Source organism: Nannobrachium achirus, assembly GCF_963921795.1.
Source record: "Nannobrachium achirus genome assembly, chromosome: 15".
Lineage (NCBI taxonomy): Eukaryota > Metazoa > Chordata > Actinopteri > Myctophiformes > Myctophidae > Nannobrachium > Nannobrachium achirus.
Genome location: NC_137822.1, coordinates 34,418,402 through 34,487,188, shown reverse-complemented (window position 1 = coordinate 34,487,188; position 68,787 = coordinate 34,418,402). Strand labels below are relative to the sequence as shown.

At 41.7% G+C, this 68,787-nt stretch overlaps 5 protein-coding genes across 7 annotated transcripts in view; 2 read left to right on the top strand and 3 right to left on the bottom strand.

The window, feature by feature from the left end:
• Positions 1-2,411: 2,411 nt before the first annotated feature.
• LOC308299795 (guanine nucleotide-binding protein subunit alpha-14-like) lies at positions 2,412-6,717 on the bottom strand (the record flags this gene model as incomplete). Its single annotated transcript, XM_080743581.1, has 7 exons — positions 2,412-2,602; positions 3,032-3,185; positions 3,442-3,571; positions 4,623-4,751; positions 5,160-5,314; positions 6,242-6,426; positions 6,648-6,717. 7 exons carry the CDS (start codon positions 6,715-6,717, stop codon positions 2,412-2,414), a joined length of 1,014 nt encoding a protein of 337 aa, XP_080599707.1.
• Positions 6,718-13,531: 6,814 nt separating this feature from the next.
• LOC308299203 (guanine nucleotide-binding protein subunit alpha-14-like) lies at positions 13,532-22,246 on the bottom strand (the record flags this gene model as incomplete). The annotated part of the gene is made up of 7 exons (XM_080742929.1): positions 13,532-13,745; positions 15,671-15,824; positions 16,880-17,009; positions 17,745-17,873; positions 19,373-19,527; positions 20,195-20,379; positions 22,126-22,246. The coding sequence occupies 7 exons, from the start codon at positions 22,244-22,246 to the stop codon at positions 13,555-13,557; spliced, it is 1,065 nt and encodes a 354-aa protein (XP_080599055.1). The 3' UTR covers positions 13,532-13,554.
• A 6,682-nt stretch (positions 22,247-28,928) lies between these two features.
• hnrpkl (heterogeneous nuclear ribonucleoprotein K, like) lies at positions 28,929-54,978 on the bottom strand. Of its 3 annotated transcripts, none has more exons than XM_080743235.1 (17): positions 54,883-54,978; positions 52,505-52,605; positions 51,058-51,155; positions 48,906-48,962; positions 46,895-46,938; positions 44,780-44,852; positions 43,273-43,386; positions 42,615-42,743; positions 41,425-41,735; positions 40,306-40,359; positions 38,611-38,650; positions 37,006-37,021; positions 35,945-35,977; positions 35,769-35,836; positions 35,098-35,267; positions 33,137-33,174; positions 28,929-32,079 (listed from the first exon to the last, which is right to left on the bottom strand). In XM_080743235.1, the coding sequence occupies exons 2-17, from the start codon at positions 52,563-52,565 to the stop codon at positions 32,075-32,077; spliced, it is 1,311 nt and encodes a 436-aa protein (XP_080599361.1). In that variant the 5' UTR covers positions 52,566-52,605; positions 54,883-54,978; the 3' UTR covers positions 28,929-32,074. The 3 variants fall into 3 exon arrangements, with proteins under 3 accessions (XP_080599361.1, XP_080599362.1, XP_080599363.1); XM_080743236.1 differs by having other exon boundaries at positions 43,273-43,380; XM_080743237.1 differs by lacking the exon at positions 33,137-33,174.
• A 3,751-nt stretch (positions 54,979-58,729) lies between these two features.
• Positions 58,730-62,392, top strand: LOC308299794 (coatomer subunit alpha-like; the record flags this gene model as incomplete). The annotated part of the gene is made up of 1 exon (XM_080743580.1): positions 58,730-62,392. One exon carries the CDS (start codon positions 58,730-58,732, stop codon positions 62,390-62,392), a length of 3,663 nt encoding a protein of 1,220 aa, XP_080599706.1.
• A 4,841-nt stretch (positions 62,393-67,233) lies between these two features.
• LOC308299793 (BDNF/NT-3 growth factors receptor-like) overlaps positions 67,234-68,787 on the top strand; it is a gene marked incomplete at both ends in the record, with an annotated part of 37,461 nt that continues 35,907 nt past the window's right edge. Inside the window, one exon of the mRNA XM_080743579.1 lies at positions 67,234-67,454. Coding sequence (XP_080599705.1) covers positions 67,234-67,454 — 221 coding nt within the window. The remainder of the gene's footprint in view (positions 67,455-68,787) is intronic.

Genomic DNA, 68,787 nt, shown 5'->3' with positions numbered 1-68,787 from the left:
TCCTGCCTGGGAAATGAAACACTTGCATCTCTTTATTTCTTTATTTCCACACGGAATCGGAGCCATCTACTCACCACGGCTGGGGCACAACAAGGAATATGTCCTCCTGTTTCTCAAAGCATGGGTGAATTATCAGCCTCCTTATGCCTAGATATAAAACGTTATTTTGTTGTTTCTTTGCTCCCCGCCGGTCGGCGAGATCTCTAGTGATGCTAAAAACAGCTCACAGCATCCACCATTTTCTGGTCACGTGACCCGTGTTGTGACCAAATAAGGGCGATCCTGTGTCTACACGCAAAAGATATGTAAATATAAGGATAAGTCAGATACGTCACTTTCTAATCCGGAAGTACGCTGTTGTGCTCAGTAGAATCTATGAGTAGAATCCACAACATTATCCTTGTTTTAAGAAAACGACTGTTTGGTTTTTATTCACGATGCCATGGAAGCTGTACTACACTACCCACAATCCTAAGAGTTTTAACAGGAGGAATGGAAATGTTCACCCACCGCCGCACCGCACCTCTATTTATAACCATAAAGGCCCATTCCCACTGGGCCAGATAACAGATAAAAAAATCTCTTTCTCCAGATATTTTTCCATCTGTATCTACCATCCACTTTGAATGGAAAAATATCTGGAGAAAGAGATTTACCATTTTAGTTTTTCCCCTTTTTTCTAGGTAAAAAAAGATATTAACCAACAATTTGCAAAATCATTATTAAATAAATATACACAAAATCCATATAAAACATTTAGAGAAAATAGCAGATCTACAAGTTCATAACGCCACACCATGACAGCGACAGCAACACATTGTGAGCTTGCAAGCTATCTCCACTTTATTTTTGCAGATATGGCTTAGGTTATTATATTATTTCATAATACATTTGATTTGTGTACTTATAGCGTAGGTTCCTCCTCATAATGTTGCCTATATTTTGGGTCTCATGCTGAAAATGCTGGAAACCCTGCATTAGAAGGCAATAAGGCATACAATTAAAGCAACAACTTCACCCTACCAACATGCCGAATACATTATTTAGCCTACACAACAAACATAATTGTTATTTTATGACTTGATGCATTTTTTTAGAGATGAGGAGTGTCCAAAAGGGGTGAAAGTAAGTCCAGAGTAGCTTTTGTTGTTGTCACTTACCTAAGTCTGCCCTGTTGGACAAGAGACTTTCACACACACTGCTTGGTACAAAGGTCTTTATTTTCCACAGCAACTCAATCACCCTGCATGCATGGCCACACCTGATTCTGTAGCCTGCAGTCTTATCAATCTGTCATGAATGTAGCCTTCATAATATGTTGTTTAGTTGAGTGGTTCTCAACCTTGACTCCCCAATATTTAAACTGGGAACCCCCCACCCTGACAAGCACTAGGAATCTTATGAGTTGAGGCGTTAATTATTTAGTTTGACTTGGTTCCACAGATAGGTCTAAATATTGTGAAAATAGCCGATCTACAAGCTTGTAGACTGGATATTTTCAAAAACGTTTCCTCTTTCTTATATTATGACAATTTAGCCAATGTTTGTGTGTTTGTTGTTGAGGTATTTAAAGTGTCTTATTAGTCCTTAAATTGTCACTTTAACTGTCATATCTGGGACAGAACATGAACATAACACTTATATTTAGTGCAGGACTATCACCTTTTTGTGGAATTTTCATCGCATTACTTTTTGTGAGGTCAACTAATAATTGCATTGGAAAATACACAGGAAAATGATTACATAGTCCTAACGACTGCAAACCACAATGTTTCATTGTTGCTCACTCATAGAGACAAGACACGTCAAGTAACATTAATTTATTGTGAAGGGTTGGAAATCAAACATCTGTTCTGTGCTGCTCGGTTCTTGCATAAATATTACAGCATAAACTGGAAGAATGTTTAACTGTAAAATATGTATACTTTTCACTTCCTCTTCAGGAATACAGGAAAACAGGGCAGAGAGACGGGGTGGATCACATTCTGGAGCGTTGTATGTCTCACCAGTCTGACACTGATGTGCTGATAATAAACAGTAAGCTGTCACACAACACAAACTGGTAAAAGGTGCTTACTTCCTACAGTCCCTAACAGGAAGTGATTTATGAAAGAATGTATACAAATTGATGTAATTTCAGTTTGTTTTCCAGCATGTAGAAAGTGTACTTGTCTAGCATATTTCTGCTGTATTACCTTGCGGCAAAGTTTGCGCCATTTTCACTTCTTGCTGAAATTAAATATGCTCAGCTTTGACAGCTTCATACTATTCTAACTGTGAAGCTTTTTTTTCCCCAGAACAAGCCTCAGCCAACAATAAAGTAAGCAGGAAGTATTACGTTGAAAAACAACAACCTGTAAAACACTGTAACAGCCTACAAGCAGACATCGTTAGACGTCGCTACAAATCACTTATACGAGGTTGAAAGTGTTAAAGTTCTCTTTTAAGATGGCGTGTTTGACGTCTTTAAAGACAACTCGAATGTTCTCTGTGTCAGTAGCACAGGTATAGTGTTTGTAAAGTTCTTTGGAGTGTCCAAAGTGCTCGTCCTGGTACATTTTCAAGATGAACCTCTTTGCAGCATCAGCATCTCTCGGGGGCCCTATAAATGAACAGAATCAGACAATAATACATTTAATGTGTTTTCCATTAACAAATATGACATGTGTTCTTTTTGAGCTTGTCTGCAATCTTTTAAAATAAACATTGCATGGGGGTTCCTGGCTCAACATCTTTTCAGATGAGGGTCAGAGTAATAAAAAAAAGTTCATTGTGAAATAGAAATGTTTTATTTGAGAACCGCTAGGTGTGCCGTCATACTGATTTAAGCACGGCAAGGGAGCTTATTTTAACCAATCGGCTTACTTGGACGGAACAGTCGGTTGTATAAGTAAGCTACACACTGGGAAACCACTGAAGTAATGAACCAAATCAAATTAACAACTTACACCCTCTATACTTCTCTTCTGATGTTGGAGTTCAAGCGGTTAAAAATACTGTTTACACATACAAAGCATAGTGTGTGTTTTACCAGTAAATTCTGGAAAGTAGTCTGCCAAGTGGGACGTTGTGATTTTCTCTTCAAGCAAGTCGGTTTTGTTGAGGAAGAGAATGAAGGAGGTTTCCAGGAAGTATTGGCTGTTGACGATGACATTGAACATGGTTTTGCTCTCATCCATTCGATTCTGTTAAGAGAGAGTTGAAGAACTTACTAAACGTCTGTTTACACCCAAAGGAAAACCAATGGAAATAAGCTGTCACTTTATACTTTTGACAATGTGTACAAAGTAGACATTTTATACACTTGGGAAATGGGACATCCTGCACAATGAGTACTTTGTAATTTTTTAAACCAAGACGTTTGTACTTTTACTCGAGTAATTTGGAATTCAGGACTTTTACTTGTAACAGAGTACTTTTTCCACCACTGCTTGTGCTTACTTCGTTCTCACTCTCTCTGAGGACCTGGTCATACTCGCTGAGGGCCACCAGGAATATGATGGTGGTGACCTTCTCAAAGCAGTGGATCCACTTTCTTCTCTCACTGCGCTGACCACCCACATCCACCATCCTGCACCCATCAAAAAAAAAAAAAAAATGGATGAAACAGCATCACCTGTGTTGCGTACATCACATTCATTGTCCCCGGCTCAGCCATGCCCTTTTTGAGCAGGGCCTCAGCGCTAAGGCTTGACCGAGTGTGTATGTATGTATGCAGTATACTCATACACATTGTATGAGTAGCAACCAACATAGTGACCAAGTGGCGCTGTTGAGCAGCCTTGACATTAATGGACAACTAGCCTTACATTAAGACGCATTCTGCCGAGACTTTCGCATTGTGAATTGGGGCGACGGCAGAAAGCGTCTTACCGACTTGTCAGACAGGTCCGGAGTATGGTCTGCAAAACTGCTACTGCGGCTCAACACATGCACACATGCGAGACATATCTTCCGTACAAGTTCTGCAAGGTTTTTGCGACTTGTCCGGAAGCCTTGTTTAATGTATTAGTCCGTATTGTTAAATAAAATGAGTTTTTACCAAGTGTGTGTCTTTTCCAAATCTAGCATCTCTGGTTTGGTTAAAGATGGTTGCACTTATCACGTGACGTTCATCCATTCCCCCATTCGCTCATACAAGGACATGACGTATACGGAAGAATGCACAATAATGCTTCCAGCCACCAACAGGCGCTGTTGCAGCTAACGTTGTAGCAAACGAGGAAAAGCTGTACACTTGGTAAAAACTCATTTTATTTAACAATACGGACTAATACATTAAACAAGGCTTCCGGACAAGTCGCAAAAACCTTGCAGAACTTGTACGGAAGATATGTCTCGCATGTGTGCATGTGTAGAGCCGCAGTAGCAGTTTTGCAGACCATACTCCGGACCTGTCTGACAAGTCGGTAAGACGCTTTCTGCCGTCGCCCCAATTCACAATGCGAAAGTCTCGGCAGAATGCGTCTTAATGTAAGGCTAATGGACAACAGAAGAATTCATATAGTTTAACACTGCTCAGAGGCACCGCTCACTTCACACTCTATGTGGTTTTTTTTATAATTTGGAACAAACACAACTGGTATGTGAATAAAACTGATTGGAATAGAGAAGCCACTTACCGAAAGCGCACAACATCAAGGTCAAAGGGGTACTCTATGACGCCTGAGGTTTTCACCCTAACTCTTAAGACGTCTTCCACGGTGGGAAGGTAAAATGCGGATGTGATTCTGCCCATGTCACTTAAGAAGCTGAAACGGTAAGAACAAAAAGACCCGGTTTAATCCCTACTGATTCAAGGTAGGCACCCTGATTGGTACATGATGGGTATCCCTTAAGATACAGATAAGATAAGATAAGATGCAATTAACAAACTCACAACAGTGGCCTAGGCATTACTTCATTAAAGGGGAATGACATCAATAAATGTAACTTCTAAACTCCTCATCTAAATCTATAAGTGTTTAAATGTCATATCAGTACAGTGCTTAGAAAACAGCTGAATTACTATAATGACTACATAGTTTAATAACGTAATCCCTATTTACGTTAATTGCCAAAATTGCATGTCTATAAGCTCACAACATATCGCATCATGTTTGAAAATGGTGTCAGATGAACACTGGAGTTCATTGCGAATGGTTTTATGAATGGCTTACTATTTGGCTGAATCGGACAATTGGAATTCCCTTCTGCGCTCGTAACACGTTTGAATTCCCTGGTCGTTCCACACCTGACTAATTGCATCCACCTGCCACGGTTCCAAAGCGGTCAACTGTACCCAGTCCACCTGACTTAACTTCTCTGCATGCCTCTGAAATATATAAAATACTATAAGACAACATTCCACCCAGGGGCGTGACAAACAAAAGATAGTTCAGCTAATGTGTACACAATGTGTAAGGACCAGGATCACCCATTTCCCATCTATCTTCATATCACTGGTCCTCATTAATGCTCATTATAGTTGTGGACAGTTCAGAAATCTATCTACCAGTGACATCTTCTGTTGGCAGGTTTGGTCATTTCAAACAAGATTTGATGTGTTTTATTTAATTAATGCAAGAACAAGGGCTTCTATTTCAGCATGGTAACTTTACAGGAAGAGAAATAGTTTCTGAAATGTTTCTGAAATGTCCACAGCCCTCCGATGAGACAGAGAGTGAGAAGAAGAAATTGTGCCATCTTATAATGAGCATTACTATAGGACCAATTATATGAAGATAAGGTTGAAAATAGGTGAAATTCTTCTTTAAAGGAGTAGTTCACCCCCAAAATGATTTTTTTTCTATTGCATGGCCCTGGATGGGGACCCAAATGCATTTGGTTCAGAATCAATGGGGGTAAATTTAGGGTCAAGGGTCAAGTAAATTTACCCCCATTGATTCTCACCCAAATGCATTTGGGTCCCCATCCAGGCCCATGCACTTGGGTCCCCATTCAGAATCAATGGACAACGGGGGTAAATTTACTATAATACATTTTTGTCTCAGGAATGCGACAAATACAAAAGAATATTATTGAACTCAAGTCTCATGGCATGAGTAATCAATAGAAAAAATGTCATTTTGGGGGTGAACTACTCCTTTAAGCATGATATTGGAACACCAAATATCAATATTCCAATGTTAATGCAAAAATAGCAGGAATATCTTCCTGTAAAAATGTGAACTTAAGTAGCATGTTTATAACCAGACAATAACACGTCAACATTATATTTAAATCGGGTTCAGGGTCTTACAGTGTTCTCTTTGTCTGTGTAGTCGATGAGAAGTTCAATCATGGCATTTATTAATGCCTGAATGGCCTCGATGATGTTTTGGTGAACCATCTTAGTGAAGCCTGCCCTGTCAGCGTCAGTGTAGCCAGAGCCATGGAGGATCCTCATCTGTTTGATGAATGTGCTCTTCCCACTCTCACCAGTCCCTGCACGGGAAAATAAGACCAAGGATATCAAAGCCAACTATACAGAAATAAGACATCTGTGACATGCACTGAAAATTATCATAACATCCAAAAAAAATTGACATCCAATTCATTCTAGTAATTTAGCTGGCGTCAACAAAGGAAATCTACACTTCATATGCGAGTTGCGATCTGTCAAAGTGTAGTGGTAATCATTGTTTAATCAATTCAGGCAGACTCACCTAAAAGAAGCAACTTCATCTCTCGTTTCTCGGTATTTTTAGCGCGCTTCAGTTGTCCCTCTATTTCCATGTGTATTCTGTAGCTCTCTCTCTTTTTTCTGCGGCTCTCTTCGTCACCAGACATACAGCATAGATCCATTGCTGGACGAGGTCAAATCAGCACAACAGTGCTGCCAGATGACAGTGAAATGAATGAATGGATAGACAGACAGCCTTGGCTATGATGTTTTCTTCTGCCGGACCATGCAGCAGGACAGTCCTGTCCCAAACAGGAACAGGTGGATTGGCAGCTTTGAGCAGTCATCCTTCCTCATAGAACCCGTCCAGGTGCATTTCACATTCCTTTCTGAGTAGAACGGCATTGTGGCATTTTATCATTATGAGTAACATTAGTGAGGACCAATTATATGAAGACAGGTTGAGAAAGTGTTGATGTTGTCCTTTAACCTCAGTAAAACTATGCCTAAACCTGTACTTATTTCTAACCTTTCTAACCTACAAGAACCACCGACCGAGCGTGTTTCAAGGCGAGCATTCCGGTTACCCTGCCATTACAGCGTCTGGGGAGCAGTTGCGGGTTGAGTGTCTTGCCCGTGGACATCACATTGAGTTGGTGAAGCCAGGGCGCGAACCAGCGGCCTTCTGATAATCAGCCAATCTCTTTACAAACCTATGGGAAACTGAAGAATGTCACCTTCTGGAAAACCGGGACTATAAAGTTATGCACAGAAACATCCTCGAAATAGAGACGCCGCGGGCCATAGAGATCTAATTGGGAGATACTGAGAGGAGAGATATCAAAGGGTCCAAACACAGATGCAAGGAATAATAGGGGCAGTGTTTTCTGAATATTTCCCCCTCTTTTATTTTTGGGGTATTCTTTGCCTTTAAGAGACAGGAAACGTGCAGAGCAGGGCAGGAATTTCTGGGAGGCCATGAAGGCCATGGCCGTCGTTGCCCCTCTGTGTGGCCTTGTGCCCTCCAAAAAATGGCATGCCCTGAGGCCACAGTGGCCTTAATGCCCCAGCCCAGCTGACTGTACTACTTTCTCCTTTGTTGCTATCTTGTCAATATGTAAACACCAGTGTCTTTCTTGTCATGTAGACACCAGTGTCTTGTTGAGTCCTCATTTTTAAACCAATCCAGTATCTTTGATTTGTGCAGGGCTGAGCATCAGATTGTAAATACCCATTTATTTACACTGCTCAAAGAAATGAAGGGAACAAAATGTTCCCTTAATTCTTTGAGCTTTCTTTGAGCAGTGATGATAAAAACCGAATCAATAAATTGATTAAAAAGGCTGGCTCAGTGATTGGCCTCCCTCAGGATACTTTGGATATCACTAAAGCCAAGCGAATGAGGACCAAATTGAATACTATCCTTTCCTTCGAAGGCCATCCTCTCTATAAGGTATTTAATGACCTGCGTAGCAAGTTTAGCAACAGGTTTTTGATGCCTACAATATCTACTGAGCGAATGAAGAAATCCTTTGTTCCTGCTGCTGTTAGATTCCTTAACGTTAACGTACATCGCTAGCTTGGTTTTGGGAGGGTGTCATGTAATTTGTAAAGTCGGTTATTGTTATTTGTTGTGTATTTGTATGTTTGTTATATGTTGTCTTTGATTTTGTGTATTTGTATTCGCTCTGGTGGCAAAACGTGTTTCCCTTTGGGGACTAAGCAATAAACACATACCATACCATACCATACCATACAGTATATTATACTCAAATAAATTCAAATACATTTCTTTGAGCAGTATATTTCACAGCAGATATTCGACACATTAAATGTAATGCTTAAATTCAATTAATTATTTCAATGGACTAACATCTTGTTTTATGTGATGGCCTTCCTGCCCTGGAATTTGGCCTTTGTGCCCTAAAAAGAATTGACAACCCCAAAGGCCAAGTGGCCTTGCCCCTAAAATGATGAAATTCCATGTCTGGCGCAGAGAGTAGGGGGATGTCATTCCAGAAAATGGTCCGGTTGGCTGAAAATCAAATGTCAGCATTACATTAGGCCTATGGGAGCACTTGTAGGTTGGTGAATCAATAGGACCTGCCAGAACACCGCCTTCCATCATTTGATGCATATATATGGAGATAAAGAACCTATTCTTATCCCTGTCTATTTGCCGTGTATCAATTGTGGGAATCTCTTTTACAAAACATAATCAGCCATTCCACCAAATATACACCAACACAGATTTAGTGAAAGGTAGTGGCACTAGTGGCAACTGCACACACATCTCAGTTGATTGATTTTGAAGTCTTTGTTATACGTTTCCAAAGGAAAGGGTATAGTTTCATGAGCCACCCCACGCTTAAGAAGTGATTAGCGGTAAGGTACCCTAACCCTGAGATGGAAGGTTAAGCAGAAGCCTGATTAGTTTGTTTTAGGCTGTTACTTTGGAGCCTTGTTTTTAGGGCCATTGAGGCGCTGCGATACCGTATGTGGACTCCATAGTCAAAGTGGGGTTGAATGAGTGCTCTTGCTAGTTGAGTCTACAATGTATTTCTACTGACCAGCAGGGCGATCCTCTGTAAAAAAAAAAATAGTTTTTGGCTGAATTAGATTGTAACATTAACAAGTAAACATGCCATTTTCTAAGTCCTGTATTCAGCACCACAGCATTGGCCTCACATAGCCAGACACTATGGCTGCGTCTCTGGTCCTTAACTCATTCACTGCCAGATTTTTTTTAACCACCAAAGGCCCACAATGCCAGATTTGACCTTGAACTTAGACCTTTTTAGAAGTAAAAAAAATCGTTTTCTCTTTTTTTTGATCGATGATCTCCAACATGCCCATGGATGCCATGAAATCAGGGGGAAGAAAATGTCCGGTTTCGACATTCCCATGCAAAGCTAGATTGTTTTGAATGAATGCCGCTTTAGAGGAGGTTTACAATTAGAGTTAATGAGAGCTCACACACAAACACAGCCTTGAGTCAAAGCCAATGCTTTGGCTTGGTCAACAGTGCCCCCCGAGTGATATTCTGTCAAGGTATGTCAAAGGCCTGGTGGGCTTACATAAAAAACTTGTCAAGATACGTCCATGGATTTAATTAGGGAAAGTTAGCCGAGTCTTTGTCCAATCTGGGAACTAAATGCTTACCAATAGCTTTCTTCACAAATGTGTTCATAAAGATGTCTACTATCACCCCTGAACTTTTTCAAACCTAACTCCCTTGGGAAACTTTGTGGGAGCCAATCAAAGTTGGGGTCTCATTGAGTTTACTATACAGCGAAACAATACAAAAAAAAAATCTACTTTAACTGTTCTGCTGCCCTTGACAGTCCTCACCGTCATTCAAATCGGTGACTACATTTGACGCCATTGACAGCGCTCACCGTCAATCTTACTGTATTTACAGTGAATGTATTAATACTTACAGTATGTAGCTCCGGTCGCGGCCGCATCGGTAATGTCCACGATTTGTTTAAAATGCACGTTGGGCGTGCACGCGAAGTGAAGCTCCTCCATGTTAAGTCAATGGAGAGGCCCATAAAGAGACTTCATTTACTCCAAAAAAGACTTTTAATCCCAAAGCACATCCCTAAACAGCACTAACAAGGCTCGGCTGGCGGCCGCCATGACACACTGTCACATGACACATGTCATGTGACTAGATGACGTAATCGTTGATGTCATTCACCATTCCGTATGTGTACACACATTCCAGCCAGGCCTTTCACAATAACAGCGTGTGCCAATGGGAGGATCTGCGTGGCGTCAAAGAAAAGTTAACCCTTCATAGTAAGCAGCAGTTATTGTGTTAAGTAGCATGTGAGGGGTCAAACTAGGGGTTTTTCATGATTCAATGCATGCATTTGTTTTGCACGAAAAACTTTCCTTGGGCGAAAAACGGCCCCCACAAAACTGTGAAAAGTGATGACTCATCACTAAACCATATCCTCCAAAATAATGTCAATCATTTAAATATGCAGATGAGTCGAATCACGGTTACGTCAACAAACAGTATTGCTTTCTCACTGTTCTCAAAGGGAGACGGAATGGAAGATATATATTTAGTAAAAAATAAGGGGACATTATGATGAAATGTGTAAAAAGTAAATACAGAATATGGAAATATAATTTAAAACCAATAACAATATAACCATAATCTAAACAGAAATGAAAATGAACAGATTAATGTAAATATCATAATAATAATCACAGCCAGTAAAGACTGTAAATAAGGACAGTAAAGCGTTTTAAATTTGATTTAAAGTGTTGTGAATGAAACACTTGTCTAAAGTGCTGTTCCATTCCTACCATTTTGGAGCTGCACCCTCTAATCTGAGTCCCCATGTAGAAGTTATTTTTCTCGCCACTAGGGGGATGCACCCTCAAGCACTTACGCCAAAAATAAAAGCCTGGGTTTCCGAGGCTACTTACCAGCTGATGTCACATATTAAGTCAGTGAGGGTGCAGGGCTTGAGGACTTAGGGAATTGGACCTATAGTTGTCTATGGCAGGGGTTTTCAAAGTGAGTGACGGGCACCCTGGGGTGCCGTGACGGCAGTCCAGGGGTGCCGTGAGATAATTTGATAATATTTGGAATTTATTTGGACACTTGAAAAAATATTTATCATTTTAAACTTGAAGTACAAAGTTATTTTCAGTCAGTTCTAACCAAAATGGCTATTATCTCAACGTTTTCCTCGCAACATAATCACTAAAATATCGTCACTGTTGGGCAGAAACATCATATCTCCAAGTTTCAAATGTGTACGTCTTTTGGTAAAGCAAAGCCCTGCATCATCATACAAGACTGTCACACAAAACTAGTGAAAACAGCAGATCTACAAGCACACAACGCCTCGCATCTTTTGGTAAAGCAAAGCCCTGCTTCATCATACAAGACTGTCACACAAAACTAGTGAAAACAGCCGATCTACAAGCACACAACGCCTCGCAATGCGAGTTGTGTGCTTGTAGATCTGCCGTTTTCATTAGTACATTTTATATATGATAAATACAAAACAAACGGTTTTGGACATATAAGGTTTCCACCCGACAACGACGATATATGCTTGGCGGACGAATAGGTACCGGCCCCGGCTCTCCCGGACGCTCCTAGGCCGAGTTAGGGCATTTTATGTGAGCTGCAGTGGAGGGGGTCCTCCACTGGGGGCGCCACCACTTTTGCATCCGTTCTGGAGTAGCAGGAGTGGGTGGTCCCCGGGAATTCCCTGTGAGCAGCCCCGTGGGGGTGGTCATTTGGTCATTTTTGCACATTTGGTATTTTTTTTACACCTGGGGGTCCCCCAGGGACCTGGGGGTCCCTGGAACTCCGGGGGTCCTTGGAGGTTGTAGTTTGGCAGGTAAGGAGTGTGTGTGCAAAATCTGGCATGGATCGGGGCAACGGTTGCGGAGATATGAGCAGGGCAAAAGTGTGACGTCTGACGTGTGACGGACGGACTGACTGACTGACGCACGGACACCTGGTGGAGCTTTCTGTAGTAAGTGCGACCTACGGTCGCAATAAATATAAGGTGCTGGGAGTGAAAATTATAATGTAGGGGTGCCTCGGATTAAACAAATATTTATGGGGTGCCCCGAGATAAAAAAAGTTTGGGAACCCCTGGTCTATGGTTCAGCTTGCAAACACTTCCTGGTAGGAAGCATCAAGCTTTTCTATACGTCCTACCTCCTCATTGATGCCTCCTGATCCTCCTATTTCCTATGTCCTTCAAGCAGGCATAAGAGACTTGACACGAGGAAAGAAATGGCCAGACAAATTCTACTTCTTGTAGGAGCTAGGATTTAGGAGATAAGGTCTAGCTGCGATAGGCTATCATACAGACACGTCAAGTAACGATAATTTATTGTGGAGGGGGGGAGGGAATCAAACAGTTCATTGCTGTTCTGTGCTGCTCGGTTCTTGCATAAATATTACAGCATAAACTGGAAGAATGTTTAACAGCAAAATATGTATCATTTTCACTTCCTCTTCAGAAATACAGGAAAACAGGGCAGAGAGACGGGGTGGATCACATTCTGGAGCGTTGTGTGTCTCACCAGTTTGACACTGATGTGTTGATAAGCTGTCACACGACACAAACTGGTAAAAGGCACTTACTTCCTACTGTCCCTAACAGGAAGTGATTCATGTACTTGTCTAGCATATTTCTGCTGTAAATACTGCACAGCAACGTTTGCACCATTTTCACTTCTTGCTGAAATTAAATATGCTCAACTTTGACAATATTCTAACTGTGAAGAGATTTTTTTTAAACGTCTTCATCAGTGGTTCTCAAGCTTTTCAGGCCGTGGCCCGCGACACCCCCAAAATAATAACATTTTAACCGGATTGTAGGAGTTGTTGAGGCATTACATTTAGTTTGACTCGGCTCCACAGATAAATATTGTGAAAATAGCCGAATCTACACGTTGTGAGCTTGTACAACAAGCTCACAAGGTATTTAAAAAATGTTTTCCTCTTCCTACTATTTCACAATTTGAACACTGTTTGACCACTTTTTATAGTTTTATTTTGTTTTTTTTTAATTAAAAAGCTCTTAAAAGTCGTTAAATTGTCACTTCACTGTCATCTGGGGGACCCCAGAACCACTGGTCTACATGGCCACGCCCGTCCCGTGGTTGATGCATTTGTTTAAATAAATCAAAGCCCCAAGGTCCAACAGATCAACTATATAATGTACATATGTATATAATGTAATGTTAACTGAGTCAAAGAGGAGTATGTGCTGTATAATCACTGGAATCTCAAACCCGACACTGCTACCTATCATAGCCAGCCTTGGTTTTCCCCAGAACAAGCCTCAGGCAACAATAAAGGAAGCAGGAAATAATTAAGTTAAAAAACAACAATCTGTAAAACACTGTAACAGCCTACAACTTACAAGCAGACATCGTTAGACGTCGCTACAAATCACTTATACGAGGTTGAAAGTGTTAAAGTTCTCTTTTAAGATGGCGTGTTTGACGTCTTTGAAGACAACACGAATGTTCTCCGTGTCAGTAGCACAGGTATAGTGTCTGTAAAGGTCTTTGGGGTGTCCAGCGTGTTGGTCCTCGTACATTTTCAAGATGAACTTCTTTGCAGCTTCAGCATCTCTCGGGGGCCCTATAGATGAACAGAATCAGACAATAATACATTTAATCACAGTGTTTTTCCATTAACAAATATGGCAGTGTGCTTCGCTGTCATTACTGGTATGACAGTGATGCGAACAGGAACGAGAGCTTGCGCCAAGTTCCGAAAGCATTCACTGAAGTGCCAAGAATGGCACACCCTTGAGTGTAATATTGCTATTATACAAGAGTGTTTATCTCCATTTCCCTGGAAATACAATGGAGTCTGACTGACAAGTTGATTCGTCCAGACAACTTCAGCTGATGAGCAAAATAGAGATTGTGATTTCCCAACCTCCCTTTTAGCTCAATCTTGTACTAAGGCATCTGCTTAAATACTTTAAAGATTCAGCTAAAACATCTGCAAACTTCACAGCTGATGGAGTTTGTCAGAGTGGGAAAAACTTCTAGTAGAGTGGTTCTAAAAGTGGGGTCCAGGGACCCCCAAATGTCCTTGAGGGGGTTCCAGGGGGTCCCCAGCAAAATGTGTTAATATAGCATCAAAGTTTAATCCACTTTAAGCCAATATACAATACATTGGCTATTTGAAAAATAGACAATCTATGCAAAACTTTGTGAGCTTGTAGATCTGCAATCTTTTACAACAAATATTGCATGGGGGTTCCAGGCTCAACATCTTTTCAGATGAGGGTCGGAGTAGTATTCATTCTGATTAGAAATGTTTTATTTGAGAACAGCTAGGTGTGCCGTCATGCTGATTTGATCACTGCTAGGGAGCCTATTTCAACCAATTGTCTTACTTGGTCAGAACTACCAGTTGTATTAATAAGCTACACACTGGGAAACCACTGAAGTAATGAAAACTGGACCTCAGTTGGCTCTGTACTTTGACCCCTTTTTCCCGTCTACACAAAATCTCCTCTGCCAAGATCTGCTGTTTTTTGCTAATTATCAGTGATGAGCTTAGCTACATAGGTTAATTACATTTCTAAGTAGCGTAACGGAAACTTGCTACATTTCTCTGGGGATAGCTTGTAGTGTAGTTGAGCTATATTTAATGAAGAGTAACTAGTATTGTAGCTTACTACATTTTCCAAGTAGCTGGGCCATCACAGTCGGGATGAATAAATAAATGAATAGACCAGTCATTACAATAGTGTACCCAATAGTGAGGGGTATACATTTAAGATAGAGGGTTTCTAGTTTCTGTCTGTTCTATAATAAACAATCAAACTGAGCATGTTTTGCCAGCCCATTTGTTTGGTGGAAAGTTGTTCTTGATAAAAAAAATAAAAATAAAAAATAGTAGTGTTGATGTAGCTAGCTACTTTTGCCCTGTAGCTTTTAGTGTAACTTGCTACATTTCTCTGGGGATAGCTTGTAGTGTAGTTGAGCTATATTTAATCAAGAGTAACTAGTAGTGTAGCTTACTATATTTTCCAAGTAGCTGGGCCATCACTGCTAATTATCCTCCCAGAAATGGATGTTGGTATTCAAGTGGTTAAAAATGCTGTGTTTAGGGCTGTCACAATTATTACATAATCGTCTAATCGTGATTATTTGACATTATCGCAATTATTTTGTCATAATCGTCATAATCGTGAATGTTGAAAAATGTCCGAAATAGTGGAAATAGCAGATCTACACGCTCACAACGCGTCGCATCGCGACGCGTTGTGAGCTTGTAGATCGGCTATTTCCACCATCAAAGTTATTTTTTAAGTAGTAAGTTGTCAAATATGTCAGTAATTTCTTTGTATATTTAGGTTATGTGTCATATCTACCATGTACAACTTCAAAGCCTAAAAGCCAAACAGAAATGTAATTATCAACGACAAAAAAAAACACAATTAAATCGTTAATCGCCAATTATTTGACTGACAATTAATCGTCATGTAAAATGTCATATCGTGACAGCCCTAGCTGTGTTTACATAAAGCATAGTGTGTGTCTTACCAGGAAATTCTGGAAAGTAGTCTGCCAAGTGGGACGTTGTGATTTTCTCTACTAGCAAGTCTGTTTTGTTGAGGAAGAGGATGAAGGCGGATTCCTGGAAGTATTTGCTGGTGACGATGGTCCGGAACAAGGCTTTGCTCTCTTTCAGTCGATTCTGTTAAGAGAGAGTTGAAGAAGTTCTGTTTACACCCGAAGGAAACACAAGGGACAAGAGAGTAGAGGACTGACAACAAAGTTGGCAACAGGTTTCCCCGGCCAGGAATCGACTCATTATCAGGCATTAGTGCGTGTGTTATATGCCCTAACCACTTGGCTGTATGCCCTAACCACCTGGTTATCAGGTTGCCCCAAAAGAAAGTAGCTTAACCTCTAATTTTGTGCAATAAATTAAAAGAGGACTATTAATGGCAACTAACTGTAGCTATGCGACACAATAATGTAAATCTTGTCAAGTCAAAAAGATGTTTGACCTTACTTAACTCCTGTGGTGGAAAGTAACCAAGTGCATTTACTTAAAGGAGTAGTTCACCACTTTTCAACCTGTCTTCATATAATAGGTCCTCACTAATGTTCATGATAAAATATCACAAATTCTTTCTACTCAGTCCAAGTCTCCTAGGAGAGCTGTGGGAAGTTCAGAATCCATCGTCTTGTGACATCATCATTTCCAAAAACAAAATGTAATCAATATTTTTGAAAAAAATATATATATATTTTTATTATCGCGAGAACAATGGCTTCCACTTTAAAATTGCAACTTTTCAGGAATAGAAAGCCTGCAGTTTCTATAAGCTGGATTGGCAATCGATGATGTCACAAGACGATGGGTTTCTAACCTGCCCACAGCCCTCCTCTGAAAAAAAAAAAAAAAAAAAAAAGGTATTTTTGAATGAGGACCAATTATATGAACATAGGTTGAAAAGTGGTGGAGTTCCCCTTTAAGTACTGTACAATTTTGAGGTATTTGTACTTTACAATTTCCAATACTTTTACATCTACTCCACTACATCTCGGATCCAAATATTGTACTCTTACAATTTTTTGAAAACTCAAGTTACTAGTTACTTTGCAGATATAAATTATAATATTATAAATCATACATTAACCACTTTAGCCCTCTTTTATACCTAAGGCTATTTGAAAAATAGCCGATCTACAAGCTCACAGTATTGATACGGCAATGTAAAAAAAAAAAAAAACACTGCTTACATCGTTCTCACTCTCTTGGAGGACCTGGTCATACTCGCTGATGGCCACCAGGAATATGATGGTGGTGACCTTCTCAAAGCAGTGGATCCACTTTCTCCTCTCAGAGCGCTGGCCACCCACATCCACCATCCTTCAAAAAAATCAAACAAAAAATGAACAAATGGATGAACCAGCATCATATTCTGTGTTGTCAAACTCGAGGATTTTTATTTATTTATTTTTTGTTTGTTTCAGAGATCTCTTTTTCAAGTGAGATCTGGTGCATACAGTACATTGGCATACGGTACCTAAATCTAAACTAGCCAGGGACGTGCTGGCCATTGAGAAAAGCGGGAAAACTCCCGAACGGCCGGTTCATTCCCGGCCGGTCCATGCTGGCCATTAGGAACAAATATTAATAATAAAATGTCGGCCTTCGTTCCATTTTGGGTAAATCGTCACTGTCGGGCAGAAACCTTGTATCTCAGTTTCAAATTTATAATTTGTTTCGCAAAGCAAAGCCCTGCTTCATCATATAAGGCCGTTGCACAAAAGTAGTGAAAACAGCAGATCTACAAGCACACAACGCCTCGCGGTGCGAGGCGTTGTGTGCTTGTAGATCGTCTGTTTTCACTAGTTTAAATCATTTTTAAAATGATAATACAAAACAAACGGTTTTGAACATACAAGGTTTCCAGGGCCTCTCCAACTCTTTTTCCCAGGCTCAGGAATCAGGGGCCCAGCACGTCCCTGAAACTAGCTGCTTAGTTGGCTGTGTTGCATACGTCACATTGTCCCCAGCTCAGCCATGCCCCTTTTTTTTTGATAATTTGGAACAAAAGTGACGGGTATGTGTAAAAATGATTGCAATAGAGAAGCCACTTACCGAAAGAGGACAACATTAAGGTCAAAGGGGTACTCTATGATGCCTGTGGTGGCCACCCTAACCCTCAAGATGTCCTGCAAGGTGGGAAGGTAAAATGGGGACGTGATTCTGTCCAAGTCACTCAAGTAGCTGAAACGTTAAGAACAAAAGGAAAGGTTTAGACCAGGTCTAAGATTGTATGTTTTAGAACCTCTTAGAACAGATATCGGTTTTAGAATCATTAAATAGCTTAAATTGGTTTTAAACAGAGTTTTTGTGTTTCCTTACACCCTTCAGGAGGGTAGAGACACACATTAATATGTCAAAGCCAACATTTACAGTACATCTGCAGTTACTGTGTGGCTGTTGTTCTCAGGTTTCAGCTACAAACACCACCAATATGTTAGGGCGGGTGAGCAGTGGAGTTAGCAATCTATTGTTCACATCCCATACTGCCAGTAGTGTGACAAACTGTGAGAGCCTTTTACTCACATTCTTGATTAGAGGTTTAACGACATTCAAATAAGCATATCTTCTTCAAATATGTTCAGACTTCGATGAATGCCACATCGTTTGGAAACCAATGTCCCCTTGTGCCCTAAAGCACGGTACTTGATCATATATCACTTTTCCACTTTTTTTTTTATCAATTTGTACTTAGTTGTCCCACTCGAGTTACCACAGTCCTGGAAAAGCCGAATGCTCACCCCATAACATGATTTATGAACCTGTGGCGGCTCATGTGGGACAACCAAGGCATGGATGTGTTTGTAATGACAACTAGAAACACTTTCATGAAAAAACGACTTTTGATCGCAACAAATAGTGTAAAAGCGATAGGCTTATGGGCTCCACTCTATACTATGAGGGCTGCTGGGTTCTGCTGGGGAAACTGGACAGGGGCAATTCTGCTTAACCCATTTAGGCCTGAACACATTATGACGCAATATTTTATGCTTTAAATATAAAAAAATAGCAGATATACAAGCTCGAGCTTGTAGATGTGCTATTTTTGAAAAATCGTGAAAATTAGAATTTTGACCCGGTTCTATAAGTGTCTTTTGAATCCTTCTAAGATTTTTAGAAAAAAAAAACTATGTTTCTATGTCAGCAATCTGGCCAGCCATCGTCAAAGAAAAGGTCCTTTTCACTTAACTGGAGCTCAGTTAGTCTGTTCTTGAGAGACTACTATGTCAGTGGTGCTCAAACCTTTTCATGTGAAGGACCCCCAAAATTATATTTATTTGGCCTTGGCCACGGACCCGCATCTCAAAATATTTAGTTCCAGGGACCACCCAGAAGCAAAATTTGAGTTACAAACGTTCGCTTTGAAAATACATATATTCAAAGATTTGCACACATTTTCATGACTTTTTCAAAAATAGCAGATCTACAAGCTCGCAGCGCGGCACTCGGTGCCGCGCTGTGAGCTTGTATATCTGCTATTTTTCACTGGTTATAAAGCATTCAATAATTCTAGGCCTAAATGTTAATTGACCCCATGGACAGTCATTTGGGATCAATATAGGAAAATGAGCCTAGATGTTATTTAGTGCGGAGTTGTCCTTTAAGTTCAAAACATATCGCATCATGACCCCGTCTTAGAAAAAATTGAAAAATCTTTGCGAATGGTTTTATGAATGTCTTACTATTTGGCTGAATCAGACAATTGGAATTCCCTTCTGCGCTCGTAACACGCTCGAATGCCCAGGTCGTTCCACACACGACTAATTGCATCCACCTGCCCTGGTTCCAAAGCGGTCACCTGTGCTGGTTCCACCCGAGTTAACGTCTCTGCATGCTTCTGAAATATATAAAATACAAAAAAATTAAAAATGTCATGCAGAATTATATTTAACCCATTTAGAACGGGTACACTATATTGTGTATCATTATTTTATGCTTTAACTATTGAAAAATAGCAGATATACAAGCTCACAGCGCGGCACCGAGTGCCGTGCTGCGAGCTTGTAGATCTGCTATTTTTGTAAAATCTTGAAAATTTGAATTTTGACCCGATTCTATGAGTGTCTTTTGAATCCTTCTAAGGTTTTTTGAAAAACCTATGTTTCTATGTCAGCAATCTGGCCAGCCATCGTCAAAGAAAAGGTCCTTTTCACTTAAATGGAGCTCAGTTAGACTGTTCTGGAGAGACTACTATGTCAGTGGTGCTCAAACCTTTTCATGTGAAGGACCCCCAAAATGATATGTATTTGGCCACGGACCCCCATCTCAAAATATTTAGTTCCAGGGACCCCCCAGAAGCAAAATCTGAGTTTGAAACGTTCGCTTTAAAAATACATATATTCAAAGATTTGCACACATTTTCCACAACTTTTCAAAAATAGCAGATCTACAAGCTCGCAGCGCGGCACTCGGTGCCGCGCTGTGAGCTTGTATATCTGCTATTTTTAAATAGTTAAAGCATCCAATAATTTTAGGCCTATTTAAATAAGGTCCAGGGTCCTTACAGCGTTCTGTTGGTCTGTGTAGTCGATGTGAAGCTCATTCATGGCATTCATTAATGCCCGAATGGCCGTGACGATGTTCTGATGCACCACCTTAATGAACCCTCTCCTGTCAGCTTCAGTGTAGCCAGAGCCATGGATGATCCTCATCTGTTTGATGAATGTGCTCTTCCCACTCTCACCGGTCCCTGCATGGGGACAGTAAGACCAAGGAGATCAAAGCCAAGTGCAGAAATAAGACATCTGTGACATCTAGGGGATGGGACGATTTGCGATATTACCGATTATCGTGAGTGTTTTTTATCGCAATAAACGATAATATCGCAAATCGCATCGTGGAGATTTAATTTATCGTGATATCGTCCTCCGTCATGCACTGGGATCAATTCACCTTTTTATTTGCCGAGCTGCATATCCGGAACCACTTGGTAAAAGGTACTTATAATAATATACATACTTGATAGTCTTTTTTTCCCACTCTCTATCAAATGTCTTTGCCAAAAAATAGCCGATCTACAAGCTAACACTGCGTTGCGGTACGACGCGTTTTGAGCTTGTAGCTCTGCTATTTTTCTGATCCAGGATAATGGATTTATGGATTTTGATTATCGCGATAATATCGTAAAACTGGATTTATTTTGTCACAATAATCTTGATATGACATTTTCATATCGTCCCATCCCTAGTGACATCATGCACTGAAAGTTATCTGAACATCAATCAGTCGCAGGTAAACGTGGTCTTTCAGCACAACAAAATTAATGCAACAAAATTAATGTCTTAAAAGGTAGCGTAAGTGATCATTTAAATTGTTAAAACAAACCTTTTTGGGAAGACATTAAATCTTGTGTAGGCTATATTTGTATACACTGTTTTGTATATTCTGTTATTGCTATCGAGGTCTCCTTGTCTCTCCAGCTCTTTAATAGTGGGTGGGTTGCCAATTTCACCCAATCAGCTTAGTGATCCCGTTTCAATGTTGTATTACATGAGAAAGTACCCATTATTATCAGCTTTTAGTGATCCAGTTTCAATGCTGTATTTTTCTTTTCTTTGCATATTCACTTCCCATTTCACTTGTTTATCCTGTATGAGTTCTCTCTCCGGATTGGATGAAATTGATATCCCAACCTGAACATGTATTGTCTGTTTACTAAAGAGCTGAGGAGAGGCAGGGGGACCCCTGTTATTGAACAAACACTGTAGCTATGCTTGCAGTCAGTATATATAGCTATTTAACAAATATCACTAACTTCTATTTTAAAAGAGCAAGAGCATACAGTATATTTATAAGTGACTCTTTCATTGTTTAGATGTCTGCAAGCTCTTGAAGTGTGTGGATTCACCCGACATGTTGACAGATCAGAAGATTTTGTCTAAATGTTTAAAGGCCCAAACAGAAGCATGTTTGTGCAGGGTCTAGTTTTGGATGAACTGGGGGAAGTAAAGGGCCGTCCTCCTCACCAAGCACTATAGGCCTACTGTTCTCTGCCATGATCCACTTGAGTTAGAACCATTTATTTATAGTTTATTTATACTTAGACTTAGCATAGACTGTGGACAGTCTTTCAACCAACAGGCTACAGGTAAACTGGTAGCAGGTTTTGCAAGTCTATCAAGTATGTAAAGAATGCAGCGACTTGTCGTATGCTATCACAAAGGTCAACAACGATATTCATTAATGTATATCATTAAAAGAGAAGTGTGAAAGGGCTTTAGAATGTAACACATCTAATAACACTGTTTTAGAATGATTGTAATCATGTGATTGAACATTTGACACTAGTCTTATACACTTGACAGTGTCAGAAACCAATTTATGTTCTGCCCAAAAAAATAGAAATCCCATTTATTCTAGACAACAAAGGAAATCTACACTTCATATCCGAGTTTAGGGGTAATACTCATTGTTGAATGAATTCAGTCAGACTCACCTAAAAGCAGCAGCTTCAATTCTCGAGTGGAGGTCCTTTTGTCGCGCTTCAGTTGTCTCTCTATTTCCACGTGTATCCTGCGCCTCTCTTGTTCGTCGCTAGACATACAGCATAGATCCATTGCTGGACGAGGTCAAAGCAGCACACACAGTGCTTCTGCCAGGTGACGGTCAAAGGAATGAATGGATAGACAGACACAGCCTCGGCTATGATGTTGTCTTCTGCCGGACCATGCGGGGACAGTCCTGTCCCAAACAGGAACAGGTGGATTGGCAGCTTTGAGAAGTCATCCTTCCTCATAGAACCCGTCCAGGTGCATTTCACATTCCTTTCTGTGCAGGAGTGCCACGGCGTAGCCTGCTTGGCTGCAGGCCACCACAGTATGCAGAGCAGTAGGCCCAGGGACGTGCAGAGAATGTTAGAGAGGCAGGGGCTGACATTTCTGGAAGGGCCTTTTGGTGAAAATGTCGAAGAAAGCAGACCTCCAAGCTAGGGCATTCACGAATAGTGATTTTTAGTTTTCGAATTATTCGACCTCAAAGTATTCGAATAGTCGAATATTCGACAGCACTGGCCAAACTTTCAAATATTAAGTAAGCAAGAGGCGAACATTGTGAAAATAGCAGATCTACATGTTCACAACGCCTCGCAACGCCAAGCTTTATACATTATATATTTAAGAGAAAACAATAATAAAACAAAAATAAGCGAATATTCGACTTCGGTGAACAACGTCGAATAGTGACTTTGATATTCGACAATTTGAATATTTGCTGAATGCCCTACTCCAAGCTCACAACGCGTCGCAGGCTATTTTCGGTGCTTGATACCACACTGAACTACGCATAATCAAGTCAATACTGAAGATGTTGTGTGTGGCATGGATTTCTACACAGAGATGGCGATTCTTTCAACATATTAGATGCTGCATTCAAGTTCAGGAGAGTTTGGACAACAAAATTCACTTGAATGCTGCCTACTGGTGTGGCATGGAAAGGGGGAATTTGTGTTTCTTTCACCATAGTGAAAACTGCATTCATGGTCTGAAGAGGGCACTTTTTAACAGACAGATAAAAGGGCAGGGGCTCAAGCCCCCTTTTATGTCTATGTGTGCACATGCCTGAGCACGTAGGCCTATATCCACGGCTTGGCAGCAGGAACCATGGAACCAGGGAACAGGGGGGTGGGGGGGGGGGGGGGGGGGTTCCCCAAATGGGTTTGAAACCGCTTTCTTGCAGCAGTGCATAAAATACTGATACACGAGAGGTTTTAGTTACAGTAGATGTAGCCAGGTTCATGAGTGTGCAGCAGGGGCGTCAATTGGGTATGGCAGGGGTATGCAGCTGCCATACCCTGGGTCCAGGGGGGAAAATAAAAGTTACTTTTAAATATGAATCCATGAACGTCTCCTTGTCTATCTGTGCTGGTTATTATGTTGTTAAATTACAGTAAAATAACTACAAATGCTAAATTTGACAAAATGGTCACTTTAACAAGGTATTATAATTATATTCTCCCCAGCTTGACAGAAAGGTATATTCCCAGGTTCCGCAGGTCAGCTGCACAGGTGCAATGCATTATTGTTAATCGTGGCACGTTTACTAACATGCTAAGTTTAGCTGCACTTGAACAACCATTCCAGGCTGCCATATCCAGCCCAAGAAACCATAGAAACCTGTGTAAAAAAACTGTTTTTTTTTTCAGACTGCTGCGAGGCGTTGTGAGCATGTAGATCGGCCATTTTCACAATAGAACCGTGTTATACAAAATGTAATGCCTCTTTTCCATGAGGACTGCCATCTTTGCCATACCCTAGCTTTTGCTGAACTGACGCCACTGGTGTGCAGTAACTGTGTAATACCCATGTGCTGTACTCACTGCGTGCACCAATGTACCAGGGCTTGTCGCCATGCGGTCTCTGATCAAATGGATATGGAAAGGAATTTATTCAGGCACTTGGCAACAACAGCAGAATGAAAAAATGTGAACACAACACTAAGACTGCAATTACTTCAACCCATTTAGGCCTAGAATTATTGACTGCTTTAACCAGGGAAAAATAGCAGATATACAAGCTCACAGCGCGGCACCGAGTGCCGCGCTGCGAGCTTGTAGATCTGCTATTTTTGAAAAGTTGTGAAAATGTGTGAAAATCTTTGAATATATGTATTTTTTAAGCGAACATTTCTAACTCAAATTTTGCTTCTGGGGGTCCCTGGAACTAAATATTTTGAGATTGGGGTCCGTGGCCAAATACATATCATCTTGGGGGTCCTTGACATAGGTTTCTTGCACACATTTTCACGATTTTTCAAAAATAGCAGATATACAAGCTCGCAGCGCGGCACCGAAGTTAACATTCATGGGGGGCCCGCAGTGAATCCTTGTACCCAGGGCCCAGAATTTGGTGTGACGCCCCTGACAACAGCAGAATGAAAAAATAAAGTGACAATTTATTGAGGCAGGTGAACACAACACTAAGACAGCAATTACTTTAAAATACAATAGCATGCACACAACAACAGCATTAATGGATATTAAATCATTAGTGCCAAGAACTGAAGAACATTATTATTACCTAAAGCCTATATTGATTCATTTCAGCACTGAGAAATACAGTCAGGCCGGGCGAATTAAATAGTCAGAGGTCATTAGACACAAGATTCTTCTTTTCAGCAGTTGGTCCTTCATGATTCAATTTGCAGGACCATGATGTACTGCTGCTGTATAGAAGAGGAGCATGGGACATTATTCTGCCACTTGTCAAAGTGCCAGCTCGTGTCAAACACACTAATCCAGAGAGTGACTTCTTAGGCTAATCCAATCAAAGATTGTTCCTGAATTCATTATAGCTTATGGCACGTTTTGACTGTAGCCCTCTAAAATAGGGGTCTTCAACAAGGGGGTCTGGGACCCCTTAGGGGATCCTCAGAGTTACTACAGGGGGGCCCCCAAATCTTTGTGTGATTGGAAACGTTTTTCTTTCTTTTTTACATTAACATCCCCATTTGGAGGAGATCTTTAGCCTAAAATAGCAGATCTACAAACTCACAACGCCTCACGCTGCCCCCAAATCTTTGTGTGATTGGAAATGTTTTTCTTTTTATACATTAACCTTAGCATCCCTATTCGGAGGAGATCTTTAGCCTAAAATAGCAGATCTACAAGCTCACAACGCCTCATTGTGAGCTTGTAGATCGGCTATTTTTGGCAAAGAGGTTTGGTCTACTGTGGGAGGGAGGAGAGCAGACAAAGTAAAGAGTGAAAGGTCAAGTTTACTTAAATGACTGAAAATAAGGGTTAGGGTCTATGAAACTATCTATGAAATCTATGTATTTAATCAGCAAAACAATTACATACAGTATATAGTGGGGGTCCCTGCTTCATCCCCTGTCAGCTTAGGGGTCCTTGGCTGAAAAACGTTGAAGACCCCGGCTCTAAAACCTGTGGTCTGAGGTCCACTGATGAGCCTTGAGGATATTGCAACTGGGCCCCCAAATAAGTTGCAAAACACAAAGATTATTTAAAACAATATAACACTTTTTGCTGCCTGCATAACAGCAGACGTATTTTCCAAAGGTCTGTTTAGAAGTCAATAGTTTATCAATTATCAGGGAAGTGAGGAGTTATTACAGTAAGTATCTTGTGCTTTTCAGGTTGTTGTTTTTCCCTCCCCACTATCTGATTCAGATCACACAAGCTTGTTAAAACCTGCAGTGCATTGCATAATCATGGGGAAGTCCATTACAGTTCACGGGGAAACTCTCCATAACGATGCATAAATACATTTTCCTTACAGATGATAAAGAATTCAATCTTCAAAGTATTACGTTATTCGGCATTTGACACTGTATATTTAAATAGATAGGAATCTGCATTTAACCCCAACTATTAGGAGCAGTGGCTGCTATTAGAATACCAGAACGCTCATCCCCAAAACCCAGTCGCCTCGGGCGTCTATCCGGTGGAACTGGTATTCCTAAAGGTGGCATTTCACTAGCAGATAATCTGGGCATTTAATGACCCTCCTGAGTATTGGGCTTCTAGATCAAGGGGCGAATCTCGGGCTTAACTGTCGTCTAGTAGTGTGGGGGTTCAAAGATCCAATCTTAACCCAGCCGAGTTGCTCGCAGGGCGGTCGGACCGCCCCAGACTATTTAAAAAATGTTTGATCACTACTGGTATGGAACAGCACAGCGGCGGGCGACCGAGAGAAGGACAGCCGCTGACCCCGCTGTTTGGACGCAAGGGACGGGGACTGTTGTTGCCGACCGCCCGCTGATCTGACAGCCTTTCCCTCTCTCACAAACACACACACACGCGCGCGCTGGAGGCGTTGGATGATGTCCAACAAACTTTTAAACACGTTCGCATGCCATGTTCGAGGGTTAGGGTTTCGACTTGTTTACTTCTTCTGCTTCCGCATTTTAATCGTGTACTGTGTGCATGTTTAGATTTATCTGGTAAGAGAATCTTAAACCATTATCCTGTAGTGTGTGATTTTGAGTGTCTTGCCCTGGGACATCACATAGAGTTAGTGGAGCTGGAGCGCGAACCAGCGGCCTTCTGATAATCAGGCCAGTCTCTTTACAAACCTATGGGAAACTGAAGTATGTCACCTTCTGGAAACCCAGGACTATACAGTTATGCACAGACACATCCTGGAAATAGAGACGCCGCGGATCATAGAGATCTCCTAATTGGGAGATACTGACAGGAGAAATATCAGAGGGTCCAAACACAAGGCAATGATTAATAGGGGCAGTGTTTTCCGAATAAGGCTATAGCAGGGGTACAATGAACTTCTCCCTTTTTCTGCATTTTAAAATGTTGGGGTATTTTTTGCCTTTATTGACAGTAACAGTGGAGAGACGTGCAGAGAGTAGGGGGATGTCATTCAAGAAAATTGTCCGGCTAGCTGAGAATCAAACCCGGGACTGCTTGATAAGAGCATTGTGCCCATGTGGTAGGCCTACAGTATACTGTATGGCCCCTAAAACCTTTTTCAACTCTATATGTATATATATATACGAATGGAACCAAATGGACCATAACCAGGCCATTTGGTTACTTATATATATTGTCAAGAATTACAGACTTGTAAGGGTACATTTTTACTCCCCTAAAGGAACCCAGAGTCTCTGGAATGCACCTTGTAAACCATGTTAACACGCCACAAGACTCTTACTGCAGCTGGATGGTCATGTCCCTGTACTGTACATGTCAGTATATTACATTATATGGGAGCACTTGTAGGCTGGTGAATCAATAGGACCTGTCAGAACACCGTACCCCCGGTGGGACGTAGCGCGTGGAAGGAACACGTTATTCCCACCAGTTCCTTTCCCCTCCATCAGCAGCCCCGCCCGGCCAAGGGGGAGGCAGTATAGAGACCAGGATTACTGCCTGTTTTTTTTTTATAACATTTTTGTCAAACTAGTCCTTTGTTTCCCAAACAGTCTGGACCCATTTGTGTGTCAGACCCATTTTAATGGGTCGCGAGTAAATATCCCCCCCCCCTTTCAACTAGTTTGGGTTGCGGGGAGAATTTCCCTTTTGGGTTCCAATCTACAAACCTTGGGAACCATTGAACTATAGTTCATACCTGCATTAAGCCAGATCGCTCTCTGCTGGCTTTCTTATGTTTATAGACTCGAGCAGCCACCATCCCTCCAGGCTATGGGAACACAACAGCATGTGTCAAGCCACGAGGAGCAAAACGGACGAGGACGGCGTGACAGTTCTTATAGCAGGATTTTATACTTCTATAGTGGGATACCAGAACATACCAGTGATACAGATTAAACCACTAGGTGGTGCACACGCATCTCAGTTCAGATTGTAACAGACAAGCAAACATGCAGTTTTCTAGGTCCTGTATTCAGCACTACAGCATATTCTGGTTTGCCTGATAAATCACATACAAAACTCCATTTCATGATGACTTTAAAGGAGCTATAGTCAACTTTTTCATTGTAGGGCCGACACTTTGTTTACATCCTAGTCTATAGACTAGAATTTAAACAAAGTGTCGGTCTGACAATGGCCAAAATGATTATTTTATCATTATTTTACGCTTTTTGTGGTCATTTCTGAATAGAAACACATATACAAGGCTTATTTTTTTATAAAATATTTTCGAAACATTATTTTTATTTTAGCATCCGTTTTTCAAGAAAAAGTTGACTATAGCTCCTTTAAATACCAAATGTTACTACCGGTATTTTGTGGGGGAGGGGAAAAAAAGTCTCTTTGATGATAAGACACTAACGGCGATGTATACTACACTTTTAGAGCCGAATTTATTTTGGTTTGGGGGAGTCACACAAACTCGCTGGCACCGAACAGCCGAATTAATGACGGTACCTGCTCCTCCTGAACCCCTGAATGATACCATATTGCAGTTTGGACAGAGCCGAACAAAAATAAATTCACCTCTAAAAGTGGAATATGAATTGGCCCTTAGAAACCCTGTACACTTGACTACACGGTGTCCAGTTGTCAGTGAGCTGGTTGTTAGGTGTTTATCAGTGTGTTACTTACATACAGCCTAACTCGGCATCACTCTTTGTTCTCAACGTCTCCTTCAATCACTGACAATGCGGTAAAGAAGACCCTGAATGTACTTCTGCTCTCTCACCGTGTCCACCATCGTCTCTTCCGCTTGGTGCAGACAGCATGCATCAAACCAATCTGATACTAACAGGACCGGTAAGAATAAAACAACTCAACCTGTCCATCCAACAGCTTCTAAACAGAAACCCTTTAAGATGTAGAAAATAAAACACACATTTATGCAATAATGGATTCAATATATAAATGATTTAATTATGCATACATTAAAGCAAGTCTATCTCAATGAGTGGAAGAGTGGAAACAAGAAATCCAGAGAAACAGAAATATTGACAGAGCTCTACTTTTTGTTTTGGCCCCGTTTCTCTCTTTTCCCAAAGTAAAATCAATATGAGCCAATGTTAAAATTCTGAATATAATTGAGTCCATGGGCCAGACTACCACCTGAGGTGACCAAATATCAATGATGGTAATTCATATAAAATAAAAAGAAAAAGAGAAAAGAAAAATCTAATATACATAGATTTTAGAAATAAGCGGCAAAACACACTGCGGAAACAAATCAAATGCATGAATACATTCTGAATGAAATATGTACCCACATCAGTAATACACAAGGGGAGCTTTTTCTAACAGTACATTTTTATGCATTATATTTTGGTATAGCCCAATAAGTTACATGCCCTCATAGTAATTCTAAATACTTATGCTATTTTAGGCACATTTCCAGAATCATCACACAAATCTGACAAGCATAAGTTTGGTATCATTTTAAAGGTTCATTTCTTCGCTTTCGTACAAACCCTGTCATGTCTTCTGTCAGACAAACACAGTGGTCACCAGAGCTCTTCAAAAACAGCAGGCATTTCCATTGGCTGGGAGGGGGTTCCTCAATTAGTAGCTACCGTTAATTCAACTCTGCCATCTTCCTAGACAGAGCCAACAACTCACACTCCGCCAGGAAAATGAGGCCGTAACGAGTTTATTTTCTGCTCTTACTGCCCGGTTCAGTTTGGACAAGGCGCTCGCTAACGACCAGTTGTTCCGTGCACTTCCTGAGGGTGGTGTTCTGAGGCAGGGTCTCCACAGAGGCCAGGATTTTACTGTCACCCGACCTGGGGTTTCCTTAACAGTTGCACTGCTGCCCGGCCAGTTGTTTTGATTGTTTGACAAGCTCTAGTGACCCCTGGGTGACGTCAAAGAGCTCTAGTGACCATTATGTGACTTTGAATAGCTTTAGTGCAGGGGTTCCCAAACTTTTTTTTGTCTCAGGGCACCCCATAAATATTATTTTAATCGGAGGCACCCCTACTTTATAATTTTTTATTTTCACAAGAACCTTATATTTATAGCATATCGTCGTTGTCGGGTGGAAACCTTGTATGTCCAAAACCGTTCGTTTTGTAGTCATCTATAAAATGTACTAAACTAGTGAATACAGCAGATCTACAAGCACACAACGCCTCTGGATGCGAGGCGTTGATCGGCTGTTTTCACTAGTTTTGTGCGACAATCTTGTATGATGAAGCAGGGCCTTGCTTTACCAAACTTGGAGATATGAGGTTTCTGCCCGACAGTGATTATGTTGCGAGGAAAATGTTGGGATAATAGCCATTTTGGTTAGAACTGACTGAAAATAACTTTGTACTTCCAAGTTTAAAATTACACTAAATATTTTGTCCAAATAAATTCCAAATATTATCAAATTATCTCGAGGCACCCTAGGACTGGCATCACGGCACCCCAGGGTGCCCCGTCACCCACTTTGAAAACCTCTGCTCTAGTGAACAGTGCGTTTGTCTGACAAATTAGGCTTGAATGTAAGATAAGAATCTAAACTTTAGATTATGAGAAAATAAAGTGCATAAAATGATGCATGATTAAAAGAAGGAAAACATTTTTTTATGGGGGATTGATCATAATAGGAGTATGGGACAAAACTATAACTCTGCAATGACTACCATACAAAAACAATTTTCTTCTTCAAAATGTTCTTACTAGATTTGATCACCTTGGATGGAATCAAAAACGTACATTTTAGGTTCTGGCCCATGGACAACCTGTATACACATTTTTAGACCGCTCGTCTTTCAAAGAAAAACCAAAACACCCAAGAAATTCTTAATTTCTTAGTTTCTCCTACATCCTTTTGCTGCATTTCTCCAAAGTGAGTTCCGACCTTGCACTGTCTGGGGTGTTTGGCTAAATTAAATTATAATGGGCTTCTGTTATTTTATTTTTTATTATTTTTTATTTTTGGAGAAGTGCGCCAAAGCATTTGAGAAAACTGTAAAAGTCATAAAATGTTCCTTACAAAACATGACATTACATTCTGCATGCTGTACTGAAAGGGGAAAACTCACAAGACCGAAGTTATCACAGATTTGTTTACTCCAATTACAGTACAAGGATCCATAAAAATAATCACCAGCACAGAAAACAAAATGCTATTCAGTCATGGTTTGTTCATTTTCCAAAACATCTCTAAATAAAAGAACGTTTTATATGAAGGTTTATGCTGTGTGTGTGTGTGTGTGTGTGTGTGTGTGTGTGTGTGTGTGTGTGTGTGTGTGTGTGTGTGTGTGTGTGTGTGTGTGTGTGTGTGTGTGTGTGTGCGCGCGCGCGTGCGTGCGTGTGCAGGGGCGTCACAAGGGGGGGGGCAAGTCTAACCGAGTTACTAGGGCCCCAAGGTTGAGGGGCCTTAATTATTTTATACTTTAGCTATTGAAAAATAGCGGATACACAAGCTCACACTGTAGATCTGCTATTTTTGAAAAATTGTGAAAATGTGTGCAACTCTTTGAATATATGTATTTTTTTAAGCGAACATTTGTAACTCAAATTTTGCTTCAGGGGGGTCCCTGGAACTAAATATTTGGAGATGGGGAAACAGGTTTTTCAAAAGCGATTTGTGTCAATGCTTCTAAGGTTTTTTGAAAAACCCGTTTCCCCATCTCCAAATATTTAGTTCCAGGGACACCCCAGAAGCAAAATTTGAGTTACAAGTGTTCGCTTAAAAAAAGAATACATATATATTCAAAGTTTTGCACACATTTTCACGACTTTTCAAAAATAGCAGATCTACAGTGTGAGCTTGTATATCTGCTATTTTTCAATAGCTAAAGCACAAAATAATGCGTAATAATGCGTTCCAAGTCAATGAATCCTTGTACCCAGGGGCCAGAATTTGGCGCGACACCACCATGTGTGTGTGCGTGTGCGTGTGTGTGTGTGTGTGTGTGTGTGTGTGTGTGGTGAGGACACATCTACCCAAAGCAGAGGAATGTTGGCTCTGAATAGAAGGAGATCAAACAGGTATGGCAGTATGGCTTCACGCTCCTCTTCCTCCACTAGAAGAACCGACCAGAGTACTGCTTCACACTGAAACAAAGCACAAGAAGAAAGATAATGGGATGGGACGATATGAAAATGTCATATCACCATTATTGTGACAAAATAAATCACGATTTACGATAGTATCGCGATAATCAAAATCCATTATCCTGGGGCGGAACATTTGCCCCCAAAAAAATAGCAGATCTACAAGCTCACAACGCGTCGCCTAGCGACGCGTTGTGAGCTTGTAGATCGGCTATTTTTTGGCAAAGACATTTGATAGAGAGTGAAAAAAGACTGTATCAAGTACGTATATTATGTATATAAGTACCTTTTACCAATTATAGAAGGTTTACGTGGTACTGGATATGCAGCTCAGCAAATAAAAGGTGAATTGATCCCAGTGCATGGCGGAGGACGATATCACGATAAATGAAATCTCCACGATACGATTATCGTGAGTGTTTTTTTTTATCACGATAAACGATAATATCGCTTATCGTCCCATCCCTAGTTGGAGTCCACAGATGAATGATATTTCGGAGAAAAACTATTACATATACAGATCCATCTCAGAAAATTGTAATATTATTAAAAAAGAAGAAAAAAAAAGCATTGCAGATGCCATAGAACCCCAAATCATAACTGACTGCAGGAAACTTCCCACTGGACTTCAAGCAACTCAGAAGGTTGACATTTCTCCATTATAAGTCCTTGTTTTCAGTGGGTCTCTTGTAATATTGTAATATTTTGAAATATGGACCTTTGATATTCATGAGCAATATTGCATAAATATTCAAGATTTTAACAAAAAAGGTTTGGAATAATTCACTGACTGTGCAATGTATCTAAAATATATCAAAGTTCACAAGCATTTGTTTGGATCTGTATATATATAGGTTTTGGTATACTGTATAGGTAGGGTAATTGATATATTTGGTTTAAACAAAGTTTTCTTTTTTGTTAGAAGGTTAAAAGTGGCAGAACAATTTAGGTAGACTAGAGACTTTGGCTTGCTATGATGTAAAAACAAAAGGTGGGTAAAAGAAATTCACCATGGACTAGAAATGGATAATTCAAAATGTGCTCCTTATTGACTTACATTGTACGGCAAGACCACTCTGCTGGCTCTTTTTCAGCCTGTAAACGAATGCAAACAAAGCTGATTCTGACAGTATAAAACATCACCAAACCCAGCACTGTTATTTCTCTTTATAAAAAATGTCAACGTCCAGTTGATTTTACTATATTTATTAGGAAGAAAACCCAGACTGGATCAGTGTTGATGTTGTCGACTAAAACTATGACGAAAAATGTTTGTCGACTGCGTTTTTTCACTGACGAAAACTAAATAAAAACTAAATAAAAAATACGCTGTGATGACTAAAACTAAGACTAAATATATTGACAATTTCCGTCAACAAAATAAAAACTAGACCAAAACGTTAGGGAGGGACTAGTGCTGAAGAGAGTCATTTTATGTTTGGTTGCTCTCAGGTGTTGCATGCTGAAAATAGCAGATCTACAAGCTCGCAGCGTGACGCGTTGTGAGCTTGTAGATCTGCTATTTTCAGCACGCTAAAAAGTGTAAAATCGGTCATTACGATGCCTTCAAGGCCTGCCAAAATACATTTTAGTTGACTAAATCAACTGTAGATTTAGTCGCCTAAAATCTTATGTTCTAAATCTTAGACTAAAACTAAAACTTTTCAGGTGACTAAATTATGACTAAAACTAAATGACATTTTATTCAAAAGACTATGACTAAAACTACATCAAAATTTGCTGTCAAAAACAACACTGGACTGGATCCATTTATCTGGCTCTTCAAATAATGAAATGGTCTTGCCATAGAATGTAAGTGGTCTTGCCATAGAATGCACACAACCTCCACCCTTGACAGCCTTACGGGACATATTAGCCTCGTTTTAAAGCTTACTTCAGGCTATAAGCAAAAGGGGCAATTTGAAGACCTGTTGAGCAGGGTTGAGAGGACATTCTCAAGACACAATTTATCGTGATTGCTCAGCAGATAAAAAGCGCTCACCGCATTATGCTCTTTTTTTATGTTAAAGGAGTAGTTCACCCCAAAATGACTTTTTTTTTTACTATTGATTATGATTACTCACGCCATGGAGACTTGAGTTCAATAATATGTCTTGTTTTTGTCGCATTCTTAAGACAAAGAATTGATTATAGTAAACTTACCCCGACGGTTTCCCCATCCAGTCCCATGCATTTGGGTCCCCATCCGGAATCAATGGGGGTACATTTACTATAATCACATTGTTGTCTTAGGAATGCGACAAATACAAAAAAATATTACTGAACTCAAGTCTCTATGGCATGAGTAATCAATAAAAAAAAGTCATTTTGGGGGTGAACTACTCCTTTAACTATTCTCAACTATTCTCTTTTGAGAGTGCTCTGCTCAGCTAATAAAAAGCACACTGACCAACACCTTTTGCACTTTACTGTTACCTTTTTCAAAAAAGAGGACAGATAACTTAATTGTACATCAATAGAAACAAGAGCTGTACCAGTTACTGGAACAATAGCACAAGCCACATTTTAAGTTTGTGGCCTGATTTGTGACTATGATGCAGGTTACATGGAATCCTTTCTACTTCAGTCAGGTGACATAATTCATATCATGACTCACGAAAATTCATGTCACTGATTATAAGCAAGGGCTTGTTTTTGGCAATGGCTACAAGATGTAGAAAGATTAGAGTAGTAATAACATAGCATTGAAACTTTGGGTGTTAAAGTCAGTGGTTCTCCAACGCACTGGTTTCCAAACAGTGAGTTGGGACCCATTTTTATGGGTCACAACTCGTATTATAACAATTACGAAGTAGTGAAAATAACCGATCTACTGTACAAGCTCAAGTGTCTATGTAGATCTGCTATTTTCACAATAGAACCGCGATGTACAAAAATAATGCCTCAACTCCAAGTGCTATTCAGGGTGGGGGGTCCCCAGGTAAAATAAGTTTGTTTTGGGGGTCGTGGCCTAAAAAGGTTGAGAACCACTGGGTTAAAGCATACAGTACAACATGCCTGTTCTGTAGCAGATACTGGGCGTTCTGGATCTGGTCCTGTGTTCCTGTGATGGTGATGATGCGGTCCTCAGAGCCCTCTAGTGGCTCGTCGATCTTGATGGACGCCCCGGACTCGTGGCGGATCTGCTTGATCCTCTGTCCTCCCTTACCGATGATGGAGCCTGCCAGCTGCCCAAGAGAAAAAGAAAAACAGTTAGAAAGGGCTGCAATACATTCACACGTCTTTCCGTCACTTTGACATTTTAATATGAGCATCAAATCAATATTTCAAATGTGTTTTTTGCACATGCATGCCGTAAATTCCATAGGGATAGATCACACATAACATTTATGACATCATCAACTTGCGACAGGCCTTTCCCCTATTGAGTGAAAGATTCGCTATTTCTAGGAGAAATAAAATATTTAAGGTGTTTTTAATTTTACATTGTAGTTATAGAGGACTATTATAATGTATTAAGGCATATTTGTCGTATTAGCCAGGGATCACTTTAATATAAAAAGGGAGAAAAAAGGTTTCTATCACACAAAGATTTGGAGGACCCCCTGTAGTAACTCTGAGGACCCCTAGGGGTCCTGGACCCCCTGTTGAAGCGTGTTGTGTGCACAACCATGTATGAATCAGGCCTAAAGCAATCATTTTCAGCTGCTGTTAATTGCCCAACTTACATCTTTAGGTATGGTGACTTGTGTTGTGATGACGGGGCCTCCTATGTCACTGTATGATCCTCTGCCTCCTGGAAGGAGAGACATCCATGAGGGTGCAAGTCACATAAAACCAATATGATGATGATTACAAAATAAATAAAAAACAAATTACACAATATCAAAATGATAATGCTCACCAGACTGAAAATGGTCCCAGGAAGAGTTGTTGTCTTTCAAAACAGAAGGGACAACAAGAATTTCAGTACCAGTACCACTAGACAACCAGAAGAATACACTGTGCCTTGGTTAAAACCACTTGAAACCTAGCATCCCCCAACTCTTTTTGCGCCGATCCCGAACTAGTTCGGCTTTATTTCTGCCTTTTTATCGTCCGGGGTGCGGATCCCAAACTAGTTTCGGCTTTTTATATAAAATTATTTAAACACCCAGAGGCCTTACCGAAGCACCGGGCAAAATTTTCGAGCCGTCTGCCGGCCGCGATTTGTTTACATTGGCCCGCGAGAGCGTCGCGCCGCCGATATTTGCCGTCCACTCCAATGCAATCCAGGATCTTTGGAGCTCATTTTCTCTGTTCTATGCCTTTCTATGAGGGGCGCAAGGTTTAATCACGGCCGAAAATTGGGCTTCTAAAATGAGTGGTAGCCAATAGCTAACTTCAAGCTAACTTCATCCTGTTCCTGTTCTCTGGCGCGTTATTGGAAATGACACCCGAGCTCCAGGCGGAGCCGCTCGATTGTCCACGACACTGCAAGCGGCGCGAAGGCCAGCGGACCTTGGGCCGGCGGAGCGCCGCGCGAGTTACGAAGCCGTGGTGAATGCAATCGTTATATTTATGCCCAGGCCGTAAGGCCTGGGCAAGCGCACGATAAACGCCCTGTCCAAGCGACTACAATTGAGCGCTCCCTAGCTCCGCTTCAGCCAATCAAAAGCTTCAGTGGGCGGGGTTTCCCTGGAGCTCGGGTGTCATTTCCAATCACGCTTCTCTGGCCACTGGGCGCCCTCTAGTGGACATTCCGGGCACTGGATGAGTTAAGGGGCTAATGTTTATTTAACATAGCTCACAATGTGACCGCTGTGAGCTTTTAGATCGGCTATTATCGGCAGAGATATGGGTTCAAGTCAGGTTTAAGTCGGATGCCTGCCTGTCTTGTCTCGCTCTCCTCTTACTCTGCCCTTGGTTTCCCATTTTACAAATTCCCCTATTTCAAAGAAAGGTAGAGAGAGTATAAAGACTCACCATATCCACTGCTGCTCTATATTCCAGAAGCCATGGGAGAGAGAAGATAAAAAGAAGAAGAAAATAAAACATGTCATTATATGTGAATCCAAACTAGTAATAGTAATCCTATATGTGTAATCTTGTATGATGTATAATTGACTTGACGATGTGCTACAGCTACTACCACAGTCGTTTTAAACATTCACTTGCAGATGGGAACTGAATAGGTTACAGTCACTCATACCAATCGGTAATAGATTCTAAAAAAAAATATTGCTAATCAATAATACAATCAAATAATAATCAGCCCCAGTCAATCATTACAGGTGATGTAAGCAGTATATATCTAGAGCAGTGTATTATTTATGTAGAGCTTGTAGATTGGCTATCTGCACTATTTTTGCAATTATAGTGTTGAAAAACGGTAGAAAGCCCAAACTACACCAATAATTATTTTTAAACCAATATTCAAAAAATGTGCTTCTGGATTATTCGATTACTCACAACAATAATTGACAGAACAGTTGAATAAGCAATAGTTGCATTCTTATTTGACAACGAGTTACTTTTTTTATTTTATTTTTTATTTTTAGGCTGGACTCATTTAACCCATTTAGGCCTAGAATTATTTAATGCTTTAACTATTGAAAAATAGCAGATATACCGAGTGCCGCGCTGCGAGGGTTAGGGTTATTTTTTTTATTCTAATACATCTTTTTGAAAGCAAACATTTGTAACTCAAATATTTGCTTCTGGGGGGGGTCCCTGGAACAACATATTTTGAGATGGGGGGTCCGTGGCCAAATGCATGTAATTGTGGGGGTACTTGACATGAAAAGGTTTGAGAACCACTGATTTAGAAGACATTTATAGAATTGGGTAAAAAAAAGAAAGAAAAAAAAACTTGCACAAACGTTCACGATTAAAAGATATCTACAAGCTCGCAGCGCGGCACCGAGAGCTTATATATCTGCTATTTTTTTAATAGTTAAAGAAAAAAATAACAATTTATTTATTTGAAATCTAAAGTGACACAGATTTGCGTTATAGACAGAAGCTGAAAGGTTTCTATTCAAGGGATTGTTTTGGTTTCACCTCAAATTCATTTGCAAATCCAGCGGCTCTCCTCCAGACTGCGTACGAGGCTGCTCCTCGGTAACCATGGAGACCACTGTTGCCAGGCAACGACAGGCCTAGACCGCTACGTTTGCCTGATGAAAAGGACTCGTGTCCAAAGCCACTGGGCTTCAGCTACGCCATAAAAAAATAACGCCACGCCATTATTTGTGAAAACGCATGACGTTACGAACCACTGTCAGCTACAAATGGGGTGTTTTGATGCCTTGGAATATACAGTAGATCTGTGGTTTCTCTGACATTTTCATGTCAAGGATGCCCAAATTGATATGCATTTGGTTGCCAAGGACCACCAAAAGAGAAGAATTGCATTTTCTTTTTTCCTTTTTTAGATGTACAATCTCACGGTTTGCATCGCAATGCGGTGTGGGCAGAAACCTTTTAGGAGGCTAAGTGTTTAACTGTTCCTCATTTTGCTGGGACCTGGGGGTCCCCGGGCCCCACATCAAGAACCAGTGCCGTAGATGAATAGAAGAATGCACTCACCATACTATCATAACGGTCTCCTGGTCGGCCTCTTCTGTCACTATAGAAGAAAAAAGGATAATTTAAGATTCTGAGAAATAGTGTCATGAGACAAAAAGATGCATTTTCAGCTGGAAAAAGCTGGCGTCTACTGACTACACTTTTATCTAAAATACCCATTTTATTGCAGGGGGTCGCAAAACACTATTTGCCAAACCATACATTAAGGGGGAAGGAAATCATTTTAGGTTACTTGATTGGAGGCTCCATAACCATAACTGTTGTCACTCTACCATTGTGAATTACAAGCAGGTTCTCTCAGGGAGGGTGTCTAACATATCCCTTTGGGATAAGTGAGAAGCTCAGTCATCTAAGCTTCTCACCACTGCTTCTTTGCCTAGAAACTAAAGGAGCCAGTTGAGGTGATTCTGGCATTCGGGTTGTCCCCTCACAGACCAGGCACAACCAGCTGGGTGGAGGAGCTCAAGCCCATTGTGTTCATTGAAGCACCTGGCCACAGTGGCCTGCAACCTTGGAGGATTCAAACCCTTAGCGTCCGCTGTGGAGGGCAGGAACTTCACCCCTGCACAGCCCGGACACCCACAGGCTTGTTTCACATTTGATTTGTGATTCTTGTGTTGCAAATATGTATGTTTACCACTTTTTGTGGTCACATGTTCAAATAAGGGATTCTGATTTGGCTTAACCCATTTAGGCCTAGAATTAGAAGGATTCAAAAGACACTTATAGAATCGGGTCAAAATTCTAATGTTCACGACTTTTCAAAAATAGCAGATCTACGAGCTCGGAGCTTATATCTGCTATTTTTCAATAGTTAAAGCATAAAATAATGATACACAAAATGTGTACCCGTTCTAAATGGGTTAAAACAGTGGTAAATCAGTCAACAACCTTGAGTTGGCTCATGGACCCCGCCCACTGAAACAATTAATGATCGTAACTAAAGATCCTTGCAAGTTACAACTGTGTTGTCTTTCATTTATAATGGTAAAAGTGGAAACCCTGAAACAGTGGTAAATCAGCCAACAAACCACTCCCTCATGGTAAATGGCTTACTTTTCAGTCTCAACTGTACATGGGATCTTTTCTTTTCTTTTTTGAATATAATGAAATACATCTGTGACTCATTTTGTGCATTTGTGGGTTATTCATAGACAGGGTTGTTAAGTAACGGATTACATGTAACGGGATTACGTAATCAGATTAAAAAAAACTGGTAATTTGTAAAGTCTCAGGTTACATTTTAAAATGTGTAATCTGGATTACAGTAACGGATCTGAATGATGGGGGTTACATGCTGGATTACATTCTCCCCTTGCCCTCATCAATTTTACAAATAAGTTATAACGCCAAACAATAAAATAATCAAGTCGAATCAACGTAAAGTACTGCCACTTTGTTTAAGTAAAATTCTGTTGTCCTTTTCCTAATTTCATAGGCTCAATATTCTTGTCTAGTTATCAATGGTAAAACTTGTTTTATTTAATTAAATAGAGTTTTGCTAAAAAGTAATCCAAAAGTAACTGAAAGTAACTAGCAGTTACTTTTTAAATTGTGATAATCAGATTACGTTACTGACTACATTTTCTTTGCAAGTAACTTGTAACTGTAGGGGATTCCTTTTTAAAAGTAACCCTAACAACCCTGTTCATAGATCTCTATACATAATCCTGCAGGTAAAACCTCTGTACTCACTTTGGTCTGTCATCCATGCTGCCATGATAACTGCTGTGGGAGAAGCGATCCCCTCTGAAAGACCAAGAAAGGGTCAAAAATTAGAAAAATGTTCCATACTAATTTGTGTGAGAATGTTAGAATGTATAAACACCACCACAAATCATGACTTAAAAAGGAATTAACCATTTAAGGCCTACATATTTCCGTCATACAATGAATAGCAAAACTAACACATCTACAAGCTCAAGATCTGCGTACTTTCAAACTGTTTCTACATTTCTGAAATGCTTTTGAAATATTCCACCCCAAAATATGGACGTCAAGTTGAAAGTGCATACAATTAATTAGGCAGTGAAATTACAAATAATAAAACAGTGGTTCTCAACCTTTTCAGGCCGCGACCCCCAAAATAATCATTTAACTGGGGACCCCCCACCCTGACGAGCACTAAGACTCGAGGCATTACATTTTGTATAACACGGTTCTATTGTGAAAATAGCAGATCTACTGTACATGCTGTTGTGAGCATGTAGATCAGCTATTTTCACAATTTCCGCCTCTAATAATTGACAATTTGGCCAATGTTTAATTTGTCAATTTAGAGGAATTAAAAGGTCCTTAAAGGAGTAGTTCAACCCCAAAATGACTTTTTTTCTATTGATTAGTCACGCCATGGAGACTAGAGTTAAATAATATTTTTTGGTTTTTGTCACATTCCTAAAGACAAAAATTTGATTCGAGTAAATTTACCCCCATTGATTCCGGATGGTGACCCGTTTCGAAACGGGTCACCATCCGGAACGAATGGGGGTAAATGTATTGTTATCACATTTTTGTCTTAGGAATGCGACAAAAACCAAAAAATATTATTGAACTCTAGTCTCCATGGCATGACTAATCAATAGAAAAAAAGTCATTTTGGGGGTGAACTACTCCTTTAAATTGTCACTTTAGAAATGTGCAGATACCCTCTATACACTTAAACTGGTTTGTTTACAGTTGAGTGAGAAAACAACGTTGCACAGGGTTAGGGTAACCCTAACCCCCCCCCCCCCCCCCAAAGAAAACCCCTGGGGGTCCCGACCCACAGGTTGAGAACCACTGGCATAAAGGACAGTCAGTCAGTGCTACACTCACCCTCCTCTAGGTGGCGGCGGTGGGGGGAGAGGAAGGTTGCGCGCTCTGCTGCCCCCTCTAACACCTCTGCTCAGTGGGGGCGGCGGGGGCCCCCGCCGGGGGCTCATGTCGTCGTAGTCCCTCCTGGAGGGGGGCATGGGTCTGCCGCCGCGGCTGGGGGGCAGGCGGTCGAAGCCCCCGCGGCCGCGCATGGGGAAGCCCCCGATGGGCCGCCGTCCCCTCTCCTCAAACATCATGGTGAAGCCGCCGTAGTCGTACGTCTCGTCGTAGAAGTTGGGATCGTACGGCTGGGCGCGGCCTTTGATCGGAGCCTATAGGGTTAGGGATGGGGAACGATAATCGTTGTTATCCTATATCGTGATAAAGAAACCCCCACAATAATCGTATCGTGGAGATTTACATTTATCAAGAAATTATCCTCCGTCATGCACTGGGATCAATTTACCTTTTATTGGCCGAGCTAAATGACGTACTTGATACTGTATTTTTTCACTCTAACAAATCTCTTTGCCAAAAAATTGCCGATCTACAAGCTCACAATGTGTCATAAAACGCAACGCGTTGTGAGCTTGTAGATCTGCACTTTTTTGGCAAATGTTCCACCCCAGCATGATGGATGTTGGGGATATTTTGATTATCGCGATAATTTCGTAAATCGCGATTTCTTTGGTCACAATGATCGTGATGTGACATTTTCATATCGTCCCATCCCTACCTAGGCTTATGGAGAAGTGTGAGCTTTGTTGAAGGCCTTATTGATCCAAAGCAAACACGTTAGAACAAAATGGCATCTAAAACAACAATAACATAGTAGGGCTGGGGGATATGACTTCAGGTCAATATCACGGTTTCAAAGTTTTAGGTCAATTAAGATTGATGAAACCATTTCTGACCTTTCTTTTTTTTTTTTGGTCAATGCAACGCGTTGTAAACTTGTTCATCAGCTATTTTAACAGTTTTTGAAGGCCACCATTGTACCACTAAGTATAATACAGAGTTACGAGGTTAATCAGACCAATCAGTTCATTATAAAAATTTGATTAGAATGATGATATTTAAGAAGAAAGAAAGTCCCGTTATTGGTTCTAAATGTCAACAACAATATGGCAGCATATTGGTTCTAAATGTCAACAACAGGTCAGTGTCAGTTATGCTCTTGTTTTCAGCAGACCTCGGGGTTGAAATCTCACCTCTGACACCAACTCCAGGATGACTTTAATGCACTCCACGACTCGCTCTGGTTTCCCTCCTACCAGGACCACTCTGTCTGTTGAGTGAGGGCAGCACTCCTGGAACAGCTTGATGGTGGTCTGGGTGTTCTACGGGACCGAAACACAGCGTTACAAGCAAACTCATGGCAAAGAGCAGCTTCGAATGCTATCAACGCATTGAATGGGAATTTGTCAGGTCTTTTCAGACGATTGAATGGTGCAGTAGCTGATATACTGAGCTACGTTGTCACCATTCAATGAGTTGATGGCAGTGGGTTGACAAAAGTTAACCCCCTGGTTTACAACTTCTAATGGCGCTGAGTCGGCTCATGCGATCTTCGCAGCGCTCGACACAGTGACTCACTCGCTGCCGCTCGTTCAGCGTTGTCTCACGTGGATCAAGGTCGCCTGAGACGGCGCGCCACTGTCATGGTCAATAACTATACTTTAAACGGCAGAGCTACCGAGCCCCGTCGGAAGGTCATTTGTCTCCCAATCAATGGTGTGATTAACCTACCCGGTAGCTGAGTATCTCAAGCTACTGCACCATTCAAAGGTCTGAAGCTATGTGACAAATTCCCATTCAGTGTGTTGATATCATTCGAATGAGGTGCACGGCAGAGCAGCGTGGTCTTACCTCTCTCAGCTCCTTTATCTTGGCACCTTTTACCCCAATGATGCCCCCGGCCAAGCTCTGATGGACCAGCAGTCGCAGCTCGCTGTCGAAGTCCATCCCATTGTAATGCTGGTACTTCACAAAGAAGTGGTAAATTAGTGTGAGGTCATGGGACCTTGGGGATTATAAACATTTAACAGTAGTTGGGCTTTTCTATCAATCTGTTTTATGCACATTTTTGATGCCACAAATGTTTTTACTCTGGCTTGAAGTCTTTCATGAAGAAGAAAGTGCTTAATGGAAGATGTTAACGCTTTTGCCGATAACGTTCTGAACATTTAACACACGACTATTGATTCTGCACAATTATAAGTATTAGCCACATCAGTATCCAAACGCATGTAGGCCTACTAAAGAATAAATTGATAAAAACAATAATGAATGCCATTTGTTTATTTAAAAAGAATGTGACGATAACCATAATTGTAACATAATTCATGTCATGAATGAGTTTGAAAGTGTGTGTACTGCTGCTCTGATCACCAACGTTGCCCACTTATTCTTCTGTAGTGATACTTTCTGCCATTATGTAGCATTCAATATCCAACTTTGAAACGCAGGTGCCGGTTTGGTCCAAATAAAAGCCATAATTATGTGGGATAAGCTCAGCCAAGGTGACCGTGGGCAGCCTTAGGAAAAGCATAACGAGAGTGCAGGCAGTTTCTCCACAAGTCAAGTGTAATTAAAAGTTATAAAGGCAGGTGGGTAAAAGTCAGCAGAACTAGAACTCTGTACTGGTGAGTACTAACAATTCAAACATGTCTGCAACTTAATGTCGTTTATGAATAGTCCAATTTACAGAGGAAAGAAACATTTCCCAGCCTAATTCAATTTGCAGCCCAATCAGCGACCAAGGCAGGGCGTGTAAAGAATTTTAGGACAAAAGAGCGTCTAAAAATATACCTCTCACCTGACTGGAGAAATAAGAGTCGTGGATGGAAACGTGCTTAAATTCACATGGTTTGCATTTCTGAAAATTCTGTTACATTTGGATGGAAACCCCAACTATAGAGGTAGGGATGCAGCGATATCTTATCGGTATCGGGTTCCGATATGACTTAATTAAGTCATATTGGGATTTCGGATATCGGACACGACATCACCGATCCAAGTCCCGGATAAAAGATAATAAAAAAGTATCTGGCTTATAAATATGCAATGTAATCACACAACTGTAAGCCCATAACCAAACGTTTTAGCATATACTTATTAAATAAACAATCCCACAATCAAAACTGCATTCTGTTTTTTGAACTGAAGCCTATCCTACAATTAATAAATGGCTTTAATTGAACGTTTTTTTTTTCTCTTGCTATGTAGCCTACTGTATCGGGTATCGGTGAAGTATCGGGAAATATCCAAATGTATATATCGGATCGGATCTAAATGGACAAAAACCTATATCGGTGCATCCCTATATAGAGGTGTAGGTTTGTGTTAGTTGGATGAATTTAACGAAGTGCTCTACCTCCTCCAGAGTAGGGATGATCTTCAGCAGAATCTCTCCGATAGTGTCAATGTTGGCACTGACGCTAAGGATCCTGTGAGGAATATTTGGGCCAAAGGGAATTAAGGCATAAAAAGAAGGAAGACACACACACACATACAAAACAAAAGCTCGCTATAAGATGAGTGAGGCAGTTCAAACAAAAAACACAAAGTTACAAGGGGGAGAAGAAGAAAAATAAAGATTTGACTGCAGCATACGGTACACTCTTTCTCCCAATTCTGGGCTGATAAAAACGAGCAGCTGACATGCACTTGGTCTGATCTGATCTCAAACTCAACAAAGAGGCCTGACGACAGGAGGATGGGCAACTTGAAAAATAGACCCAAATTAACATGTGGCACTAGACTGGCCAACACAGTGCAGAGAGAAAGAAGAATTCTAGAACCATCCCACCACCAGCACTATCGGGGAAGGGAGAAACTAAAACAAAAAACTGAACATATTGCCATGATGATGACAATCGCGTCACCGGTTCAACCTCCTCGTCGTGACAAAAGGTAGGTGGGGGAGGGGTTGGGTGGGGAGGGGAGGGGGGGGGACAGGGGTGGGGTGAGGTGGGTGTGGCAGTATAGGGCAGTAGAAGAGAGTAAATTAACCACCTTTCCTATTTTGGGCAAGTCATTAAATCTTACACACCAGGGGGGGCATTTAAAAAAAATTACATATTTTTTCGTGTTAAGTCCATCCACACAAAAAGTGTATATTATACGCCATAAAGCGATAGTTTTTATTTGGAACAGGTCCTTTCTTGGGGGAAGCTTCCGCACCGCAAATAAAAGGCATCAACCTGTATTATTGATGCATCAACTACACACAATGTTTTGAATGGTTTATTCGTCACAGGCCCCCGGAGTGTCAAGACCATCACAAGCCAAACTTTTCAAAAAAATTGCGAAAATAGCCAATCTATAAGCTCACGACGTACATACAGTATATGCTCACAACGTGTTGTGAGCTTATAGATCGTCTATTTTCACTATTATCATATGCCTGAGTATATTTATAGGGCTTACGAAGTGGTTAACAGAGCAGGGGGCGGAAAAGACTGAGAGGAAGGACGTGAGTAGTAGCCAACCACTCGGTGGGCACAGGAGGGGATAGGAGCAGTGGGGGAGGGGGGCATGAAAGGTTTAACAGGCAGATCGTATCTGATGGGGGGGGGGGGGGGGCGGAGAGGAACTAAACAGAAGAGATGCAGCACATAAAGGAAATAAAGAAGACAACAGAGTATAATGAGTGACAGAGTGGGGGGTAAGAGGGCATTCAGCCAGCGATTGCGGAGAGTGATGTTGAGAACAGTGGGGGGAGGGGGGCCGAGGGGGTTGGCACAAAGGAGAGAGAGAGCGATAAAATAGGAAATCTGCTTTCCCCAAGTTCACGATTACATTGAAATTAAATATCACAGCAAGGAAAACAAAAAACAAAACATAACATCGAACAGCTGGGCTCCTCCTATGTACATGGAATTATTGGTTCTTCGGCGGTTCTTTGCGATTGTTGCTATATGGCACTGCTGTCATACAAAGAACCGGTGTTCAGCCCCTGTATGGTTCTCTACTGGTTCTTCAACTTAGTTCCGGCGCCTCTAATGGTTCCGTATAGGAACCATTTGACAAAGGTGCTATATAATATGTCACCGTTATGATAGGTGATAGATGGCATCAAAAGAGGTTCCCCTGATTGCGAGCCAAAGAACCATTTTTGGTACGATTTGTAACTATGAAAATCTATGAAAAACGAAGTGGCTTTGAGTATTTGCAGCATTCTCTGAATGGGATAATCCGACTGGATTTGTAGCGGAACAACAGAATGTCCAAATTAATGGAAATGCTTACAATGTGACGAGGGGGTAAAGAAGACAGAGAAATCAAATGGAAACAACACATGTCTCTTAGAAGTGTGTGTGGGGTGGGGGGGTGGGTGGGGGTGGGGGGGGGACCGGGGGGAGGGGTCGGGGTATTATATTATCAATGTATATAAAAAGTTGAAATGAAACAAGAAGGCAGGTTATCAAAGACACGTTGTTTTCACTGTTCTAATCAGGCAGTGAGGCAATAACTTGGTGGGACATACCGCTCTGGGCCACTGCTGTCAGGGACTGATACACTGGCATTGTACTGCAGTGGTGGTGGTGGTGGTGGTGGTGGTGGTTGGTGGAGGTTGGCATTGGGCAGAGGGGCATTCAATCACAAGTTACGGCGCCCGTTTAAGGCGTGGGGTGGGCACAGATTATGGGCGGGGGCCAACCGGGTGTGTCAGGTGGGCGGGCGGGCGGGCGTTCAGGGGCGGGCGGAGGTTGGGCCAACGTCAAGGTGGGCAACGCAGGAGGAGGGGCATGACGATCCGGTACATGATGGGCAACGGAGGAAGGTGGCCAAAAATAAAAACAAAAAGTAAAAGGAGAAGGGAAGAGGGGGAGAAGGAATACATTTTAATTGAATGCACGCTGTACTGCATCACTTGTACTTTGTCCCAAAAAAAAAAAGATAAGAACTGAAAATGCGGCGAGCGCTTTTAAGAACAGCAGCAATGAACCGTTGGACTTGGTCTGTCGAGATAAAAAGGTTAATAGCAGTGCTGACTCTACCAGACTAATAGATCTGCTGAAGCTTTAAAAACACCTGCAGAGGGCTTGGCTGTCACCTCCGCCAAGTGAGGGCCGGGGGGGGCCAATTGGAAAGGAGGGAAATTAAATAATAATAATATAATAATTCATTAATATGTAAATATATATTTTTTTCAATTCAAATCATAATATTATTTTGCCAGTTCAACAAACCCAACGTCCCTATTTTAGGCATGTTTGCCTATTTTGGACATAGACATTCGATAAAAAAAAATCTCGATTTTTCAAAAGAATAGCACAGCCTTTTTGCAATATGGGGGCCACAGCCAGAGGCTATGATTATCTGGGGGTCCTTGGGGCATGGAAACCTGATCAACCCCTACAACCCCACCTGTTCACTCAGATCAGCCAACACAGGGATGCTGACAGAAACCTCGCTAAAAACCCCAGGACAAAAATCAACTCGTCCTAGACAAGTTGCCCTCCTGGCCCCCAAACTGTGGAATAAACTCCCTGTTGCACTTAGAACTACAGACTCACTCCCTAGCTTCCACCGACTCCACCTAAACCCATAGCACTTACTGTAACACTCTCCCTTCCCTCAATGACCATACATGAAGCTAGATAGCATTTTTAGGTTTTAGACGTTTTTTACTGATTAGGTGCGTGGTCTGCCTATGTTATTCTTTTTTCTAGATTGATATTCCTATGCATTTGTTATATTGTTATAGTGATGTATATTACATGCTTATTGTAAGTCGCTTTGGATTAAAAGCGTCTGCTAAATGCCTAAACTGTAAACTGTGAAATGTTAGTGAACGGAACGCCTACACTGCACTATAGCAGTGGTTCTCAAAGTAGAGTCCAGGGACCCCCTGGGTTCCTTATTACAGGTCTGTAACTCAAATGGACCGGCTAATGGACTCTCAGAGTTATGGGGGTCCTTGAATTTAAAACGTTTGAGAACACCTCCAATATCGCACCAATACTGGTTGAGGGTACTGAAATGAACAACAAAAAACCGAGAGACGTTCTATGAAACACTCCTTTCCGTCATACCCACTTCTGTCCAAACAAGCCTAAACCATGTCTGTCTGATTAATACATTTGAACGATATGTTAAAAAGAAAATGCATTCAATGAAATAACACGTCAAGCATAATTTCCACTGTGGTCCTTAGTCTTGTACAGACAGACATAACAAGGAACAGACGTAAGGTTGTCTGCTCATGTGAGCCAAGTATAAGTAAATGAACTACTTGACTGACCAGTGGCAATTCTTTAGTCGGACAATTAAATAATTGTGTGGGGGGGGGGGGGGAAGAATTCCAACGGAATCAAATCAGTGGCCCTTGAAATTAGCATTAGTAAAATAAAAAAACATTTGAAAGAAATCCAATGCACATATATTTGGAAATTAAACAAAGTAATGTTTTGCTTTGTTTAAGAGAGGGTTTTAGCCACCTCCGTTCTTCCTTCAGTGGAAGAGTATCAGAAGTATGGTATGCGTTTACTCACATCTGTGCGTAGAGCTTTTATGTTCTTGCCACCCTTTCCAATCACAGCACCTGCATTCTGTGGAGAAACAAGAGCTTTTATTACAATATTTTAACATGCAATTGGTCATTATCGGTATCTGCAATCAGGCTCAAAACATCCCCCGCAAGTGCAATACCCGTAGGTCATTATCGGTATCGGCAATTACGCTCAAAACATCCCCCGCGAGTGCAATACCCGTATGACCAACTTCTGAAATACCCTGATACTTTTTATGAATTATTACTTTACCAGTTGAATACAAATTCAGATTAATGGCAGTGGCAATGTGACCATCTCTCTACAGAATCTTCCTTGTGCAATATGAAAACTCACTTCTCTAGGCAATATTGTGACACTGCCTGGGATATGATCCTTAGTTTCTAGTGAACACAACCTGATATTCATAAGTATAACCCACTTCCTTTTAAAATGTAATATCAAAAAGTCTATTTATTAACAACATCTACAGCATATTGTCTTTGTATTCTGTTTTCTCCACCCACAGAGAAAATAGAGCAGACACCGAAACTCTAGCAAGCGTCCGCAGCGCGTGCAGGTGGTGTGTTCACTCTTGTCGGTTACCCTGGGTGCCAGACAACGGGTACACATATTGTGTATCATTATTTTATGCTTTAACTAATGAAAAATAGCAGATCTACAAGCTGCAAGCTTGTAGATCTGCTATTTTTGAAAAATCGTGAAAATTTGAATTTTGACCCGATTCTATAAGTGTCTTTTGAATCCTTCTAAGGTTTTTTGAAAAACCTATGTTTCTATGTCAGCAATCTGGCCAGCCATCGTCAAAGAAAAGGTAATTTTCATTTAAATGGAGCTCAGTTGGTCTGTTCTTGAGAGACTATTATGTCAGTGGTTCTCAAACCTTTTCATGTGAAGGACCCCCAAAATGATATTTATTTGGCCACGGACCCCCATCTCAAAATATTTAGTTCCAGGGACCCCCCCAGAAGCAAAATTTGAGTTACAACTGTTCGCTCTGAAAATACATATACCGTATTTTCCGGACTATAAGGCGCACTTAAAAGCCTTTAATTTTCTCAAAAAACTACAGTGCGCCTTATAGTCCAGTGCGCCTTATATATGGATCATTCATTTACATTGACATTCCCTTTAGCACAGCTCCATCTGTTTGATGCATAACGCAACGGTAGGGTCTATTATGTGCGCCTTATAGTCAGGTGCGCCTTATATATGAAAACAGTTTGAAAATAGACCATTCATTGACAGTGCGCCTTATAGTCAGGTGCGCCTTATAGTCCAGAAAATACTGTATTCAAAGATTTGCACACATTTTCACGACTTTTTCAAAAATAGCAGATCTACAAGCTCGCAGCGCGGCGGCACTCGGTGCCGCGCTGTGAGCTTGTATATCTGCTATTTTTCACTGGTTAAAGCATTCAATAATTCTAGGCCTAAATGGGTTAAGGCCAGGGTGCATTCTCTGAGCACGCCCTCCATACAGTGGGTTACACTAAAGCCCTATATAAATGATAAATGGTGCATTTATGTAGCACCTTAATCCAAAGTGCTTTACAATGTGCATACAGCGGAGGAAACCATGGGAGCCACCAGAGCTCAACGAGAGCAGTTGGAGTTCAGCATCTTGCTCAATCAACACCAAACCAGTGGGAGCCTTTCCGGAAACCTTCAGGTTCCCAAGTGGCCACTCTTTCTTGTACGATGAGTATCTAAAATAGTAGTATATTCACAGAACAGCCATCTTCAATATTCTGGAAAGTTTTGACAAATTAAAATTTTTGGGAGCAAAAAAAATATTGTATTGGATTGAAAATATCCCGAACTTGTTCGGGATAGGCACAAGAAGGGTTAATAGAGTGATGTATGGCGTGAATCATCTCTAAATAGGCAACCACACTTGCAATTTCCTAGAATTGCACCTTTCTAGTTTATGTTTTGATTTTTGTAAAGATTTTACTGAATAGGTGCTTGGTTAATAGTAATAGTAATCTAAGTTTTTCTTAGATTACTATTTCTATGCATTTGATGTATCGACGTTGATGTATTTATTACCTTGCTTATTGTCGCTCTGTATTAAGAGCGTCTGCTAAATGCCTAAATTGTAAATTGTCTACTGAATGATGGGGAACTTTACTTTGCTCTGAAGCAGCACCCGCAACTCCACCATCTCGTCTGTGTTACGAGAACGCTTGAAGGCCTGCTCCTCGTCCATGTCCTCCGCTGGCCTTTTACCTGACGGGACAAAAAAATTTGGCTTCAATACAAAACAACAGAAGATTTTCCAAACGCAGCCTAATGCTGACATTTGGGGCGCAAAGAAGTGCCTAAATTAAACCTAAAATTAAAAGAACACACAATAATGCTTCCCAACTCTCTGCAACAAATAATGAACACACCCGCCTGTGAAGCAAGGAGGAAGTTGGAACCAAAAGGCAATGAGATTCATCTTGACATGAATTTTAAGTACAGTGTGTGGCGAGGATAAAACAACAACCAACACAAATACCATGTGACTTTGAGCCACGCTGTCTCACGTGCCTCTGTCATGGTCAATAACTATACTTTATATGGCGGAGGTCATTTGTCTCCCAATCAATGTTGTGATTAGCCTAACCGGTAGCTCAGTATCTCGCCTACTGCACCATTCAAAGGTCTGAAAAGACGTGAAAAATTCCCATTCAGCGTGTTGGTATCATTCAAATGGGGCGATTATGCCCCCCTTCCCACCCCACCTTTTTTCTTTACAGAATGGGTTTTAATCAGAAGCCAGCTTTATCTGGGCAGGTATCCAGGCTATCCTTTCACATAACATGGGCAGATCTGGTCACAGACACCGGAACAGCGGTGTCTTGGACACAAGACATGCACTACCATCTGACAAGCCCACATGACGCCAGGCACACATTTCCATATCATTTTCAAGTGCAGTAATGACAAGAGTATGCTCACATTATACTGCATCCTAAACTGCGAGTGAGAATGTACTGTAAATATTGGTCCATATGGCACTGAATTATATTATATATTATATTATAGACAAAAATGCAGTTCCGACTCCTGTGATAACGATGCTATAACATTTCTTTAACACTTGAATACATGTCAAACAGGAGGAGAGATTAGGGCTGCATGATTTAGGGTCAAATTATTTTGTCAGATATTTTAGTTATTAGTATCAATTATTTTTATTTTTGCCTTCTTTTTTTGCAGCTCTATGCTGCGCCATGGACCTTTTCTCACTATTCTCCAGATTGGTAGAAGTGGAACTGCTGTAATTGGCCTTTTAGCATTAATCAACGTGAATAGATGAGTGTGCTTGGTGTGATTCCATGGCAGGTTTTTACCCCCAAATGATATTATTAAACCTTGAAGAGAGATACATGACTTCCACTTTATTATCATGGTTGGCTGACATTGCCAATCATGTCTCAGTCACCCGATCCCCAAGTTATCATCTCATGGAAATGATCGCTTCTGAAACACCTGTTTTTCCTACATTAAGTGTACGTGATCTGTTTTATCTGCTGACCACAAATGTTTATTTTATTATTTAATGAAAATTGCAGTTGTTTTTAGCATACCATTCGTGTCAGTATTGCTGAATGTGGTCTCCTCTTCTTGCTGCTCAAGTTCTGTCTCCATCGTCTTGCACCAGCAATGGAATGCAAACACACGCCTCTCCCTGGATTTGATAGTGTGCGAGGTAACATTTGGTAGTCAGGATAGACAGGGTATAGCATACACACATTAGGATGCACAAATCAAACTAGTTATGTTGGCTCGTAGGTGACTTGGTGAGGCTAATGGGATAAGCTTGTGCAAATGTATAAAGAGTTATTACTCAGGGATTCTCAGGGAGTTTGCATGTTCTCCCCGTGTCCCCTAGGGTAGGTACCCTCACAAAAAACATGCAGTAATCATGGTCTCTATACTGCCTCCCCCTAGTCAGCCTGATGGGAGGGGAAAGGAACTGGTTGGAATAACGCTGCGCTACGCCCTACCGAAACTCCCCCACTGTCAGGGGAAAAGAAGCTGCCTGTTCACTCCTCATGCATTGCAGGAAGCATGAGCTCAGTTCGGGGCTCTCCCCAGGTTGGCAGAGGTAGAGTATAGCGCCCAGGATTACAGCTTAGGCAATTGGCACTGGGTGAAAAATGGGTTACAAAAATCGTGGGATAAATAACAGGGATTCTCATTCTGCAGGTTTAGGCAAGTCAGATTTAACTGTCTGATTTGCCCAACATAGGCCTACAACAAGTGGAAATTCTGACAATTCCAGGCTCCCACAGTCACAATAAGCTTGCAATCTCAAGAGGAGGCCCTCCACTAGTGAGATGCTGGTCAATGGCGTTGCCAAATATTTGAGCTACGCCATTAACCTCGCGTCACCAGACTTTCCACCTCGACACCCTGTTAACAGCAGCACCACACAAACCCATGTTCCAAAGTCTCAATCAACATTGAGTTTGCTATTCGTGTGCACGCCTATTGTGACTGCGTGACTGTGAAGATTCACATCGCGCATTTTATTTTACATCAGTGGTTTTCAACCAGTGGTCCGTCCGGGGACCACCAGTGGTCCTCGAGAGGGTTCCAGGTGGTCCTAAATGGGCCCTTGTTAGAGGAGCTTTAACTACTCTTGAGAGTGTAAAGTAGACCTATAAGGTTTAAATTTTACGCTCCCAAGAGTTGAATTATTGTTCAACAGCTTCATTACTCAATTAACAAAAAGTTTGTTTGCCTGTTTTACCTCTTGATTGTACCAACACCAATACAGTATGGAATTGTGGACAAAATATTCTACGTTATGGATCTGAGAGGCTAAATGTCATTAAATGACAAATGGTGGTCTGTGGCTCAAATGCCGAATAAATAATGGGCCTGCGAGTTAAAGCCGAAAGCAGGAGTAGTGCATGCCAGGGAGGATGTCACGCGTGCACGTTTAACATCATTACAGACATAAATCCTACTGTGCATACCAGCAAGTGGTTATCAACCAGTGGTCTGGGGACCACTAGTGGTACTTGAGGCCAAGGGGTTTCAGGTGGTCCCTAGCTAAATGATGGAGTTGGTAACCAAATGCAAGTGTAAAATGAAACCAAATTGGGGACTGCCCCATGGTTCGAACTCCCGTTGGTCCGAACAGGTTAACATTCACCAGGTGGTTAGCATTCACCAGCGTCGGCAGGTTAGCTACTCACCAGGTTAGCGTTAGTTTTACTGAGGTTTGGGTTAGGTGGTCGGACCAAAGGTTGTTCGAACCACATGTTAACACCATGCATTGCTTAATTTGCAAGATGTCCGCACGATTAAATAAATGTAGAATTCTTATTTTGATCAACGTGTGCCTGTTATCTCTCCTAACCCATCAATACAGCATGTAATTGTGGACAAAATCGTAACACGATAACAGAATATTCCAAGCTTTGAGTCTGAGAGGCTAAATGTCATCAAACCGTGGTCCGTGGTGAATAAATAATGGGCCTTGATGTGAAAAGGGGAAAACCACTGGTGCGCACATTACATACAATCAAAACACACAATGTGACGCCTGACTTCACACACCGTTAGCTATATGCTAGCTGCAACATGCTAACAACGCACAGCTAGCCAGGCAGCCAGCGAAAACAGCCGATGTTCAAGCTCACAGCGCGTCCTGGTGCGACGCGCTGTGAGCTTGTAGGTCTGACATTTTAGCTATTTTTTTTGAGGAAATTAATTAATTTGACTCTCTTATCTTTGTTTTATATTATTGACATGGCCATGGGGAACGCCAATGAAGTTTCTTCACGAGGCGTGTCTCGACACGTTGCGACGGCGCATGCAAAAATACAGCGTTAACATCATGATATTTAAGCCAACTAAACCATTACACGTTTATTATGCAAGCTGGTATTAATGAGAAATGGAATACGCATGCTGTAAAAAATGGTTTAATAAATAATGCCAAAAAACAAACCTGCCACAAGACCGCGTTCTCCTCCACTATGAAAATGTTAACAAGTTCTAACCTAAACCACCACAGACAGCACAGAGACGCGACGGACAGTCTTCTGTGTGTGTGTGTGTGTGTGTGTGTGTGTGTGTGTGAGATAGAGTGAGTTCGTTCGTTTCTACATCAGCACCGACGGTTGGAGCAATGAAAAAAAGTAAAACACGTTCTATAATAGTGTCAGTATGAACCGGCGTTGAGCTGTCGTGAAAAACGAACACACCATAAACACCGACTTCAGTGGTTTCTATTTGCTGTTCAGTGCTCAGATCCGGTTCAGGGCGGGCCTATCCGGTTATTCAACGCACGCACGCATATCAAAGCGCACAGATGGCGTTGTTTCCGTATCTGCCCTAGAACGGATATGCTGATTGAAAGGTGAATTGAGCCCAGCTTGGTGATCGGGGAGGACGCACCCGAGAAATACGTTTTTATTGGGTAGATCGCCTGTCGAGTTAAATCGACGCTTCGTCAGCAATGTTGCCAGATCTGCTTATTTTGAACAATCGACCTTGTTTTTCTGTAAAGTTGCTTTTCTTGGGCTTGTTTGTAGTTGCTTATTTGGGCTTACTTCCTAAATGTTGTTTAAACAAGAACAAGTGCTAATGCCCATATATGGACGTATTTTGTCAGTCTCATGATAACACTTTACAGTTTAGGCATTTAGCAGACGCTTTTGATCCAAAGCGACTTACAATAAGCAGGTAATAAATACATCATTATTAATAAGCAAGATACTAGAAAATGTGCAATTCATGGGTTGCATTTGTAGTCCTTCAGCTTCAGCCATTTTGAGGACCAACACAGGTGTTTTGATTAACATAGAACATTGGTTCTATGCCAATCAGACAAATTGAACACCTGTGTTGGTCCTCAATATTGGTTGGTCCTCAGGACTACAAATGCAACCCATGAATTTGTGAAATTGCAAGTGTGGCTGCCCTGTGGTTCAAATCATATTTGAGTTTTGGGAAGTGATTTCAAGTGAATTTCCATTATTTTGGGGGCTATGTTTGTTTACCAGTAAGTGGACAAACATATGTTAATTGGTAAAGCCAACCAGGGCCTTGGCAAGTTAGGGTCTGGGTTTGATGCCTGGGGATCTCCATATATGGGCATAAGGGGGTACCCTAACAGGGCATCATCTGGGAATGCCCATACTGTATATGGACATTTTATTTATTTTATCCTTTATTAATATATATCCATATACATATATATGGAGATATGAAGGTAGGGTGTAAATCAGAGTAATCTTCATATATGGGCATAATATATTATGGACTTAATATTAACATTTTCGGGGGGAATGCCCATATATGGACATATATGGTCTCATGTGGTCTATGATGTCATACATCTAAGTATGATGTCAGTCATCTCCATATTTGGGAAAAGTTTCATTTTTAACTAGAAATACTGTTCCTTCGAAACAGTGTGGGCTCGCTTCCAACCCAACAAATAGGATACTTTAAGGTACTGTAAGGTACAGTACCTTACAGTATTGTACTGTACCTTACTATACTGTACTGCACCTTACTGTACTGTACTGTACTGTACTGTACTGTAACTTACTGTACTTTACTGTACTCTACTGTACTGTACTTTACTGTACTCTACTGTAACTTACTGTACTTTACTGTACTCTACTGTACCTTACTGTACTGTACTTTACTGTACTCTACTGTACCTTACTGTACTGTACTGTACCTTACTGTACTATACTATACTGTACTCTACTGTACCGTACTGTACCTTACTGTACTGTACTCTACTGTACCTTACTATACTGTACTTTACTGTACTCTACTGTACTTTACTGTACTCCACTGTACCTTACTGTACTTTATTCTACTTTACTGTACTTTATTGTACTTTACTGTACTCTACTGTACTTTACTGTACTCTACTGTACCTTACTGTATTGTTTTGTACTTTACTGTACCTTACTGTACTTTACTGTACTTTACTGTAACTTACTGTACTTTACTGTTCTCTACTGTACTGTACCTTACTGTACTTTACTGTACTCTACTGTACCTTACTGTACTGTACTTTACTGTACTCTACTGTACCTTACTGTACTGTACCTTACTGTACTATACTATACTATACTGTACTCTACTGTACCGTACTGTACCTTACTGTACTGTACTCTACTGTACCTTACTATACTGTACTTTACTGTACTCTACTGTACTGTACTTTACTGTACTCTACTGTACTTTACTGTACTCCACTGTACCTTACTGTACTTTATTGTACTTTACTGTACTTTATTGTACTTTACTGTACCTTACTGTACTTTACTGTACTCTACTGAACCTTACTGTACTTTTACTGTACTCTACTGAACCTTACTGTACATATTCTATGTGTTCTAGAGGTGTATATTGAGTGCATATACTGTAGGTTAACAATCCCAGATCACATCTGTCCTCCACTATGTCTATAACCAAGGTGTTCTTCTATGTGGCCACTCCAGACTGAGGAGTGGAGCATGACTTTTATTGTGTTTGTGGATCTGATTTGAAAATGCATTGGTTGTGATATCTCCCTGAAAACCACGGCTGATTGTCCCTGCGGGTTCTAGGATATATACTGTAAATCCCATTGCCCGGGATCCTAAAACCTTATTCTTTTTAAGTAAAATTTCTAAAACACTACAAAACATGTCTCAAAGACAAATACAAGCAAACGTCTCCACACTAACAGTTGTGTGTGTGTGTGTGTGTGTGTGTGTGTGTGTGTGTGTGTGTGTGTGTGTGCGTGCGTGCGTGCGTGCGTGCGTGCGTGCGTGCATGCGTGCGTGTGCACATTGTAGATCAACTTCATAGCAGTGGTCCATCTATGTTTTTTATTAATAATAAAATCTGCAAAGTAACAAGTAACTGAGGCTGTCAAATGCTGTATTTATAGTAGAGTATATGTAACAAAAATGGAAAGTAGAGTAAAAGTACCTCAAAATTGTACTGTAGGTACAAGTACTTGTATATACTTGAGTAAATGTACTTGGTTACTTTGCAGCACCACAGAACAGCCAATGACAGACAGGCCTTTAATCACAGCTGTCTCAATCAGTAGAGTGGAGAGGGACATGTATAGATATTTGTAGTTTTAACTCAGAATATATACATCACAAAGCTTAGATATTTGGATCAAATCAGAGAGCAGACCTGTGTGAACGCAATGATATAGATAGCATATCTGAAGTGTGAACACTGCAGCCACAGCGCCTTAACATAAACATGGGTCTATTATCCTTCTCTCCACTCTGTCCCCACTCACTAAACCCATTGGAAATGCATTGGGTGCTTAAAGTTAAACATTTTTATTTTTTTATATTTATACTACAAAACATTTCAAAACCAAAAATACACGCACACGTGTCCTCAGTAAGCTGAACACATAAAAATTTGAATGGTGTTGAAAGGTGTAAGCGTTTAAGAGATGAATCGCGCCAAAGTTTTGAGGAGATACTGACTAGTATAGAAATAAATAATGAAGATAACATACGTGTGCTCGCCTTCCAGGCGAGCCCACAATTAAAGTCAGTGGGGAAATTAATTCACTAATAAATTGCCTATAAATAGGCAACCACACTTGCAATTTCACAGAATTGCAACTTTCTAGTTTGTGTTGTGTCAGACCAGAGCTCTATATAAGGTGTAGCAGACAATTAAAGAGTAGCTAGTCTGAGAGATCGAGAGACAGAGGCAGAGATATAGACAGAGACACGAAGCAAGACGGGCCCGGGGTTGTGTGGACTTTTTATTAATCGAGTTAAGAGAACCAATATTATTGATCAATCACGATGTTCACCAAATTTGAAAGGAAGTCGCCTCGGGTAAAAGGATTGAGTTTTCACCCCAAAAGGCCTTGGATTCTTGCAAGTTTGCACAATGGTGACATCCAGCTGTGGGACTATCAGATGGGGACATTGATTGACAAGTTTGAAAACGAGCATGATGGTCCCGTCAGGGGAATTGATTTTCACAAGCAGCAGCCTCTCTTTGTGTCTGGAGGAGATGACTATAAAATTAAGGTTTGGAACTACAACCTGAAACGTTGCCTCTTCACTCTACTGGGACACCAAGACTATATCAGAACCACCTTTTTTCACCACGAGTGCCCATGGATTCTGAGTGCCTCAGATGACTGGACCATTCGTATCTGGAATTGGCAGTCCAGAACCCAGGTCTGCCTGCTGAACGGTCATAGCCACTATGTGATGTGTGCCCAGTTTCATCCCTCTGAGGACCTGGTGGTATCTGCCAGTCTGGACCAGACCGTGCGAGTGTGGGATATCTCCAGTCTTAAGAAGCTGTCTCCCAGTGCAGTGGAGTATGAGGTGCGTGGCAACTCTGGCACTGATTTATTTGTACCCTCTGGTCCGGTCGTCAAGTATATTCTTGAGGGTCATGACCGTGGGGTCAACTGGGCAGCCTTCCATCCCAGCCTGCCTCTCATTGTATCCGGAGCCGATGACCGGCAGGTCAAAATCTGGAGGATGAATGGGTCCAAGGCATGGGAGATGGAAACGTTCCGTGGTCACTACAACAATGTGTCCTCTGTACTCTTCTACCCACGCCAGGAGCTCCTCCTGTCTGTCTCTGAAGACAAGAGCATTAGAGTGTGGGACATAGCCAAGAGGGCGGCTATCCAGACATTCCGCAAAGACGACCACTATGGCCGCTTCTGGGTCGTTGTGGCCCACCCCAACCTCAACCTGTTTGCTGTTGCTCATGACAATGGTATGCTGGTGTTTAAGCTGGAGCGGGAGCGGCCAGCCTATACAGTCTACGATAACATGCTGTATTATGTCAAGGATCACTTCCTCCACCGACTCAACTTCAACAGCAGCAAGGATACTGCTATCATGCAGCTACCCAGTGGGTCAAAGTTACCCATCTTTAACATGTCTTACAACCCTGCTGAGAACGCTATACTGCTCTGCACCAGGACGAACAAACTGGAGGGCAGTATCTACGACCTGTACTCCATTCCCAAAGAGAGTGACTCTCAGAAACCCAACACCCCTCCGGGGCAGAGGTCCTCTGGTCTAACAGCTATCTGGGTCACCGGGAACAGATTTGCTGTCCTGGACCACTCGCACTTGATGATTAAGAACCTGAAAAACAAGTTAGTGAATACGGTTCCAGTACCAGGCTGTGAAGAGATTTTCTACGCCGGCATGGGCTCTCTGTTATTACTGCGAGACGTAGATGGTATCAAGCTGTTTGATGTGCAACAGAAACGCTTGCTGGCCACTGTCAAGATTGCCAACGTCAAGTATGTGGTGTGGAGTGCAGACAGCAGTCACGTGGCCCTTCTTGCTAAACACACCATCATGATTTGTAACCGTAAACTGGAGTGTCTATGTAACATCCATGAGAAAATCCGGGTGAAAAGTGGAGCTTGGGATGAAAGTGGAGTCTTCATCTACACCACCTCCAACCACATCAAATACGCACTCACCTCTGGTGACCATGGCATCATCAAGACTCTTGACTTGACCATCTATGTGACCCGTGTAAGGGGGAACAGTGTGTACTGCCTTGATCGGGAGTGTCGTCCATGCGTCCTGACAATTGATCCCACAGAGTACAACTTCAAACTAGCCCTGGTCAACCGCAAATACGAGGAGGTGCTCCACATGGTACGTAACGCCAAGCTGGTGGGCCAGTCCATCATAGCCTATCTGCAGAAGAAGGGCTACCCTGAGGTGGCGCTTCACTTTGTCAAGGATGAGAAGACTCGCTTCAGCCTCGCTCTGGAGTGTGGCAACATTGAGGTGGCACTGGAGGCAGCCAAGAGCCTGAGTGAGTGCGGCTACTGGGAGCGTCTGGGTGAGGCGGCCCTACTCCAGGGACACTACCAGGTGGTAGAAATGTGCTACAAGAAGACCAAGAACTACAACAAGCTCACCTTCCTCTACCTCATCACCGGCAACCTGGCCAAGATTCGCAAAATGATGAAGGAAGGCAGCATGAAGAAGGACATGAGTGGTCACTACCAGGCAGCTCTGTATCTGGGAGATGTCAGGGAGAGAGTCTGCATCCTCAAGGACTGTGGACAGAAGTCTCTGGCCTACCTGACTGCAGCCACTCATGGAATGGATGAAGAGGCTGAGGCCCTAAAAGATACCTTTGACCTAGAGAAGGAGACAATGCCAGATGTGGATCCTAACGCTCAGCTGTTGCAGCCCCCTCCTCCCATCTACCCTATGAACACCAACTGGCCTCTTCTTAATGTCTCCAAGGGCTTCTTTGGGGGAGACATCACAGTCAAGGGCAAGGCAGGACAAATGACAGCTGACCTGAACATAGATGTTCCTGGAGAAGGCTGGGGAGATGATGCTGAACTTGAAGATGAAGATTACTACATAGATGCCAAGGATGGAAATGAAGAGGGAGTGGTGGAGGAGGAGGGAGAAGGCTGGGTGGTGGAGGATCTGGACCTTCCTCCAGAGCTGGAAATGCCAGCTAGTGCCAGAGGCGGGGTTGAGGATGGCTTTGTGTCACCCACCAACAAGGGCATGAGCCCTTCCCAGATGTGGTGCAATAACTCCCAGCTACCAGTGGACCATATCTTGGCCGGCTCCTTTGAGACCGCCATGAGATTGCTCCATGACCAAGTAGGAGTGGTGAGATTTGATCCCTATAAGACCATCTTCATGCAGACATTGTCCCGAGGTCATACCTACTACATGGGCTTGCCCTCCCTGCCCTGTCTGCAAGGTCATCCGCAAAGAAACTGGAATAAGTGTGGACCCACGCAGGGCCTGCCTGCCGTGGGTCTGCATCTCTCTGACCTCATTGATCGCCTGCAGCAATGCTACCAGATGACCACCACGGCGCGTTTCAGCGAAGCCGTGGAGCGTTTCAGAGCCATTCTGCTCTCTGTGCCTCTACTGGTGCTGGACAACAAACAAGAGATTGCAGAGGCAAAGCAGCTGATCACCATCTGTAGAGAGTACATAGTGGGCCTGACCATGGAGACAGAGAGGAGGAAGCTGACCAAAGATCAGCGTGACCAGAACAGACTGCATGAGATGGCAGCATACATCACCCACTGCGGTCTCCAGCCAGTGCATATGATCATAGTGCTGCGCACTGCTCTCGCCCTCTTCTATAATCTCGGAAACTTCAAGACTGCTGCCGGCTTTGCCCGACGCCTGCTTGAGCTCGGGCCTAAACCAGAAGTTGCATTGAAGGCACGCAAGCTTTTGGCCGTCTGCGAGCAAAAAGATATGGATACCCACCAGCTGAACTATGACCCCCACAATCCATTTGACCTGTGTGCTGCCTCATTTGTCCCCCTGTACCGTGGTTCTCCAGTAGAGCGGTGCCCTCTGTCAGGAGCCTGCTACTGCCCTAGATACAAAGGTCAGGTCTGCAAGGTTACACAGGTGACAGAGATTGGTAAAGATGCGATTGGCCTGCGTGTGAGCCCCCTTCAGTTCAGTAAGAGGTGATGAAAAAGAAAATCTAACCTCAGTTCGAAGTGGAGGGGTGAATTTGAGCAGCTATACCGTGTGTGTGTGTGTGTGTGTGTGTGTGTGTGTGTGTGTGTGTGTGTGTGTGTGTGTGTGTGTGTGTGTGTGTGTGTGCGTGTGTGTGTGTGTGTGTGCGTGTGTGTGTGTGTGTGTGTGTCTAGGCTGCGCAACAGTGGTCCTCTCAATCTGTTCCTGTTTTTATAGTTTTAGAATCCGGCCACTCACCGTTGTACTAATGAAACATAACTCCGGCCACGCACCGTTCTACTAATGAAACATAACTCCAGCCACGCACCGTTCTACTAATGAAACATAACTCTGGCCACGCACCGTTGTACTAATGAAACATAGACAGCCACTTGGTCAAAGTTCATCCTAACAGGGACAGACAGACAGACAGACAGACAGACAGACAGACAGACAAAACGAAACATTGGGAGGCGGCTCCACCGCTCCAAAAACACATCCAGTCTTTTCTATAGAGTCAGACAATCTAATGGAAGATGAATTGTTTTATCTTGATTCTAAGGATTTGTATGCATTGTCTGGCTGCCAGCTCTAGTGTTCCTGGGAATCTTTTCTTGTGTCTGACACATAGGTCTGACACGGTACCGATCACTTCTTTTTTGTATCAATATTTGTATTGTCAGAGCTCTGGAACACTGCCGCAGAGTTGCCATTTAAGTGTTATTACACAAGGCGCTCGTTGACGTGGTCAATCGTGTGTCCGTGTAAGGGAGGGAGTGACAATATTTAAGTAATATATTATTAATTAAAAAATCACACCCAGTGAAAGTGAGCGATACCTTTTACGTGTTAATTGTAGCTGCTTCTTAGCCACCCAAAACTAGTCCACATTTTTTGAGCTACAGATCTTATTCAAACTTGAACTTGTTCAGCTTCTGTGCTTGTATTTTTCTCATTTTTATAGTTTCCCAGTGAATTCTTATGGGAAATGAATTCTGTCTTACCGCTATTACTGCTTGTAATATAAATAGTAACAATACCACAAAGTTTTGCATGAGTTCAATGGACCTTTTCCTGTAACTTTCTTTGTAAACCCAAAGCTCCAAAAGTCCATTGAGTTCAATGTACTTTTTCTGTAACTTTTTCTGTAACCTTTTCTGTAACCCCAAAAGTCCATCCAGTTCAATGGAGGAGTGGTGCGAGCTTGAGGATTGGTTAAGCTTGCCCCCATATAGTTATAGTTATATTGCCATGTCCATATATGGGCATGTAGGCTACTGTTGCGCTTATTGGAGAGACAAAGCCTTTTCTTTTGTGATGAAAGCTGGGCTAGAACTATAGCCTAATTTGTTGCCTACAGCATGGGCACACTTTTCATGTCCCAAGAATCCATGGGCACACCCAACATTAAACGGGGGTGTAAATATCGTCACTGTCGGGAAGAAACCTTGTATCTCCAAGTTTCAAATTTGTACGTTTCTTCGCAAAGTAAAGCCCTGCTTCATCATACAAGGCTGTCGCACACATGTATTCAAAACGGTAACCGGTCTTCTCGCCAAAAATCCAACTCGCCAAATTGGCCACACTCATTGGGCAGGCTTGTCAATGCTCCTGGATTTGCCAGGATGATTGGCAATTACATCTACTATGTTAAATCTTTTCTGGGGGAGGACCCCCAGATGAGAAGTCATTATTAAGGATGTCTTACTTTGCTTCAGTCATCAAATCTGTACACCTACATTTGTAAAGGAGTAGTTCACCCCCAAAATGACTTTTTTCTATTGATTGGTCACACCATGGAGAGTAGAGTTCAATAATATTTTTTGGTTTTTGTCGCATTCCACAAAAATGTGATAACAATAAATTTACCCCCATTCATTCCGGATGGTGACCCGTTTCGAAACGGGTCACCATCCGGAATCAATGGGGGTAAATTTACTCAAATCAAATTTTTGTCTTAGGAATGTGACTAAAACCAAAAAATGTTATTGAACTCTACTCTCCATGGCGTGACTAATCAATAGGAAAAAAAAGTCATTTTGGGGGTGAACTACTCCTTTAAGGCTGAAATTGTACCCATGCTAGTAAAGCAAGCCTGATAAAAGTATCAAACATGCACAAAATTCAACAGAACACAGGAAAATATATCTGTTAAGAAGTTTTGGGGGAAGGACCACCAGACCCCTGTTGGGGAGTTCCGTGCACCCCCTAAAAAATAAATCCTGGACTGACAGTCCAATGTTGACAACCCTGCTCATTGGCGAGGTGTCCTAGCAAGTTGATTTGGCGAGTTGGAAATTTGGCGAGTGGACCTGTATTCAGTGAAAACAGCAGATCGTCTGTTTTCACTAGTTTAAATCATTTTTAAAATGATAAATACAATACTGGCTTTTAAGCAGTTTCAAGGGGCACACTTGACCCTTCTCAGGGGCACACCAAAGGTCCCCAAGCACAGTGGTTGAGAAACACTGGCCTACAGCAACCACACTAATAATTAAATCTAAATATTCCTTGCCACTGCTCAGGAAACTGATTGTGCAATGTGCCATTGGGTAAAAGTTGTACTACACTGCTAAATCCACCAGATGGCTCTATTGAATCCCTAGTCTAGTAGTCTACCTTTGAAGCAGTGTTGTTAACATAGAACTGTGTTAAAAACACCGACTTGCTTCAAAACAGAACTGTAACTCATTATGCATATTACATTGAATGTAAATGTATAGTTCATTGTACTACACCTATTATGACTGTCAGACTTTGGCTAATGGCCTAATAGGAGTATTATCATTATTATTATTATTATTACCCTTATTATTAATTAACACACACACACACACACACACACACACACACACACACACACACACACACACACACACACACACACACACACACACACACACACACACACACACACACACACACACACACACACACACACACACACACTACTAACCCAAGTAATTATTTAACTGAAAGAACAGACTTAAGACTCGAGGTCTTCATTCTGTGACCAACACTCGAGTTATATCTACACTAGTTCTGCCTACAATATAACTAGACAAGTTCTGAAACCTTTCAGTTCAGGACCCAAAAGTGCAAAGTGAAAGACGTTTGTTGTGAGCTTGTAGATCGGCTATTTTCACAATTTCTTAAACATTTGTTTTATAATTGATATATGGACTTTCTTAGACCTTTCTTTTGTTTTCTTTTGTTTATTAGTGAAATGACTATTCATGAAAATCTTATGGCTTTTTGGGGAATGTTTTTTGAAAATGTTTTGAAATAACAATAATTATAACGGACCCACAAATGGGTCTCAACCCAGTGTTTGGGAACCAGTGATAACCCGAGTCCAAATAGTTGCCCACAGGTAATTATTTTTCATAGATGCAACCGTATTGTGCGTCAAGCGTACGTCATAGGCTACTATAGACCTAATGGCCATCCGTAGAACAGCGGTGATGTTGAAAAGGCATTGCTACTACCATCATGTCAGTCCAACCTAACGGATGCCTTTGGCTTTAGTTTGGACTGGGGAATAAAGTAGGCTAGCCTAAAAAATATATATTAGGCTCATTGGCAAGTAATGCCTAGGTAATAGGTAGCCTATACGAAGAAATGAAAAACAATGCATTGAAGTTTGCTGGCTATTATAGGCTATATTTGTTGAACAATTGCAGGAGAAAACAGAAAAAGAAAGAAAAATGTTTTAGCATAATTTAATAGCGAATTTACATTAATTAAAATAATAACGACATTAAACATGCTAAGTGAGTGATGTCAGCATCTCTTCATAAACCAAATTCCAGCGATAATGGGCCATGGCTGATGCTATAATGTGTTAGATAGTAGATAGGCTATGTGCGGATTGTGCGCTCATCCATCCATCCTCAGCGAGAATCGATAGACGAATGCAGGTACCCTGCCTCCTCGCACAGTGCGCGCGCGCACGCACACACACACACACACACACACACACACACACACACACGCCACGCGCGCACACGCACTACACACGCAACCCTCGCAACAACCACCACGCATTCTTAAACCTAATGTATGCTCCCCTCGCACGACCATGGTAATAGCAGACCTCCAAGCTCCTACAGAGCTATGATGCGACGCGCTGAGAGCTTGTAGGTCTGCTATTCTCGGCCTGCGCGACACCACGTCGCGTTGACGAAGTGTGAATCGGGCTTTTTACTCCACTGAGTGAGCAGTGTGTGTGTATCTGTGTATGTATGTGTGGGTGCGCACGCGCGCGCGTGTGTCTTATTTTGCTCTCCCATCACTACACGCTGGCTGCACACATGCACGACCGGCCACACAGGGGCCCATATAAGCAGCACATAGGCAATTGATCAGTAAATATATGGGAACAGCTCGCTTTATTTTTGTTTTTTTCCAGGGCAGAGGATTATTCTAGAGGACTGGGCCAGCCAGGGAGACATCAGCCAGGAGGGACCACTTGACGCCCTGCCTCCACACGGCATCGATATGCAGTAGCGTGGTACCAATTCTGCGGAGACTCGATCGGAAGGCCATTCCATGGCATCTTGATATTTAAAAAACCGTGGGCTCTGCGCATTCGTGACCATCGTGTATTTTTGTGTGTGTGGTTGCGTACGCGCGTGTGTGCTTTTTTCCCCTATTTGTTTCGTGTGTGTGTGTGTGTGTGTGTGCGTGTGTGTGGAGTCCAAATGATTAACTTGGCAAGATAGGACCGAAAGGTTCCGAGTGAGGGAATCTTTACAATAATTCAATTTGACGGGGGGGTGGTGGGGGGGGAGAGGACCAGAAATCTGCTGTGGCGTGAGGGGATCGTGGTGGAATAGCCTTGGATCACTGCGATGGACTCCAGCGCGGGGGATCATCACGGAACGGCTCGCCTTGGTTTGGTTTTGGTGGTGCTGATGGTGATGGGGCTGTGGACGGGGCTCAGCGACGCTTGTCCTGCATCCTGTGCTTGCAGCATCTCCAGGATCGCATGTATTGATTCTGTACCTGGAATCGAGGAGTTCCCTAGTCTCACGTTGGATCACTTGGATGACATGGAAAACATCACCGAGATGTAAGCATGTGCCGAAAGCTTGTGGACTTATACTATAGCCTATATTACATAATTATTTACAGTGTCAACAATGTGTAGCAATAATAATGATGATGATGATAACAACAACATGATGATTTGAGCCAAAGCCACCTATGCTGTCTTAACACATACAGCTATGGTGTCTGTCAAATCACAAACGTGGCTTGTTGGCCATGGAAAATTCATAGCCTATTGGTTTGTTCATTGTCTGGTGACAGATAGTGTGAGTGTGTGTGTGTGTGTGTGTGTGTGTGTGTGTGTGTGTGTGTGTGTGTGTGTGTGTGTGTGTGTGTGTGTGTGACTGTGTGTGACTGTGTGTGACTGTGTGTGTGTGTGTGTGTGTGTGTGTGTGTGTGTGTGTGTGTGTGTGTGTGTGTGTGTGTGTGTTGTCTAAAAGTATAGGTGCACACTAGGCTGTCTGCATGGATGAACCAATGCTCCTTTTACAAACCATGCATGTCCAGTGCAGTGATGATGTAAAATGATTTCTGCATGTATGTGATTGTGATTCCAGCGAATCCAGCGTGCACGATGTAGCCTACTGTCTAGGATGTTTTTAAGCAACAGAATAGATGCCATAAACCTGCTGGAACTCAGAGAATGTGCACGTCAAACATATAAGCAGCAACATCACAATTAGAGTAACATAGTCTGTATATTTGTAGCATTATATGAGTTAGGCATATATGAAGGAACATAGAAGGACACAGACTTGTCACGCATCATGCTCACAATGTAAACATGTGTATTGTCGTCAGTCTTTTGAGATCGGTTTTCTACAGTGAATGGACCTCTATGTATAGGGTCCATTTCGTCATATTTGTTTCAGAGATACAAATTAAACACTGAGGATTTTACTATAGTTCGAATCAGAATCATCCATATTGTCACATCACAGGTTTACAGATGCAAAGGGGGTGACATTCTGTTTTTCGAGTGTGCTCCATCATTTCATGAGAAGAGGGAAGATAGACGTATGGGCAGGGGCTTAAGGGGTAGGAAAGTGGGACTGAGTTACTAGTGCCCAAGGTGGTGGAGGGGCCTTAATTATTTTATACTTTAGCTATTGAAAAATAGCAGATATACAAGCTCTCGCGCTGCGAGCCTGTAGATCTGCTATTTTTGAAAAGTCGTGAAAATGTGTGCAAATCTTTGCATTTTTTAAGCGAACATTTCTAACTCAAATTTAGCTTCTGGGGGGTCCCTGGAACTAAATATTTTGAGATGCGGGTCCGTGGCCAAATACATACCATTTTGGGGGTCCTTCACATGAAAAGGTTTGAGCTCCACTGACATCGAAACATAGGTTTTT

Excerpts from the sequence above, each read along its gene's own strand:
- hnrpkl (XM_080743235.1), bottom strand. The coding sequence starts at position 52,565 with ATGGAGACAGAACTTGAGCAGCAAGAAGAGGAGACCACATTCAGCAAT. Across the intron at positions 51,156-52,504 it reads CAGCAATACTGACACGAATG|GTAAAAGGCCAGCGGAGGAC; the intron begins GTATGCTAAAAA and ends TTGTCCCGTCAG. Across the intron at positions 44,853-46,894 it reads GACAGCAGTGGCCCAGAGCG|GATCCTTAGCGTCAGTGCCA; the intron begins GTATGTCCCACC and ends TATTCCTCACAG.